At 49.5% G+C, this 59033-nt stretch overlaps 4 protein-coding genes across 4 annotated transcripts; 1 reads left to right on the top strand and 3 right to left on the bottom strand.

Moving 5' to 3' along the window:
* Positions 1-5558: 5558 nt before the first annotated feature.
* On the bottom strand, positions 5559-11745 carry ZPBP2 (zona pellucida binding protein 2; the record flags this gene model as incomplete). Its single annotated transcript, XM_080359738.1, has 8 exons — positions 5559-5565; positions 5668-5743; positions 6282-6459; positions 6978-7063; positions 8800-9018; positions 9430-9591; positions 10123-10248; positions 11655-11745. The coding sequence occupies 8 exons, from the start codon at positions 11743-11745 to the stop codon at positions 5559-5561; spliced, it is 945 nt and encodes a 314-aa protein (XP_080215864.1).
* A 6729-nt stretch (positions 11746-18474) lies between these two features.
* IKZF3 (IKAROS family zinc finger 3) lies at positions 18475-43804 on the top strand (the record flags this gene model as incomplete). Its single annotated transcript, XM_080359788.1, has 8 exons — positions 18475-18526; positions 19751-19804; positions 20583-20693; positions 31245-31505; positions 32173-32340; positions 33931-34047; positions 38000-38116; positions 42549-43804. The coding sequence occupies 8 exons, from the start codon at positions 18475-18477 to the stop codon at positions 43250-43252; spliced, it is 1584 nt and encodes a 527-aa protein (XP_080215914.1). The 3' UTR covers positions 43253-43804.
* A 6243-nt stretch (positions 43805-50047) lies between these two features.
* On the bottom strand, positions 50048-52988 carry LOC308050042 (retinol dehydrogenase 8-like; the record flags this gene model as incomplete). Its single annotated transcript, XM_080359967.1, has 6 exons — positions 50048-50287; positions 51306-51489; positions 51577-51670; positions 51747-51926; positions 52653-52814; positions 52892-52988. The coding sequence occupies 6 exons, from the start codon at positions 52986-52988 to the stop codon at positions 50048-50050; spliced, it is 957 nt and encodes a 318-aa protein (XP_080216093.1).
* Positions 52989-53878: 890 nt separating this feature from the next.
* Positions 53879-57850, bottom strand: GRB7 (growth factor receptor bound protein 7; the record flags this gene model as incomplete). Its single annotated transcript, XM_080359933.1, has 14 exons — positions 53879-54025; positions 54099-54192; positions 54522-54609; positions 54684-54744; positions 54824-54940; positions 55007-55087; positions 55859-55957; positions 56068-56178; positions 56249-56386; positions 56495-56572; positions 57040-57161; positions 57249-57405; positions 57482-57626; positions 57705-57850. 14 exons carry the CDS (start codon positions 57848-57850, stop codon positions 53879-53881), a joined length of 1584 nt encoding a protein of 527 aa, XP_080216059.1.
* Between the last annotated feature and the right edge of the window lie 1183 nt (positions 57851-59033).

The raw sequence follows: 59033 nt of genomic DNA, 5'->3' as shown, positions 1-59033 counted from the left end.
TTCATTTCAAAGTTTTAGATTTCCTTTGCAGAGATCCCTTGGGGCATTAGCGGAATCAGTGTTTTAATCCCTCCCTGGCTTGCCTGCGGCTGCCCGAGAGATGTTCCTGGCGGCGCGGGGCAGCCCGGGCCTGGCTCCTTGCCTGCGCTGTGGGGATGAGCGGTACGGCCGCAAGGTCAGTGCCCTGCCGGGTCACCAACCCCACAAAGGTCCCAGTGGGACTGAAGGGCAGAGCTGGAGGTGGGGACACATGGGTTGGGAAAGGCGAGAGGCAGGTCTGGGGGTGCCCCACTCCAGCTCTGGATGATGCTGCCCCATCTCCGGAGGGGAACCGAGGGGTCCAGCCCTGCCGGGATGTTGGGGAGCGGGTTTCTCCTCGGTGCTCCCCAGGGTGGGTGTAGCACCCCCAGCAGCCCTGCTCTGCCATCGAGGAGAGCTCCCACCGCTCCCTCCTGCAGCATGAGGCTGCCGACCGGTCACTGTGATGGGAGACGGGGATGGAGGGAACCACCGCGGCTCCTCCACCCTCTCCCCACTCCCGCATTGCTGGCAGGAGCCTGAATCTCCCCTAAAATGCCCCAAAGTCCCTTCTTGACACTTCCAGTATTGGGCTGCAGGTTCCTGGTGTTGGTAGGCTGAGGCTGAGGTGGCGGGTGCTGGTGTGGGAGGGGGTCGGTGCCACCTTTGGGGGTGCAGGGTACAAGCGGCAGCTCAGAGCAAAGCCCAAGCAGATCCAGACTCTTCCAACCAAGTGTCTGGCCCTGAAGAGAGCCGGTTTTGCTGGTTTTGCCCTTTTTCTTTTTAAACCAACTGAAGCTAAATTGCCTTAATTCACCAAGAGCACCAACCAAAGCTGCTGGAATATCTTCTGTGCCAGGCCAGAGCTGGCTCCGTCTGCCCCAGCATGGTGGGTGCTTATTGCCTGCTCTGGCCTCAGTCCCCGGTGTGGGCAGCGTGTTTTGGCACAGGCAGGGCTCTGTCCCCCACCTGCTGCCCATCCTCCTGTGCCCCGGTGCCGGTGGGAGCCGTGGGCTGGAGCCGGCCGGGAGCGGCACCCACGGCCCTTCCACAAGTGCCTAATTTCCCCAGTGGAGACCAGGGGCTCTGCAACGCACAACCAACCTCAGCCATGGCTCCGAGCCAGGCGTCCCCCTGCGCCCCCAGCCCCACGGCAGCTCCCCCTCCATACAACCAGAGAAAAGGGGCTGGGGGGGACCCAACCAAGCCACCACCAGCGGCTGCTCCCCCGTGGGCATCCCCTGTGGTGTGCGGGGACACCCAGGACTGTCTGACCCAATATGTGTTTTGTTTAAGGGACCTTTTATGTTCTTACTTTATACAACAATAAAACTGGCTTTTACTTTGGAGCCCGTGCCCGGTGTGTGCTGGTGTGTGCGTTTGGGGGGGACACAGGGTGCTGCTCCCATGGCTTTGTGCCGCAGTGGGTGGCATCCCCACTGTGCCAGGGTCACTTCTGTCCCCGATGACATCCTGTCCGCAAGGGAAGGACGAAGGACACCTGCGACAGCCAATGTCTTCCCTGAGCCACGTCGGGCTCTGCTGGCGCTGTTAGAAATATGATCCTCGGTCCCTCCGGTAACGCTGCCTTTGCCTTCAATAAATGAACACGCCGCAGCTCAGGTCACCGTCACCGCGCTGGTCCCCAAGCTGCGTCGTGCTGGAACAATGTGGGGTGGTTTGTGGGGACCCTGCTCTGCTCCCATCCCTCCTGTCCTCACCAGACCCGGGAATCATGTGGCACACAGGGCAGGGACCATAGTGGCCATGAGGGACAAGCCCTGGTGTCCCCATGGTCCCCACAAGGGTTGTGGCATCCACAGCAGCCACATGCCAGTTTGTCGCTACCTTTTCCCCACGCGGTGCCATGGAGGGTGAAACCCGGGACCTAACGCAGAGTGACAGATCCTGCTGCAGGGACATTAACCTCGTTTGTCACTCGGCCGTCTCCAGACGTGACACAGCCCGCAGACCCCAGGCTCCCGAGCAGATGGCTGCCGTCCCCCACCCTGGTTGTCTCCCTGGGGATCCTCCTCCTGCCACCCCGAGCAGCTGGGGAGGGCTGGGGGGTGCCGGGGGACCCGGCTGCCACCCCATCTGTGGGGCTGGGGGTCCCCGGGGTGCTGCCGGTGTCCCACCACGGGGCTGGGTGACACTGAGCCCTCAAGGACCAGCCTGGTGCCTGGCCTGGCTTTCCTGCCCAAGGAGTTATTAGGTTGGAATCCACCAGGCTCGTTACAGCTGACACTAACGAGCACGGGGGAAAGGAGGTGGATTCCGGTGGCAGCTCCTGCCATGAGGGAGCTTGGCTGGTTGTGGAACAGTCGGTATGTGGTTATACAGTGGAATAAAATACATAACAAACCTCGTAAAAATCTGCAATAAGCTTCAGGAAGGTAATTTGTTCCGGGATGGACTGAAGTTCAGTGGATTTATGTCATTAGTAATTACTTCCCTTACTTGCTATTTACTTTCCTGCGGCAAGTTGCTGAGGGCAAGATCCTGCCAGGGAGCTGGGAACCGGTGCTCAGCGTGCACAGTGGGCTCAGTGAACGCTCTTCTTAAAGCGAGGAAATATAATAATCCATTTTAATCCTGCATTTCTGGGTAATTCATTTCCTGATGTACCGCAGATTGATCTGCTGGGATCAGCAATGGGAGAATTAGCAGCCTGACCTCCTTCCGCACCGTTCCAGCACGTCCGTAAATCTCTGTTATTAACTTCCAAGGTGCAGGTAATTAACTGGGCTGGTCAGGGGGTCTGTTCTTCCTCTCTGGGATGGAGGAAAATGTGTCACTGGGGCAAGACTGAAGAATCAGGTCCTTGTTGGTGGTGACACCTCTTCCAAACCCCCCTGGGAGTGCAGGGACTGAGTGATGCTGGATATTTGACTATCGATTGAGCTCAGCCTGGCTGTAGATCCAAGCATTTGCTGTGTTTTAAAGGTTTGGGGTTGTGTGTTGTAAAGAAAGGTAAAATAATGGTTTTCTCAGCCCATGAATGAAACGTGTTCAGCATTCGCAGCCCCAGACCACATCCTGAACTTTTAACTGATTCGATTTAGAAGAGGGAAGGAAGGAGGTTTAATTGTTTAATTTCCACAGTTATTAAAAATATTTATAAGTAATTAGAACTGATGGCAGCAATTACGCTGTGATTAAAGCTGGTCTACACTTCATCAACGGCCCTTCAGTTATGGAGCCTTATTTATTTATTTTCACCACAAAAAAATTCCATTTACAGTGGCATTGCTGCCAATAACGAACCATATTTATTCACCGTCTGCAAAGGGCTCATTAATCCAATGATGTTGTTTGTTTTAGGGACAGAGCTGCACAGAAAATGTGGTTGCTGGACTTGGGCAGGAGGAAATTCAATTTCAGCACCAGGGTTGGGGTAAAGGTTGGACTCGATGACCGTGAGGGGCTTTTCCAACCAAAGCCATTCTGTGATTCGACGCACCTGGTGTTTCCTTGTGTCGTTCCCCTCACAGGTGTGATGAGATGCTGGGATGTGCTGATCTCAGGGCACCTGGTCCTGCTCCTCCCCACAGCCTTATAATCTACTGGGCAGGCTGATGGTTTCCAGTATGTCTGAGTGAGCTGGGAGCTCTGGTGTGTCCTGGACAGCCCGGTGACCTGTTAAACTCCTCTTGACTTCAATTTTGAGGAGCAGCTCGATTGTGGGTTAATAAAGACACTGCGGGAAGTTACGAGACAACTGTCGCATGGCAGCAGAGGTGTCACCGTCACACGCGGTCCCGTCGCTGGCAGCTCCGCAGTGAGTACTCCAACACGTGTTTCTCAAGTGGTTTGTTCCAGAAAAAGCAGTTCTGATGTTAAAACCATGAGAATTAATGGCACAAACCCCTCTGCGATGAAACGCTGAAATGTTTGAACTATCTTTTGACTTTTAAGGTTTGCTGAAAAGCTTGAAGTGCTACTAAAGCTTCCTATTCCTTCAGTTTCTAGAAGGAGTAAGTGTTCATTTGTGACTTGCCATTGCATTTAGTACCTACTTACTGCTTTTTTTTTTCTCGTAATAATTTATGCACGTGGCATTCCTGTTGTGAAATAGGCCAAGAGATGCAGGCAGCAAGCGCTGAGCCCGTCTGCTTAATCTGTATTAGCCTGAGCCGTGCACACAGTGTCCAGTTGGCAGCTCGGATAATCAGCCTACAGGCAGTTTAAATGCTCGTTACGGTACATTTTATTCGTCAGTATTTAATAAGTAATGATTCTGAAAAGCTCGGAGCGTGGTCTGTGCCCGTACCATCTCCTGCTGTGTTCCTGTCAAAATGGATGAGTTAAACTGGGTTGAATCGGGTCGATTTTTGGATGAATACCCACCAAGGAATTTCTAGATGCCATAAGAAGTTGGAGTTATGGAGTAGGAAGTGCTTTTTTTGCTTGATTGAGTCCTACAGAGCGCAAAGAAAAAGGAACAGCTCTGTGCTGGGGAGCTGGGTGTGGATTTCTATGGCTGCGTATGTGGAGGGGGGTGCAGAGTCCTCTTTGCTCGGTTTGCAGCTTAAAGCAAAGTGGTTTTATTTTAAAAAAGCCCGTGTTTTGGTAGCTCCACTGTGGCTTTGGAAGCCTGTGGCAGGCTGGCTGCTCCGGCAACTTGTGGAACTCTCAATAGTAGTAAAATAAAATCTTTCCTAATAGTGCTTTATGAGTAAAATGATGAATTGCTGCAGATCCAGCAGTTATCCCTCAAAAGCAGAGCAGAGAATGTCTCTTTTTCTGGAAAGAAACCTTTCCCATTATCTCAGTGTTTTGGCAATTTGTATCTTGACTCGTTACTCATCCGGTGAACTTGACGGGGAATTTGCAGCTGGTGTAAGAGGATCATCTGCTCATGTAACGCGGCACCTGGGGCCGGCAGAGCTCTGCCACGAGGACTGGATGCAGCTGAAGGAAAAGATGCAGCAGGCGAAGGCTGTGCAGCCTCTTCCTGGGACATACTTCTTTTTGGGGAGCACAGGGAGAGAACTGTAATATCTGGGAATTTGTAGAATGTTATTAACCCTCTCCTTGTCAGAGACCTGATTTCACTTTCTGCTCTGCTGGTGGAGCGGGCTGGTATCTGTTAACTAGTATATGATGCAGTTTTGCACAGGGTGGGCTGGAACATTTAGGCCCAGAAAAATGGGGGAAAATAACTGGAAGGGCATTTAGTGGTTTTAAATCACAAAGATTAAATACTTCTATTAATATGTGCTAGAAATGGTTCATAGAGACTGGCATATGTAATTCCACCACAGCTATTTTCTGTCTTTGCCTGAATTGTTTAGAGCTTCTTTACTGTAGGACAAAGATGTGGTGTGGCTGGTGTCCCCACCAAAAACCAGACTCTTTGCACTAGCAGCCCTGTGACAAATGTCCTTTGTTTCCTCATTGAATTGCTTTACCTTGCATGGACACTTAATTTTTTGTATAACTTTTCTAGATTGAGTGGTCTCTGAATACAGAAAAACTAGGGGTGTGTGAATGAGGATGTTCTGCTATTGTTCAAAAATGACCGTAGGATTCCAGAATTAGTAGCTAAAACCAAAAAGGACGTGACAAAACCAATAAAGCTTTCACAGCTGCTCTTTGGTTTTCCAGTTTCCGTCGGAAGTTTATTAGCAAGCTGTTGCTCCATACATTTGGACTTGAGGCCTTGAACAAATCTGGCAGGTCACTTCGTTGTTAGGACTGTAAGTTCCAGGCTCACAAACCACTGTGAAGAGAACAGAGTTGAGGTGTCAGCCAGACTGGGACCCCCCGACACCTCCATGGGCCTTCCCGAGGCTGTGAGGAGTGATATCTCGCCCTTCCTGAGCTTGCTGCCCCTCGCTAAATACCCCAAACTCCATGACCAGCTGTAGGTGCTGCTGGCAGAAGAGCTTTTAAAACAGCTGAGTGTTTTCTAGCAGCACTACCATTAAGATAATTGGGTTTTATTTGCTCTGTAGCCTGAGCATCATCACTCACCAGTGACCTGGAAGGGCAAAAAAAACCCCAAACAACAAACCACTTCATCGCTCCCACTCACTCTGTTTGGAAATACAGTTACACCCATGAGCACACCAACAAAACCTGCCCGCTTGTTTTCTGTTCCCATTTGTTTTTTTCTTAAACCTGTGATGTCAATATCTTTCCAAAAGATGAATGGAAATATCTTTACTTTTGACACTGATATCTACCAAATGCTCTTTGGAGAAACTTGTGGCCAGAGCTAATAAGTGATATTTAAATCAACATATGGTTGTATTTACCGCAGCAGCTCGCGCAGTTCTTGTGGGTGATATCGTTCTTCCCAAAACCTGGTCGACAACTGTCAATGTGAGTAACCGAGAAACTGTTGTCCACGTAGTGTATTGCAGGAACGGCCTGAAAATGGTGCCTCAAAGCATATGTCTGTTTATGGAAAAATGCTCCAATTCGATCTTTTGCCTGAAGTTCAGAAACGTTGGAAGAATAAAAAAACAGTGAGTTGCTTTTTCTTGATTTTAACAATTCAGTAAATACCTTCTTCTCCTGGTTCCCACTCCCAGGCCTAGTGTCAATCTAATCATAGATATTAACCTTAAGAAGCCAGAGATAACAGATTTTAGAAATCAGCTACACTAGATTTACTTTATACTCCATTTACCAAATAATAAAGTTTTAGTTTAGAGAACTGGAAGTTCAGTATACTATTATAAATATTGATGTTTATAGTTCTTCATTCTTAGAGGTAAATATAAAGGAAATAACAAGCCTGTTTTTTAACTGTTTGCATCAATTTGACTTGTAAAAACAGTTTTCCATCCTGAACTGAATTATTTGAGATCCATGAGTTGTCATTGACAATGGCATTAATCCCATAAAATCTGGGTGAAGCTGGATTACTACCAGTCAAATCTGTCGTGGCTAAGGTAGAAATTTGTGTTAAATACGCAGAGGAGACACAACAGTGGCTGACACAGAACCTCTTGGACTTTCGTGTTTGTCGCATCTTCGCAATCGTAAGGAACTTGGTGGCAATCTTCTTCCCATCCTGGTGCAAAAGGATTTACTGCAGGTGAGGGGCAAGAAGGACACACGTACATGTGTTGAAAAATATATTGCAATGAACTCAAATACCTCAAGCAGGTGTTTTTAGGTTCATTTCAGAAACATCAACAAATAAAATGCATTAGTGCTTTTAGCATCTTAGGGTGCTCAGTTCATCCTACTGTTCCCTCTTAATTTTGCCTCTCATTTGTGAAGAATGGTGATGTTTTGTGATCTTTTTTTTACCTGTCACTGTTGTAGTCAAGATCATGTTTTGAAATAGTTCTTTTGGCTGCGTGCATTTGAATGATGAAAAATTAGTGACTGATAAATGGTGGTTGCTGAGCTGGCAGGAAGAATGGAACCAAATTCTCACCTAATACCCTCAGGTTACAGAAAGGGCTGAAATTTTATGTAAACTTAAACTTTGGGTCCTCAGTTTGTTCTGAATGTTTCTTTTCTGTGATTTTGTGGCCATTTTTCCCCTCAGTATCGACTGGGTTGGAAAAGACCTCAGAGATCATCAAGTCCAACCCTTGGTCCAACTCCAGTCCGTTTACTAGATCATGGCACTAAGTGCCATGTCCAATCTCAGTTTAAAAACCTCTAGGGCCAGTGAGTCCAGCACCTCCCTGGGCAGCCATTCCAATGCCTGACCACTCTCTCCGCAAATAATTTCTTCCTAATATCCAGCCTGAATTTCCCTGGGCAGAGTTGAAGCCCATGGCCCCTTGTCCTATTGCTGACTGCCTGGGAGAAGAGTCCAATCCCCCCCTGGCTAGAACTGCCCTTCAGGTAGTTCTAGAGAGTGCTGAGCTCACCTCTAAGCCTCCTCTTCTCCAGACTAAACAAGCCCAGCTCCCTCAGCCTCTCCCCATAGGGCTTGTGTTCAGGTCCCTTCCCCAGTCTTGTTGCTCTTCTCTGGACCCGCTCCAGCACTTCAATCTCTTTCCTGAACTGAGGGGTCCAGAACTGGCCCTCATCACCCTAGGATGGATCCCGTCTGGTCCCATAGACTTTTGAGGATCGAGATGGCTCAGTAAGTCACCAACTATTTCCTCCTGGAATACAAGGGGGCTATTTGGCTTCCTATCTCTGTCAACCACCTCCAGAGGCCAGTTGTCCTGAGGGCCACCTGTCTTACTGGTAAAAACTGGTAAAATGTTCCATAACCTGTTGGATTGGTCCCTCTTGGCACATCATGGGGACAGATACAGAAAAGAACGTGGTCAAAGCATTAATGAGTAACTTTCCTCAGTGATAAAATATCTCTAAATTGAGGCAGATATCAGGGTTGATTTAACCTGTTTTGCAAGGCGATAGAGCCACATCAGCATTGCCACGAAGGAACTGTGAGGCTCTTGCTTTTAACCTCTGCGTAGTTTCCTCGAATCAAGTGAAACCACAGAGGTCACAGACTTTACTAAAAATCAAATAATGAAAAATAAATAGAGCCATTTTCCTTTAAAAAAAAAAATGGCGTCTTATCAAATATCTCCTTTCAACAAGCCCTTTCAACTGCACTCCTTGAAAAGTAACATTTCTCGCTCAGGTTTTAACTCCAAATTCAACATATAAACTGCATTTTAGCTCCATCTGTGGGCTAGTAAGAAAAAATACAGGGACTCCAAAAGAAAGCAGGGAAATGACTTCTGAAGGTGTACTCGACTTTGATGTCTTTCAGCTGCTGTTTATAGTACTCTGGGGTTGTTCATAAAAATAAATGATCCCTCCCAAACAAACACTGAAGTGTGTTACCTTGAAAACTAACAAATAGCTCATACAGGAGGCCTTGTTTTGGTAGCTTGACAGAGTGGCATTTGTAGGACGACTCTGCGATGTGACACGTCAGATCAGAGATGATGTTATTTAAGATCTTCCTTAGCTCCTCAAAGAATTGGCTGTTAGCTGCTAGGTTGCATTCTTTTGTAGTAAAGCGAACAAATACCCGATATGCGTGGTCGGCTTCCCTGTATGCTTAAAAAAAGAGAGTTTGTGTGTGAGTTCTGCAGTGCAACCACAGGTGGAATCTTATATAGAACCTTATCATCTCTATCAGTGCACTTTGTATCTGAAATAGGGCTCTTATCCAAAAGCAAACAAACAAATAATGCTTACTCGTTAACCAGAACAGAACCAATTTGTCCTTGCCAGAGCTGACTCAAATAGGAAGAGATATTTTGGTTTGAAATGTGCAGGAATTTATGTGCGTATGTTATTTAAAACCTTTCCCAAAACTTGAGAGAGGATTAGTGATCATTTTCTATTCAGGGATAAAATGTTATCTAATTATTTTTTTATTAAGCTTTGCAGTAAACATGCACTTCACAACCTTCCCAAAATACAGAGGTGATGTGCCTTAGCGTACTAGTTAGTTAGCAATCTTACCATATACCATGAATTTATATTCTTCCAACACTTCTCTTTCTTCTTGTGTTGTAGTTTCGATGATTTTGTGAGAAAGAGTGCAAGTGTAGGCTCCAGACATAAATTCCTTAAAGCCCATCACCATCAGCTTTCCAGTTTCTGTAAGATTCACATATATTCGCCCTAGAATAGAAAAAGGACATATTTGATTACTGGAAGTGTTTGGTTTCTGATCCTCTGCTCCTTTAGAACATTTGAAGATGAGATCTTGTACATAATTACACCAATTCATGTTAGTCTGAAACAATCTAAAATTTATGACCTTTAGGACTTATCGCAAATTTGCTTCTATCTCAATCATTAGGAAATTTTAGAGGGAGAAGAGAAACACAGACTAAGGTCAGAGTTCATGGAAAAATTTGACAAAGGACCAAGTGACTCTTTGGACCCAGCATCCTATTGCAGGGTGACCTCAATAGAAGCAAGGAAAACATGTGATTTCATGTACAGTAATCTACTTAGCCATTTGTGGTTGGCTTTTGCCCTTGTAAATAGAAAAAAGAAACTATTTATCTCGGCGTATTTTCCTGATTGCCTCCCCACCACCCTGAGGCAGAGGCTGCTTCTGAGTTTGTGAAAGAACTGTAGGAAGCCCGTTTTATCAGTGACAGGGGAAAAAATGGCTGAGGTGGGCAGTGGAAATAGGTGACTAACCTTCTAAATTTGTTCCATCTGGACCAACCCAAAAATAGTTGGGATCTATCAGCTCTTCTCTAGAACGAGCCAAATCCATACATACTAGAAGTGGGCTGTTTGTAAACATCTTAACATACACATCAACTGCAATACAAGAGAAGGTAAATTAAGTGAAATGAAATCACCAAAATACTTATTTCAAAAATATATTTAATATGATGTTTTTCCATGTTTGGACTTGAACAGTATAAGGTTTAATATTGTACCTGCAGTCATTGATATTGTGGAACTGTCCGCAGTTTGGTGGGTGCTGACTGTGAGTAGGAGACACTGGAGTCCTACACAAAACCATGTCACAAACTCACAAAAACCACCAAATTTTGAGCCTTTTGCAAAGAGGGTCCCTCAGTTAGACATTAAATTTTCAGCTGTGCTTATAGTAGCACCGTGAGACAAATGTGTTTCCAAACCCACCCCTTCTTGTTACTTTCGTGATCAGGATTGTATGTGGGAGCCTCCAGCACTGGCTGAGCTTGGTTGTGTCACTTCCATAACAATCACTGTACTTAAAACTTCATTTTTAAAGTCCAGTAAGACCCAAACATATATATATACAAAAATACAAGTTTACCTTCACGTTTAGTGTTGCCATACACATAATTCTTTTCAATTGAATCAATAGAATGTTTCTCTTCCTTATGTGAAGCTGTCACTGTAGAGAAAAGGACTTAATATATGAGAGAGAAATCTAAATGTGTGATTGACCATATATGTTTGTCCTAGTGAGTTTCTGTCTCTTGCTTTTCTTCCCACACCCTTTTCTCAAAAACAAGGGCTCCCACTTGTTGCTGACTTGCCTGGGTTTGTTGCTTTAGTGCCTGCATTGCAAATCTGCCTCAATGCACTAGGGCCAAACTAGCTCAGCCTTTCTCTTTACAAAAAGCCAATAAATAGTTATAAAATCTAACTAGAAAGTTGAGCTCTTCCCAGTGACGCCGAGAGGAGCCACGATGGGGGCAACGTGCGGCATTTTGGTTGGAAGACCCTCAAGATTGAATCCAAGTGTTATCCCACCCCTGGCACTGCCCCGTGTCCGTAAGCACCTCATCTATGTGTATTTTCAACCCCTCCAGGGTGGTGACTCCAGCACTGCCCTGGGCAGCCTGTTCCAATGCCCCACAGCCCTTTGGGGAAGAAATTGTTCCCAAGATCCAACCTCAACCTCCGCTGGCGCAACTTGAGGCCAATTCCTCAAGCCTTTGCCTTTTGGGAAACAGCAGCTTGAGGGTTTCTGCTATAAGAGCCCCTAGATGGGAAAGTTGTTATAACGTGCTGTTTTCTGATGCTTTCCCAGGTCACGGTGGGTGATGACCCTGCCCGACTGCTGCCAGGGAGCAGGACACTGCTCGCCTTTCCTTCTAAAAGTGGGTTTTATCATCACCAGCTGAAGGAAGGTCCTGCAAAGCGCAGCCGCTCTCCACAGATGGCAGCGCCCCCCCGCCCACCCTCACAGCGCCATGAGGAGCCCCTGTCGCTCCCTCCCCCAGTACCTCCTGCCAGGACACCCAAAGCAGCCGCCACCACCCCCAGGAGCCATCCCGGGGGACAGCGCGGCCATCCGCCGCCCCCGGCCGTGGCCATGGCCGCCCCGAGCGCCGCCTCCCCCGCGACAACGGCCGCAACCGCCCGCCCCGCTGCGTGTGGGGGTAACGGCGCCGCCCGCCGCTTCCCGCCCTTTTCCTCCCCTCAGCGCGGCCGGGGGGGGACGGGGCTGCGCGGGCTCTCACGGCGGCGCTTCGAGTGGGAGTTGGAGGCTCCCGGTTCATCACTACCACCTCTTTTCTTCCTCACCCGCGCCCTGTGCTTGTAGAACATATTTATTATTGCTTCACAGGTCACTTGGCTAGTGAAGGATGGCCCTGCTGGTCCCCCCCACCCCGGCTCTTACGCCTTACCCCCAGGCTTGAGAAACTACCATGTTGCTCTTGCACAGTGTGTAGCGAAATGTGGGTTTTGACTCTAAAGTGGCGTTTCCAGCCGCGTGGGCAAGGATGGGAAACTGCAGGGGAGGAGGAATTAGGTGCGTAGAATGATTTTTGGCTTGGAAAAGCCCCTCAAGATTGAGTCCAACTGTTCCCACAGCCCTGGCGCTTCCCCATGTCCCTGAGAACCTCATGTCCGTCTGTCCAGCCCTCCAGGTGTGGTGACTCCAGCACTGCCCTGGGCAGCCTGTTCCAATGCCCCACAGCCCTTTTGGTGAAGAAACATTTCGGGCAGGGGCTGAGGTCTGTCTGTCTGTCTGTCTGTCTGTGCTGTCACCGCAGGGGTGGCTGGGCTGGCGTCTCCAAGCTCCACGTCTCCAGCTCACTGCAAGCTCTGCGTGCCCAGCTCTTCTTCAGCTGCAGGTTTCTGCAGCGACTCATTATGGGAGAAGCACTTGCAGCTTAAAAACAACAAAAAAACCCCCATTCCTGCCACTTGCTGTGAGAAAGACTGAAAATAAGAGTTGGGCATATCCTGTTGGCTCAAAAACAGCTGAATGCTATGTGTTACTTTAAGTACTCGGGGCTGGTTTTTAAGTCAGTTACATGTTTTGGAAGACTTGCTTATGACTTTCAAGCTCTTAAAAGTAGAAATATTTTGTTTCTAGAGTGAGTGTTATGAAAATACTGAGGAAACCCAGGTGACCCAGGGAGAGAAGGTGCTTGCATTTCACCAACCATGAGACACTCAAGATCAGGAACTGGGGCCAGGTCTCTGGTAATTAGCTAAATCATATTGATTGTGCAGCCTCAGATCACACCAGTGTCCAAAAATGATGAAATAGTGCCTGCATAACAAATATGGAACCAGTAAACACGGGAATGATAGTTATTTTTGTAGATAGCTGTAAATGTTTTAATTCAACATCTCCATGTAAAAAAACCCCAGACTTGAGTAATGAGTTTTCTTTAATAAAGCATGTAAAATAAAGCGTGAAAAAGAAGCTATCAAATTGATGGGAAATACTTTTACTCAAGCCTGGTGGTATTTTAAAGTAGTGACCCCCCTCATTTAATGTCTTGCTGTGCTTTCTTCTTCCTTAGACCAAGATATTAACTCCTAAGTGGTCTGTCAAGGTATAAGAACTATGACAGGGTTTTCACTTTTAATTTCTTTGAGCTGCTGAACAGTTCATAATTAGGACCACCTCAAAAGATCTGGCGTTCCCATGTGTTGAACATTTTCAGTTTTACTCAAAGTTAACATTTCACGCTTACGCCTTATAGGCAAAATGATTCAGTTTTTAACGTGTCTGCTATAAACTAGTAATATTTCAGTCTGAACATCCTCTGTTCCTCAGGGTGTTTATACCCTGTTGTTATGTAACTGTCTTACACATCCCATCAGTCCCCAGCTCGTTAATTATTATTAAATAGTATTTTTATTATAAAGCTTTGTCTGCAGTTTTGAACCTTTATAAACTTAGATGCCTGGTCTGTGTCTTTAATCAAATGACTCATTCCTTTTTCCAGTCTATAATATTTTAAAGTTACAGACTGATAAAGTGTCATGACAGATTTGTAAGAAGAAAAGAATAAAATAGCTGGTTATCTGTAGGAACAGGGGAATAATGGGGGGAGGATTTGCTAAGACAAAATGTGAAGTTGTGTATTTAGGGATTACTAGGTATTCTTGCTGATAGCTAGAAGCTCTGCCAGTAGGAAATGAAAGAAGAGGGAAAAAGACTATTGCAAACTTGGTCATGGTGTGCATAGGTGTTTGATCATTAAAATGCAAATATTTTATCCTAGGAGATATGTAGGGATATTTTCAGGAGTACAGGGTCTTGTGAATCTGGATGTTATTTGGGATGCGGAAGGCAAGTGTTGTCTCTCATATTTAAAGTCAGTGATCTAAAGCAGGGAGAACCACAATGAACACAGTGGTGTTTTCATTAGTTGTAGATTGTCAAGTTGCATGAGTATTGTTACTGATTTCTGGACCCCTTTGTGGAAGGGGTATGTACTATAGTAAAGGAACAAAATATGTTAAGCTGCCATCAATCTTCCTATCCCAAAACCTTCATTTCTCAGTTTTAAAATGCAGCTGAGCTGCAGAGCTATAAAAACCCAACCCAACAACACAATGTGATGAAAGAAGTACGAAAGTGTACCAAATGGATGCAGCAACAACCCTGAGGGTCCAGCAGTGCATCTGCCTCGGCCATGCTGAAAATCATCAGAGAGCTTCCATCATCTGCAGCACCTTGGGTTGGTTTTTCCCCTTTTCTCTCTCTGCTGTCTGCCCTGCTCATCAGTTTGAAGCCACAAACACGTGCTCTGATGTCAAAGCGTGCCAGGTACGGGCTGTGCTGATGTTCTGTGCTGATCTGAGATCTAGGCCAGCTGTTATCTTTTTTTTGGTAAATAGCTCCGGGTTTGGGTGAAGGAAAATCCCATGAGTGGTGCTGAGCTTGCATGTGAAGTCAAGGCTGCGCTGGGCTGGTGCAGCTCATGCTTCCTTGTGAATCATGGAAGGGTTTGGGTCAGACCACGGGCAGGAACAGCCTGCACTGGGTCAGGTTGCTCAAAGCCGCGTCTGAGCCCTGTGGGGAGAGTCTCCTTTCAAACTTCTGTCTTAAATGTACAAAAATTGTCATTAAACAATCCCCCTCTGAGTGCAATTAATCTTTAATTTATCAAATAATTTTGTAAGTTGTTTTTTTCTTTTAAATTGCCATGCTCTTTTGCTAAGAAAAATAGCCAACTTAAGTTTAATTTTAATCTTAGTCATTTAACTTTAATGTGGAGTCCACGGAGTGCGATCTGTTAACGAATAATGCAAAGAAAGCAGCATTCATGTAACAGCCGAGGCTGCATTACCATGTTTACGTGATGTGTAAACAGAGCCAGGACTAATTGCACACAAAGGAGATTCAGGATGTAGAAAAGAAGTTGCTCTTTCGTGTGTGTGGTGCACATCATGGTGCACAATTACCACACCAGTTTGGATAAAGGCTTCGACCACTTGGCTCTGCCGTGTAAAATAAAAATGAGTCAGAAGTCTGCCAACACAAAATAGCTCCGTGTCGCCCCGCGAAACTCTCTGTATGAATAACTGTTGTCCTTTGAGTGACCTGATCCCTGCCAGCGCCAGCTTTCCCGCGCTGCTTTGGGTGTCGGCATTTGCTGCACATCTTCAAGATGAAGGGATCCCTAAAACACTAAGTAGTATTTTAGCCGTTTGTCCGTAAAGGTTTATGGATCTGTTGGTCTTGCTGGCGACCCTTCCATGGAAGGGGCTGTCAAATGGCTTCCCACCCCGCAGCGCTGGGGGAAAATCGCGCTGGTGTCTCGTTGGATGCACTTGTAACTGGAGATGTGGGTTGGAAGGAGCTGTTGGTCCAGCTCAAGCTGCAGTGGTTGGATGAGGAGATGTGCGATTCCCCAGGCACAGGAGCGTGTCTGAGCCCTCAGGGTTGGTTTGTTACTCCTGGAGCTGCCTCCTGTGGTCCCACTCCTAATGGTGTCCTTGCCTAAGGAGCTGCTGTGGCTTCCACAAGAAAACCCTTGAAGGGCTCGAGCGAGTTGAGAGAAGGGGACGGAGCTGGGGAAGGGGCTGGAGCACAAGTGTGATGGGAGTGCTGAGGGACCTGGGGATGTACCAAGTGACAGGATGAGAGGAAATGGCCTCAGGTTGCACCAGGGGAGGTTGAGGTTGGATCTGGGGAACAATTTCTTCCCCAAAGGGCTGTGGGGCCCTGGAACAGGCTGCCCAGGGCAGTGCTGGAGTCACCAGCCCTGGAGGGTTGGACAGACGGACATGAGGTTCTCAGGGACATGGGGCAGTGCCAGGGGTGGATTAACGGTTGAACTCGATGAGCTTGAGGATCTTTTCCAGCCAAAACGATCCTATGATTCTTTACCTGTGGAGCCACCTCTGATGCTGGCGACAGAGCTTATCTCTCATCTCCCACGAAGCAGAGAGCAATGTGTTCTCTAAAGCGCGGGGTTTCGTGTTTTGCTTTGGTGCGTTGTGCGAGCTCAGGGCTGCAGGTGCTCCCGCGCTGTCTTGCTGAGCTCTGCCCGTCACCTCTGTGTTCCTGGTGCCACTTGTCCCCAAGGCGGGCGGGTCCCCGGGAGCGGGTCGGCTCCGTTGGCCGCCGCCCGGCGCCGCTCTCCGCCCGCCCAGCGCCGCCGGGCCGGATGTCGCGGTGCCCGCGGGAGGGAGCGGAGCCCGGGGAGGTCCCGCCGCCAGTCCCCGAGCCCGGCCGGGCAGGTGGAGCCGGGACCCGCGGCCGGAGCATGGAAGGTGAGAAACGACTCCGCTCTTTCCCCGGGATGGGGTTTGGGGGGGTTTCTCCCCACCAACCCCACTTCCCCTTCCACCTCCCGTTTTCTTCAGCGCTTTCTGCCAGCAGATCGCAGGCTCTGGAGGAGACATCTAATCGCGGGTTGCGATTAAACAGGAAACGAACGGGGCTTTTTCCCCCCTCTCTGTTTAATTTCGGAAGCATCCCAACATCTGTGATAAAGTGGGGGTTTCGAGCCGGCTTTATCTACCGTTCGTGTTCTAGGTTTTAACGAATTAACGGGTGTGTTGGTTTCTTTTCGTTTGTAAAACGTGCGTGGAACTTTCATAGCCAGCAAAAGAACATGTTGCAAGTTAATCCTGGGTTACAGCTTAATTTGCTTTTGAAGAGAAGCAAAATTACCGGTGTTTTTAACAAGCAGCATTGCAAAGCATCCTTTGATTTATTATTTCAGAGGCGGATATTCTTATTTTAACTCATTGTTTTCAGGGCTTGAGTTTAGATTCCTCATTGTCTCAAATGACTTGAAGTTTTTGGTTAAGTTAGATGCAGTTGTCTGTTTAAAAATGTATTTTCCTTTGCTAAAAGCTTTTCAGATGTTTGTATTTAAGTATTTACTCTCTCAGAGTCTGACTTAATTGAGACTATCACTGCTTGAGAGATGTAACTAATGTTCTGAAGAAATGAGGCTGGTGGCAGTTGGGTGCTTGAATTGGAGCCTTATTTTCTTGATCAAGTTGAGACTGCTGTGTATCTTGTGTGGGAGAAGAAAGCTCTTGAGTTATGTCAGCAATTTTAGCCTACAATAGAAAATAACTATGTTTCTGCCACTACAACTGAGATTATTTGAGAAGTCTCTTTTTTGTGTGTGTGAGTTCCTATTTCTTGTACGCTTACAGTTAACATGCAAATAATCCTTCAGGTTTTGGGTTGGTTGGGAAATGGGCACTGGCATGAGTAGGTGGTGGAGACCTGGGTCTAGGAAGCCCAAGTCTGTGATCTCTTGGGTTGTCTCTTTGAGACGGGTCTATTTTTGCAAAGATGACAAGAACTGGCTCCATGCTGTCGTTTCCACTTGCTGTACTGGGCTGAACATGTTGAATTTCTAGCTGTTCTGCTGTCTGCAGGAGGTCATGTGCTACAATATGAGAAAAGGATCATCCTTGGTTACACATTGCCGATTAGGATTTCTTCCCAAAATGATGTGTGCACTTAAAATGTCCATGTCGCTTCAAAAAATACATGGTGCTTAAGAGCACCAAAGTATTAGAGACCCTATTATTAAAAGTGAAAAGAGTATTTTTTTGATCCAGGTGCCTTCTTCAGAAAGCCATTGAAACTGAAAATGCTGAACAAGGTCATTCAAGGGGGGAAATTAAATAGGTTTTCTCTTTTTAATAGTGCAATGTGCATTGAAGGTGAAAAATATGCTGGGGTGAAAAGGGTTGAGCGCTGTGCATTGCAAAAGCACTGGGGTAAAGCTGTGGGAGTCTACCTGTAGGGCAGGGGCCAGGATTGGTGTGTGCTTCATTTTTGCTTGCTTGTGCCTCTTAAGGCAGTGCAAAGACAAGGAAACGAGCTGTGTTTGCTCCATATGCGCTGATAGGAGGACTGAGAGCACACAGGATTTGAAAAGATGTCCCCTTTGCAATGCTGTTGGGTTGGAAACTGCAGCTGGCAGTAAAAAGGCAATGTTCTGGTTTTCACTTGGGAGGAAAAAAGGTAAGATTATAATAATTCAAGATGTACCTCCCATTCTGTTGCTTACAGCTGTCTTGATGATAGAAGGGTATTACTGTTATCATTTATTTGAAAACCATCAGTTTTAGGGGGGGTAAAATACAGCCAGGCTGTTTTGTTGCTTCTAGTCACTGGTCAAATACCTGGATAAAGTATTAATATAGTCGTGTATTAAAATGCCAGAACACTTTTTCAGCAAGCTATTTGAATATTTTTGCCCTACTTTGGTTATTGACGTAGAACACAGGATGGCTAAGGATGGGTTTCAAAAACACATGAATTTTACTTCTGCTTTGCGTCAGCTGCAACACACACAAGACAAGCGTCTCCTTTCCATGCGCCCTAGTCCCTGGATCTCTTTGAAGTTTGGGAAGACTAACATGTTCCGTAAGTGATTGCCCACACTGTGCTTTTCTGAACGTTGGGTAGAAATAGGGTCTTCTTTTTATGGAATCAGGGATGGAAGCTTCCTAGGCCTTCCCCTTCCAGCACACGTACAGTGAAGGATCTGGCTTAAACTACCTGAGACCTGAGATTAAATGTGAAGAGACCACTAAGGCTTGAGATGTCGTCTTCTTCTTCTTCTGAGTTTGCCCTTATTTTGTTGGAGGCATCAGCCCAATTTTTGGATGGCCTCACCTGATGCTGGGCTCCTGTGCTGTAGAGTTAACAGAGTTTTATATTTTGACATTGCAGCGACCACAGAAATGTTCCATACGCAGCCGTGGCAGGGAGAGGTGACAATGGGGTAAATGTCACCAGCGGTTAACACCTCCCGGCTGCTGCCTGTGTGTTTCTGTTATGTAACTGCCAGGAATGAATTTTGACAAGTCCTGGAGCTATTAGTTATGTTCCAAGATGTGAAAAAAAAAGGTTGGGGGGGGGAATAGCTAGAGGAAAGGAAGGAGGAAGGAAGCAGGTGGCTGTGACACGGTGAAGAAAACTAATCCTCATGTCAATGAAATCTCAAGACAGCAAAACATTGAGTGAAGTCGTGTCTGGACAGGTTGGATCTGTGACTCCAGTTAAACTCACCAGCTTCAACGTGGGCACTGGAGTGGGAGACGGAAATACCTGCGGCTCATGTTGGCTCCAGCGCTTTTGGAAACCAGGCCACAAACCTAGTCCTCAAACTTCTTAAAAAATTCCTGGTGTGATCCTTATCTGAATCTCTAAATGGGAACTAGGCTTGCATTTCCACTAAAACCAACTAGAGGTTGTGGAGATACCAGGGTTTTTCTGTTTTTATTGAAAAAGGAACGTGAAAATATCTGTACTCTGTGCTTCATGGAAATTTGCGTCATACAGAGCTACTACCACTACGCTATGCTCACAGGGTGCAAAATGGGATTTTTAAATTGAAAGTGTAAGTTGCTCTCTTCTATAATTTTTGAAGTTGGAAAAGAATTACTTTTCTGGGCGCGTGCCAGTGTTTAAGATATAAAGAAGTTGTCCAATGAATTGCAACAATTACTTGGTATTTATTGATTTGAGAATTTTGCGCTTTCAATTTTGCCTTCGGTCAAAACCCCAGGAATTTATAACATTATAATAACTGTCACGAATGGTTCTAATACTGAGCAACTCAAACTGCTCTTCTGTCTTTTGCAGATTCACAGGCAGGTATGGACCTAAGTCATCCTCAGGAACAGCCCATGGCTGCAGGTACAGTGCTGTTCAAGTCACGTTCTTTCACCCTCTCTTGAGAATTTTAAATTTAAATTGAGAAAAATATATGAATTGCAGCGTGTTTAGATCCCCAGGAGACCAACTAGTGCAGACACAAATATGAAGAGGGGCAGGAAAGGCAAAAAGTAAACTCTAGAATTTGAATAAAACTGTGGGAATTTCATCCAAATTTTACTAAAAAAATTGGCTTTACTTCAGAGGAGAGAAGCTTGGATTTCTGGGCCATCCCGCTGCCGCAGTGACCAGCAGAAAACCTTCTGATAATGCTGGTGTTTAAAAAGACACATGTAAAATAAGCAGAGAAGTGCAACTGGGTTCAAAGTGGTTTCCGATTAAATGTGCTCGAGCAGCTTCCTGGCCGGGGGCCAGAATGATTAATATTTTGCCCAAATGAACAAAGTAGAGCTGTGATTCCTTTTCCAGGCTCTGAAGAACTTGCCTGCCAGCAGCAGTTAGCAGAATACATATGATGTATAGAGTAACATATCCTGGAATTTATTCCTGTTTTGTTCTTGTTTAGAACAATCTCCAGAATGGTTAAATCTGAGCAAAAGCTTAAGATTTAATCAAAGGTGTGTGCTCTGTGTTTTATATGTTTTTATATGACTTTGGGAAGCAAATTCATCCGTCCAAAATGCAATTAATGTGTCCACAAGAAGAACATTGTGAGCAGTATTGGGGGTTTGCAGATACTTTGAGGTGATCGCCTGGAAATATTCTTGGAGCATAACTAGTAAATTCTTGTTCTTTTCAGAAGGACAAGAGGATTTGACAGACTGTAACCTGAACAAATCCCAGGAAATGGAAAGTATGGATAATGGGGAAGATGTGAAGGAACACAATCTGCCTAGTGAAGAGGCAACAGGTAAAGTGGGGGTAGAATTCTGAAAAAATGAGTTGTTTTGTCATTTTTTTTCATCTGATTATGCTGTGCGAGTGATCAGAACATTTATTCTGCACCATGGCTCTGGCTTTCCTGCATGTCTGTAAAACGAATAATGATATAATTACTTTAGAGCGTTTCAACATACTCTAAAGGAAGAGTAAGCCCTTTTCCATCAGGGAACCTCTCCGACCTACTGACCACCCCTTTCTAACCCACCCCAGGTCCCATTGGCTTCCTGGCCACAAGGGCCCAGTGCTGGCTCATGGTCACCCTGCTGTCCACCAGGATCCCTATGCCAACTATATAACGGTAGCGGGTATGTTAGTCACTGAAGCAACCCTTGCAGGTCAATAACTATCTGTCTTTCTTCTAGAAAAGTGAAACCACATTGTAACAGTGCTGCCATGGTGGGAGTATTATCATTTGGGGATCACTAACCGTGGTAAAAGTGAATATGTAGTAGTCTCCAGAATCACACAATAGAAATAACCTTAGTATTGGTGATGGCTCTTGGGAAATGGATTGTGTTAAAAATGTTGATAGTGGTTTTCTTGGGGGACCCTTTTTGTGAGCAAGCAATTCTGCTTCATTGTCTTCACAATTCATCGCTGGCAATTGTCTCCATCACAGAAAACTCTTATTTTTCTCATCCTGAAGCCCTGTCTGATCCGTGCCCGCAGGGTTTATTCCGTCAGCTGTGGGCCACCAGCAGAACAAGAGGCCACTGACTCAGAGTGAGATCAAACATTTGATAGCTGCCTTTCCACTGCCTTCATTTGGCTAGAACATGGTTTTCTTCAGTACAATTAGGTCTAGTTTTTCCCTGTTTTGTCAAGCATTCATAGTAAGTCATAATCTTCTGGTTTCTTGGACTATGTTTTTTGTGAATCTTGAATTATTAATGAACGACATTCTAAATACAGAGTGGGGACTTCTGAGACTTGGAGCAGAAGTTGGAGCCTGATCAAATCTAGATATCGTCTGGTGGAGCCTTGTATGTCAGATCTGCAGAAAGCCTGTGGTCTTTTCAAAAGGCAGAACCCTCCTAGAGGCACCAAATAAACTAGTGTATAGGGCTGAAATGTCATCACAACCAGTGCTCTTTTTGTATAAGAAAATCCACTTTTTCAGCAAAAAATTCCATATTTGTGCTCCTCCGAGGCTGATGTGTTGTTTGTTCTGTTTTATAGCTGCCGAAGGCGAGGTGCCATTCAATGAAAACAATTCAACTTGTCCTGTTATACACCCCTTTTAAAAGGGCTTCAACTACCACGATTGCCAAGTGCAGGGCAAACAATCAGGCAGAAGGCTAGAATAATATGTTAATTAAAAGCTCGGTGACAAACAAGGGGGAGAAAAAGAAAAAAACCTGAGGTTTTTTTTGCCTCAAGGGAATGGAAGCTGCATGCTGTGGTGCACATGGTGTACGCTTGCCTGCAACCATAAAAATACGCTGTTCCCATGGTGCTTCCTGTATCTAGTCTGAAAAGAGACAAGCAATGAGACAGAAAGGAGAGGAAGCACTTAATTTCCCTTGATTTCCCCTGTTTCTTTACATCTCCCCAACACTGTTACTTTTGGTGACCAAAGTTGAGGCATCCTCAATTTAAAAACTACATTAAAAATCCGCCTTCTTTCCTAGGGGAGTCACAGTCAAGCACAACTATTTAATTATGTCTTAATTCCCTTATCTGTTGAGGCAGACAACTTTTTTGGTGTTACAAGTGTCAGCTAGCTTTTATGGTTGTGAAATAAAAAGAAATAGAAGCCACATTTGTGGTTTATGGATGCTAATTGCTGCTGCATTTAGGTGTGCAGAAGGGGGCGGTTAAAAGGCTGGAGCGAGACAGGAGAGGATGACAAAACCCTCGCTTGGGCGCGTACTGAGGTTCCAGTGGTGCCGCTCGCACACGCACTTATCTGCTCGCAAAGGAAGTGCCGTTTTTTATCAGAATATTACATCGCCCAAGCCCAGATCGAGCCCTACCGCTGATGGGACTCAGGGGTTATCTCGCAACATCAGCAGCGCTGCACAAGTTCACTTGACGGGGGATTTCTGTAAGAGCTCAAACCAGGCGAGGAGCCGGGGCTGCTGAACCGCGCAGGGCTCTCCACTTTGGCAGCTCGACGTGGACTGAAAGTCGCGGTGTTGTCAACAAAAAGAGCCTCTTGACTTGGTTTTAGCGGCAGGAATGCTGCCGAGCACGTTCGGTGACATCAACACAGGGAGTTGTCACCACGGCCTGTCTGATTGACACCAGCTTGGACTGTCCTGCACAATGAGGAGCCCAGGGCTGATACAGAAACTCAGATATTCCAGTCGCCTTGAGATAATCAGGAAAGTGAGCTGGTTTAGTCTACTTAACCCATTATGCTCAGCAGAAAATAGGATTTGCTTTTGAGATATTGGTGTAAAGTATCACACAAAGTCTGGAAGGGGAATGGATGCACAGTGTTAGTCAATTGATGATGGACTCCTTTCCACAACTTCTCAAACCGCCTTTTTATTCGCTTGTTCTACAATATGCATCTCAGATTCACATAAAATAATTCATTGAAATTGAAGGTGAGATACGTACTTATTCCTTTGACATCAAAGTCAAGGGTAGATGAGTTGTAGTGTGTTCCCTCTCCACCTCCCCCCCAGCAGGAAATAGGTGAAAATGAAGAAAACGGCCCTAGGAACTCAAATCACGTGTCGTTGTAGAAAGTAATCCATTTTTAGAAATATGGGTTGGTGGAAAGGAAATCAGTTAATTAGGATGACTCACATTTTGCCCCCCAACTAGGCTGTTCATTTGGCCCAAAATGTGTGAGTTTAAGGGGCAGTTTTGCTGCTGGAAAGGTATCGGAAAGCAGCAATAGATCCACACGAGCCCAAACTTTGCTAAAACGCAGCAAATGTTTCCATGAGCATTGGAAATGCTGAAGCTCGTTTCCAGTGGGGTTGTGTCTTGTTGCCAGCTGATTTTTAACTACATTCTGCAAAATTTGCATCATGTACGAGATGCTGTATTACTTCTGGTACCTCTGCCAGACAGGGCTGAATCAGGTATACTGCTCTGAATGGCCAAAACTCAAATATTTCATTATAAACCCCTCAATTTGGAGACAATGTGCTTGTCATCTAAAATTCAAGTCTTGGAATTGAGATTACTTACTACTGGCATTATTTTTTCTAGTGAAATCAAATCAACACGCTTAGTTTTGTCAGTATTACGGTATTCAAGGTTTTTGAGCAACATCTTAACCAAGCTCCTGTCATCTGTGATGAATATCAATGGAATTTTAATACCTATAAACCCATTTCCTTGCTCTTCATGTTGTTATATTTTCTCTTCATGTTACATTTTTCTGGTATGAAGCACAGGAGTATATTGCATTGTAAGAAAGATTTTTGGGAGATGAATTTTAAAAGGCCAAATGAAACTACACTTTTAACTTCTCAGGATAGAAGTTCATCAGAAAAAGCAGTTGACCAGGGACGATCATGCCTGAGCGGCCGTATTAGTAATAGGTCCCTTGGTACAACTAATGAAGGCGATTATCTGATTTTAACATGTGGCCTTTCTCAGTCTGACTGTTGGGTCCAGATGTTCTCTGATTAACTGTCTAATTGAAGTCTGATTTAACGGTTGTGATTGTATCTGGCTTTCTGGACTTCAGGAATTGTAATTTTAGAAATGTTTTCTATGAGTGACTTTATCTTAACTGTAAGAGAAGGGAAGAACTCATGCAGTTTCATCTTTTTTTTTAAGAGGGAGAATTAAAAGATATTAAGATTTGACTCTAGCCTTGGTAGCACTTGGTTTTTGGATAACGTTTTTCCTTTATCGCTGTCTCTGTCAGTATAACTTTAACATATTTTGGAAACGTTTTAAAATGTGTGCGGTGTGAGCAGGTGCAAGATCTACTCTACATGGTCACAAAGCGTAAGGAGGAGATTGAGATGCCGAGGACCATCAGGGAGTGTGAAAAGGAAATTGACTGGCGGAGTAACTCCCTGGCGTGCCACTCCGAGAGGCTCCAGGGGGATACCCTCCAAAAGGTGATGAACCCTTTGCCCTGTCGGGCAGAGGGAGAAGACCATGAGCCAGCATTGGGACCTTGTGGCCAGGAAGGCCAATGGTACCTGGAGTGGGTTAGAAGGGTCAGCAGGTCAGAGAGGTTCTCCTGCCCCTCTGCTCTGCCCTGGGGAGACCACACCTGGAATCTTGTGCCCAGTTGTGGCCCCTCAGTTCCAGCAGGACAGGGAACTGCTGGAGAGAGTCCAGCGCAGCCACCAAGATGCTGAAGGGAGTGGAGCATCTCCCGTGTGAGGAAAGGCTGAGGGAGCTGGGGCTCTGGAGCTGGACAAGAGGACACTGAGGGGTGACTCATTAATGTTCACAGATATCTAAAGGGTGGGTGTCAGGAGGATGGAGCCAGGCTCTTCTGGTGACAACCAGTGATAGGACAAGGGGCAATGGGTTCAAACTGGAACACAGTAGGTTCCACTTAAATATGAGAAGAAACTTCTTCCTGGTGAGGGTTCCCAGGCTGCCCAGGGGGGTTGTGGAGTCTCCTTCTCTGCAGACATTCCAACCCGTCTGGACACCTTCCTGTGTAACCTCATCTGGGTGTTCCTGCTCCATGGGGGGATTGCACTGGATGAGCTTTCCAGGTCCCTTCCAACCCCTGACATTCTGGGATTCTGTGAAAGTCCTAAAAAACCCACTAGATTATTATTAGGCAGAAATTGGTAATAGGCAGGAAATATCAGGTATGAAATTATAGTTTTACACAGGAATATGCAGCTTTATGAGAAAAATGCTTTCTTTTATTTGAATAAGATGCTCTAAGAACCAGTTACATAATTCAAGTTTCATGGCTCACATGAGCTTGAAGATGATGTGTGTTGTTTGGTGGTTGTTGTAATTAATTGTACAACTAGATAAATTATACTGTGGTTTAATGATAGAAAGACACTGGTATTAATGAAGTAGAAAATATACATCCGAGTGCTTGGAAAATGATGCCTTTTTTTTTTTTCTTTCTGATTCTCAGTGCTGCATTTCAATTTGATTTGTTTCTATTTTTGTTTCAAGTCACAATAAAAACAAGGAAGCTCATTACCGTAGAGCATGCACTCCACAAAGGGGAATTGTGAAAGTTTCTCCCCTATTTTTAGAAGTGAAATTTCCACCAGGTGCAAACTGCACCGGTTCATTTAGGAATTACCACTCAAGTATGTTTTATATGGCATGGAAACAAAATAGATGCTTGGTTTTTGTATGAGAATGGATTCTGAGCAACAGTATTAATAAAATTCTGGAAGGCACAAGGATGAGATAAAACAAAAGCAAATCTGTCCAAGTAATGATTTTCGGCAGCGGCTGCTGCTTCCTTTGTTGGCAAACAGGGATCTCACGAAAGCATCGCTGCTATAGGGGGAAAAAGGAGATTATCACTGGGGTCAGGGGAGGAAACAAAGCCACATTGGGCCAAAAATCCTTGAACTCCTTTCCCTTCCCTAGAACAGATATCGGCGGACGCAGAGAAAAATTGTCTCATCTCTGACTGTGTTACTTCTTTTTTAATATTTTTCCCCCATTTTATAATTTTGATGGATGTACTGCAAATCCCTCTTTATTAATGAAGGAATACAGGTGTCTTTTAAATGTGTGACATATCTTGCCCTGCAGTGTGTTAATTCTCAGGATTCTGACTTTAATTTGGAAACTCTGCTGACTTCTTCTGTTTCACCACGTCTGTCTGTTCTGTTTCAAGCTGGTTCAGGTAAAGGAATCTCGCGTTCTGGGGACAGACAGACCCCAGTATGTGCACACTAGGTTTTGGTTTTCTGCTGTTGTTCCTGGGGACACTTTGTGGAGATAACGGTGATGAATCATTCGTTAATACCTGCAGTGTAGGGGAAAGGGACCTGGGGGTCCTGGGGACAGCAGGATGACCATGAGCCAGCACTGGGCCCTTGTGGCCAGGAAGCCAATGGTACCTGGGGTAGGTTAGAAGGGGGTGGTCAGTAGGTCAGAGAGGTTCTCCTGCCCCTCTGCTCTGCCCTGGGGAGACCACACCTGGAATCTTGTGTCCAGTTGTGGCCCCTCAGTTCCAGCAGGACAGGGAACTGCTGCAGAGAGTCCAGCGCAGCCACCAAGATGCTGCAGGGAGTGGAGCATCTCCCGTGTGAGGAAAGGCTGAGGGAGCTGGGGCTCTGGAGCTGGACAAGAGGAGACTGAGGGGTGAGTCATTCATGTTTACAGATATATAAAGGGTGAGTGTCAGGAGGATGGAGCCAGGCTCTTCTCAGTGACAACCAGTGATAGAATAAGGGGCATTGGATTCAAACAGGAACACAAAATGTTCCACTTAAATTTGAGAAGAAACTTGTTCCCGGTGAGGGTGGCAGAGCCTGGCCCAGGCTGCCCAGGGGGTTGTGGAGTCTCCTTCTGTGCATACATTCCAACCCGCCCGGACACCTTCCTGTGTAACCTCATCTGGGTGTTCCTGCTCCATGGGGGGATTGCACTGGATGAGCTTTCCAGGTCCCTTCCAACCCCTCACATTCTGGGATTCGGTGAAATCCAGGTAGTCACAACGCACACCTATAGACTCTTGTTCTTCGGCATCCGAATCCTATTAACAGCTGTCAAAACCTGGTAAACTATTTATATGCTCTCACAATTTGTTTAATTGGATAGTTAGGAAATGGCATACAAGAAAAGCTTTTCTTTTTTCTTTTCCTTTTTTTTTTTTCCTTTAGTCTGGCTGAACATCTGTAGCATTAGGGGCTCATTATCTCTGAATTGGCATAGCAAATCAGCAGCGTCATTAAAATGCCACATTAAGATGATTAAGTTTCTTTGTTATCCAGTTGACTTTTTGCATGTGCTGAGGATTTCACGATTATGACCCCGCTCCTTGTAAAACACTTGAGCAACATCACCCTTTCATGCCGTTGTCTTTAATAGCGTCTGGGTTTTATTCCTCGTGCTTTTCATAACACTACTGGTAAACTTTGCTTAACAACAGTGCAAAACTTACGTTCTTTTCTCTATATTGGGTGTAAAGGTCTTGGATTAAATGTAGTAATTGGTGGGGTTTTCCTTCTGAGACTTCCTACTGGAGAGAATCACTAAGGTAACGCTCTAGCTTGTCCTAATTCTTTGCTGCTGTTGACTCTTTAAATTCATGCATTTTATAGAACATACACAAGCACCGCTCATGTGGTGACTCAGTCTGAAGTTGCTACCGCAGCTTTATTTTGGATTTTCTCCAGAACCCATTGTTTTTACAGTGTTTCAGGTGAAACAAAAATATTACTCTGGAGTATGTCTTTCATCTCGTAATCATCTCCCCAGGAAATGAAACCATGTGCATCAGCCTTAACGCATCACACTGGTGCTTTGTTGTGTAAAACCTACAACAGTTTTTTTTCTGCAGTGTATATTACCTTCACGAACCGCCTCGAGAAAAATAGTTACCTGGGTTGGACACCGTGAATGGTTTTTTCCTCTTACCTCTTCACTTTCCTAAGCACGGAAAAGAGGATAGCACTTTTTATTTTAAGCTGGAGGAACTTTGTTAGTATTGTTAGGGATAATTGTGTTTTTCATCAGCTAAATTTCCCTTTTCTTCTCAAAGTCGCAGCCGCCTTCCTCTTGCTTGAGGCGAACGAGCCTGGAAACTCCCTAATCTCATCAAAATACATTGGTATGGTTTTTAGGTGACAGATACAAACCTTTCTCCCGATCTCGCAGTATTCCCTGTGTGTGCCGGTGCACAGAGCAAAAGTCAGGACTGAAAAAGGAATTTGGTTCCTTCAGATCTCTGCAACCACCTGGTTCATTTTCAGGCCGACCTGGACTGAGCCGTCTTGTCCTCAGCCTGCTTTGTACCAGAGCTTTTTTCAGTATCGCTGTCAGGATGGCAGAATAGACTCTAAACAGTAACAGGTGTGTTAGGGCGGAAAAATTCCAACCCTTCTAACACTTATTTGGTTTAAAAAAGCCTCTTCCCTCGTGGCTTATGTTCTGTGGTGTTCTCAGTCATCAGAAGGTGAATTTTTTCCGTTGAGGTTCTTCAAACACCTACATGCAAACTGAAAAGCGCTCGAGCTTTGGTGGGATATCGCTGGCGGCCGGAGCAGAGGGGATGTTTGCTGGGGGGAGGCAACAGTGGTGGAAAAACCTTGAGCAGAACTCAGGTGCATCCTTCTCCATCACTAAAAGAACACGAGTGCTGTGAGCAGTCAGGGTGCAACCTGGAAAATGCAGAGGTAATTATTTTCCGCGGTGGAACCATAGGATGGCTTGACCAGTTTGTGCCGGTCGGCACCGGGAACTCAAAACAGTTTTGGCGTTGTGCGGACACCGGCACACTCTAAAAGAGTGAAAAGCTGTGAGCCGTGTGGTGAGGAACAGAAAACGGCGGAGATGTGTTCTCAGTTGGAGGTTGCAGCTCGTCCTCGGCTGCTAAGCACTCGCATCTGATGCAGACGAAGGTGAGACGTTGAGTAGAAAGTGGGAATTGAAATAGTGTCTGAAAGTACCAACAAGGTGCAGCTGCGGCGTGTGCTGCCTTTTACCGCGCTGCGCAGGATGTAGCAAATTGTTTTGGAACTGCCTCCTCTTGAGCGGGAAAAGAGATTCCGTTGAAAGCTGCTTTCAGCAACTGGTAATAATATTTTCATTAGGGTGATGGAAATGGATGCATAAACTGATTTTGAAGGAGTCTTGATAGCAGGATCGCCCTCACACCCTCAGAGATGAAGCTGGAGCAGAGAGGAACCCTGTTTTGGTGGAGCTGGGAATCCCCGGGATGCGAAGCAGAACTGGTACTGATGGTGCGGGGAAAAATAGCCCATTTGTGGGTGAATCTCGACCTACCTGTGAGCAAACACCCAAACCTGTGTGAGCTCCTCAGGACCACATACCAAATACTAACAGATGTCTAGCATAGGGGGGAAAAAGCCATCCTGTGAATATCATCACCTATGGGAGAGCACCAAGAGGAATCTCAGCTTCCCATTCCACCATTTCTATGGTGGATTCTTGCATAGGGTGAAGAAATTGTCACCCGCCTTTTCCTTCAACCCAAAGTAAAATAGACAGCGCAAATATTTAGGATAGAGGAGTGATTTTTATCGCTAAAATATAGCTGAAAATTTTGATGTCATGAAAGTATTGGTTGCCGACCCTTGATTTTTCAGTGCTGCTTTTATGTTGCCGCCTCATTTGTGCTGTCACTCATTTGTTCTTGGCATTTGGTGTGGCTTATTACTCAGAACCGGAGCTAATGCTTCTTCAGTGGTCCATGTTCTGTACTTGGGAGGAAGGACAAGTGATTAAGTGCCAGATTTAACTGTCTAACCCTCGATTTGAGAGAGGAGCAGGTGGCCATGAGAACAAGACTTTCAAACAGGAAACCATGCAGTTTGTCTCCTGGTGCTTTTCTTCACTTGGTAGTTTGAGGCAGAACTCAAGTCAGCTCTTGTCTAGGTGGAAAAGTCAGCTTTAGGCAGAGAAAAGCTGTCCTGACCATTAGAAAGCAGTGCTGGTAATGCTGGAGTTAATAGTGGAAAGGAAATTCAGCAACAGAAGTTGGGAATCATCAGCTGTTTATATAGTGTGACCAATTTGCTTATATTTTTATATGGGAGTGTTATTGTTAGTAAATTCTTAGCTGTTTGCTACATTCTCCTCTTGTCTTTTCTCTGGACGTGGCTACAGGTCCAACGACATATTGAAAGGCCATGGCTGCTGATTTTCATGAGTCTTTGTGTTTTTGCCGCATAGTCACAATATGACTTTGGACAAAACTTTTAACCTGTCTGGGATATATTTATTTATCAGGACATCTTTACCCTGCCTCTGCTGGTTTTACTCGCATAGTAACTTTATGATACAGGTATCAAGATTAGCGGATGCTCGTCACACATGTGAGATCTTTGGATAAAACTTGCAATTTGCAAGGGAAAATTAGGATGATTCATTAAGCTTAACTGATGAGAATCTCTACCATGGGAACACTGGAAGTCTTATACTGGATCAGACGTATTTTTTAGGCATGTTTCAAACACCTGAGGTTCTGCAGGAAGAGATAAGTATCCTTTGAAATCTGTGTCTTTCTCTGTTTCCAATTCACAAGGAGCAGCCTGAGACACTAATTTCTAGAGGCTAATTGTGAGTTGTGGGAATAAGTATTTTCTTTTGAATACTGAATAGCATCCTGTAATTGCAGAAGTTTGTTCTGTATTATACTTTTATAACCTGTAGAAGGAAATTGTACATCAAAGATAATTAACAGGCAGGTCAATATTTTTAAAGGCTATCACACCATGTCATTAAGTATACGTGATCCGTGAAGACTCACGTCTCAATTGCATTGCTTCATCTTTGGGTGTTTAAATAAAACTTTTAGGAAGACTGAGAATGTAATTTAATGTAATTTTGGGTGAGTTTTTGTTCCTAAGAGACTTCATTGTGCCTAAGCTGAGCGTTTTTTCCCTTTTGTGCTTTGTTTTGCCTGCAGATGATGTTGTTACAGTGAAAGGTGAATACAGTGAAAGAGAGGAGAGTGCTTTAAATTCAGAGCCTATGGAAAACCCAGAAGAATCTGAAATGCCTTACACCTATCCCAGAGAATATACTGAATACGAAAGCATTAAACTGGAAAGACATTCCGGTTCATATGACAACATCAGGCCAGCTAGTGGAAAAATGAACTGTGATATCTGTGGATTAGCCTGCATTAGCCTCAATGTCTTGATGGTTCATAAGCGTAGCCACACTGGTAAATATCCCTATATTATTATTGTAAGAGCTGAATACTGAAAGAATAATAATTTGTAATCTAGACTACTTATTTTTTTAAAAAGATACCAAAATCAGGATTTCCTTGTTCTGTCTTTGATGCCACATGTGATCTCTGGCATGTTACTCACTTTTCCGTGCCTCACTTTACCCACCTTATCAGGATTAAATGCTAGTAAAACCATGTTTTTGAGGCATTTTAAGAATTTTGGATGAAAGGCACTATGTCATTTAAGTATTTCAGCCATTGGTTTTGTGCCGCCCTTTCCGGTCCGTGTATGTGTTTCTCTTTGTGCTGTACTTTGGCAACAAACCAATGAGCATCTTACATTTCCACCTGCACTAAGATAAGACTATATTTTTTAATAAAAACTGCTAGCTTGTTGGAATCAGCCTCCTCCAGAACACTTATTTCCATGGAAAAACTGTACAGGGTTTTCCATCATCATACATATGTTACAAGAAGCTGTGACACCCAAGCTGTATTTAACTCCCACTGAAGTCAATGGAAGGGCTGTGTGTGTGTTTCTATAGAAATAAATTGATCCAGTATCTCATTCTTTCCTCTTCCAAAAAGGAAAAAGGATATGAGGATATCGTGATACCCACGTAACCATTAAATGTCCTTTTCTGTATGTCATTTTAAGGTGAACGGCCATTCCAGTGTAATCAGTGCGGAGCTTCCTTTACTCAGAAGGGAAACCTCCTCCGCCACATTAAACTACACACAGGGGAAAAACCTTTTAAATGTCATCTTTGCAGTTATGCCTGCCAAAGGAGGGATGCGCTAACAGGTCACTTAAGGACACATTCTGGTAAGTGACTTCAAAGACACTTCATGTGTGTCACTAGGACACTTGGTGTGGAAAATATAAAAGAGTCAGCAAAGTTTGCTCAGCTGCTCTAGTTTTGAAGGAGTTGACAAATAGTGACCAGTCCCTCTGCGTGCTGGGCTGCTGGAACCATCTCCTCTTTGAATCCAAAATGAGGGGACAGGGAAAGCCGCTGTCACAGCCTCGATACCTGCTTGTGCAAGATAACTCCTTGCTCTTCTCGAATGAGCAGAGCCAGTGGTCTCTGAATTTGAGGAGCAGCGTGAAGAAATGCTTTGCTGGGACTTGGTTCCCCTCCTGCGCTGTTAGGATGGCTCCAGGAGTGTGATCCACCTCGCGGTTGGTTAGTGCCTTTCATCTGAATGTCTTAACATGCTCAACAAATGCCAGTGGTTTTTTGTCCCGTCTGTTTTTTACAGATGAGAGAAATGGAGGCACAGAGCTGAGCTGACTTGAATAACAAGCCAGGTTTAAATTGATTAATCACTTCTACAAGAGCCCAGTTGTGCTTACTCTGTGTGTATATCCTGTGTTATACAGGGGCCTAGAAAGAAAACGTTTATTCTAAATGACAGATGTTATCTCTGCACTTCACCTTACAGAACGAAAAAAATCAACCTCACAAAGAATCAAAGTTAAAAAATGAGATTATCTGACATGGATAAATGAGGTTCTGATTTAATCAAGACCCAGCACGGTGGTGGTGACTGTCCCTCGCTAGCACAATGCTAAAAGCATCACTGTGCTTCAAACATCTCGTGTGGTTATTGTGACTGAAGTTTTTAAAGCTGGCTTATAAACAGTATGAAGAAAATCTCTTCAATCACACAAATAAGTGAGCAATTGCATTAGTAGTAGGGAGTATGGTCTTTTTGCACAATATAAAATGCAAGGCTGGTTATATCGGTGCTGTACAGGGATGATATTTTGCTTGGGTTTGTTAGAGGATGTCTGTTCGCAAACCAGTAACGAGACAATTCAGGAAGCGCCTCGAGTCCTTGCGTATGAGGTGCTGGGGAAGGCTGTGTGAATGCTTGAGTTTCAAACAGGTTGGCTTCAGCTTAAACGAATTAAGAACATAATTCACTTTCTAACCAGGGGCTTTGGAAATTAAATGAACCTCACATATGGGTTTGGTTCGGTTTAACTTCATCAGTTTCATGGAATCCTTGAAAAATTCTGCACGGACAGGCCCCAGGTGAGGCAGTTGGGCAGTTGCGGTCCTGGTTTAGCAGTGGTACAGTTGCTCTTCCCTGGGGAAGTTATGCCAAGAAAAGTTGTCAGCAAGAGCCAGGCTTAGGAACCCAAGCTCCTGGGAACCGTGTCTAACCTAAGTCCTCGTCTTTTCTGCTGCCGGGCTTAGGGGATGAAGGGGAACTTTGTGTCCAGTGAGTCTCACCCTTCTGTAACCCTAATTTTGTCATGATTACAGTGCTCATAAACTCAACAGAAGTGTAAAGCATTCCCCACAAGCTGGATATATGCCATGGCTAACTATACACTTGTATATCATGGAGACAGTGTTTTAGTAGTCTCTCACGGTTATTTTATACTGCACTCTTATTTTTCTAGTGGAGAAGCCGTACAAATGTGAGTTTTGCGGGAGGAGCTACAAGCAGAGGAGCTCGCTGGAGGAGCACAAGGAGCGCTGCCGCACTTACTTGCAGAACACCGGCGTGTGCGAGGCCGGTGAGTTTATCACATTGCAGTGGGTTTGTCTTTTTTATTACATTACAGTGCTTAAAAAAGGGCATCTGGTAAGCTGTTAACTCAAGCCCGAGAACAGTTTTTACTACAAGTATTTTCAGTAACCTAAGGGGCTGTAGCATCTTCTAAAAGGGTCTGGTTTAATGCATCCCTCAGGCAAGTAGTTAAAGGATGCTTTTATTTTAATAACTTCTTTATTTCACAGTTACTTTGAATAAAACACCTAAAATACCTTGTGCGCAGCATTTCTGTATGTGACAAAGTTGAATTATTCCCACATTAATGCTATTATGTAGCTTATTTATCGGATGAGTTGATGCCCATGGTTGTTGACAACAGTTGTTCACATGTCTCAGTCCCTTTGGTTCCTTTTCTTTAGAATAAGAATTGTTGGTCAGAAAAGCATCAGGATGGTAGTAACCATTCTTGTTGCTTTTTAGTACAAAGTTTGCATGTTCCAAGTGTGGCAGTGCGGAAATACCTCTGAAAGAAAGTTTTTATGAAGCAATATTGCTAGCGTTGCTCAGTCCCTGATAACAATCTCTGCTCACGTTGTTCTCATTGCACAATAACCCACCACTCTGTTCCACTCTCCATTATTTACTGACCACACGGAGATGCTACAGGAAGCAATGCCTCTAATTCGAGCTCCGCTTTGAACTTCAGGGTTTTGTTAACGATGCCCGCATGTTCTAAAAATTATACTTGCATTTACAGCGTGGTGGAAACCACACCGTGGAAACAATTCAGGTTAAATGATCATGTGTTCGCGCTCTGGGCTGGAAGATCAGTATCTGCTCTGTGTACATGTACAGAATGACATGGTGACCAGGGCACGGGACTGGGCACATTAATGAGGTCACCCCTCAGTCTCCTCTTGTCCAGCTCCAGAGCCCCAGCTCCCTCAGCCTTTCCTCACACGAGAGATGCTCCACTCCCTTCAGCATCTTGGTGGCTGCGCTGGACTCTCTCCAGCAGTTCTCTGTCCTGCTGGAACTGAGGGGCCACAGCTGGACACAAGATTCCAGGTGTGGTCTCCCCAGGGCAGAGCAGAGGGGCAGTAGAACCTCTCTGACCTACTGACCACCCCCTTCTCACCCACCCCAGGTACCATTGGCTTCCTGGCCACAAGAGCCCAGTGCTGGCTCGTGGTCATCCTGCTGTCCCCAGGACCCCCAGGTCCCTTTCCCCTATGCTGCTCTCCAACAGCTCATTCCCCAACTGATACTGGAACCTGGGGTTGTTCCTGCCCAGATTCAAGACTCTACACTTGCCCTTGTTCTATTTCATTACATTTCTCCCTGCCCAGCTCTCCAGCCTGTCCAGGTCTCTGATGGCAGCACAGCTTCCAGTGTCACCACTCCTCCCAGCTTGGTGTCACCAGCAAACTTGCTGATAGTCACTCTATTCCCTTGTCCAAATCATTGATGAATATATTGAATAATACCGGCCCCAGCACTGCCCCCTGAGGCACTGCACTGGATCCAGGCCTCAACTGGACTCTGCCCCATTGATCACGACTCTCTGGCTTCTTCCCTTCAGCCAGTTCACAGTCACCTCACTCCTCGCTCATCCAGACCGCACTCCCTCAGTTCAGCTGTGAGGATGCTGCGGGAGACTGTGTCAAATGCCTTACTCAAGTCAAAGTAGATCACATCCACTGCCCCTTTACCTTCAAGCAGCCTTGCCCATGGCATTTCCCCCAGCAACTGCCTGAAAAGGCCAAAGTTTGCCTTGCTGAAATCCAGGGTTGCAATTCTGCTTGCTATCCTGCTCCTGCCACATGAGATCATGAGCTCCACCATCTCATGGTCGCTGCAACCAAGGCAGCCCTCAACCTTTACCCCTTCAACCAGACCCTCCTTGTTAGCGAAGATGAGGTCCAGCAGTGCACCTCTCCTAGTCAGCTCCTCCACCCTTTGCATCACAAAGTTCTCATCAAGGCACTGGAGGAACCTCCTAGATTGTGGCTGGCTGGCCAAGTAGTCCTGCCAACAACCATCAGGGAAGTTCAAATCCCCCACCACAACCAGGGCCTGTGATTGTGAAGCTGCTCTCAGCTGTCTGTAGAGGTCTCATCAACTTAATGTGATGTTTTGTCTCACTTTATGTAAACTATTACGTAGTGTCTTGGTATTTCATGCTGGAAGCAGGTGCATTTTAGCAGTTAATGAATGTAAGTCTCTAAACATGAGTGTGATTTGGAATAAAAATCAGGTCAGAAAAGCAGTATGTTATTACCCTTAAGGTATTTATTCATGCCCTCTGTGGGGCTGATGCTCCTGTGTATCATGGAGTTCCAGCCTGATGAGCCAGGACTAAGGGAGCGCTGAGCTGGGCCCTGTTATCCCATCCATCCCGAGGCATATTTGTAGCCAGTATTTGTGGCGTCGAGTCCTTATGAAGCGCTTTACGTTTTCAAAACGCTGAACAAACATTAACACACGGTTCTGGCTGAGGTTTGGTGAGTCATGGTGTGTGCTGACTGAAACTCATATGGTATCAATAACAGCAATAATAACCAAGTAAGGAGTGACTGACTTTGAAATTATAGGGAAATGCTGTACACTGAGGTCTGGAAGGATGACACTGTGTTTTTATCACTTCTTGTACTTGGCAAATTGCAATTTCAGTCCAATACTGAATAAAACTGCATTTAGCAGGACTGAAGAGATACAGAAGTGCTTGCATCCCTTTCCTCTGGCATCACTTCTTTCGTATGTAGATGATGCTTCATATATTTAGGTAAGCTAGTGCAACAGTGCAATAACACAGCGGCCAGGATTCTTGCACGGTGAGATCTGACCTTGAGAAAGTAAATTACCCTTCCCTTTGTTTTCTTCTACTTAGGTACCAACTCTCAAAGGCATGAGCAGCGTCTTAAAACACATCTGCTTTTCACCACAGAGGTCCCTAATGCTGAAACACCTTTTAATATAAAAGTACCACTACTAATATTTGTTCTTTAGGCAAGAACAAGCCTTTTTTTTGGGGGGGGGAAGCCGCAGCGGTTATATTCGGTATTAGTGTGGCAGTAGCGATATGAGGTGGCAGTTCTTCGGCTTGGCTGATCCAGCTCAAAGCCTCGGTGGTAATTTCCGTGAAGTGATGGGCGCTGGTTAGTGTGGCTAAAGGAGAACTCTGGAAAATGGTTCAGACCCTTAAAACAGTGGCCCGGTCTCAAGGGTGAGATCGTAGGGCACACAGACTTTCCTAAAATTGGAAATTGTGAAGGTTATAATGAGGTTTGAGACACTTAATGCTTACAAGCGTGCCAGAGAGAAAACATTCTGAATTAGTTTTAGCTGTAGCATTTAGGAAAAAGAAGTTATATAATCTGAAGAGAAACCAGAGTATAATGGCTGAAAGATTCAGAAGTGAATATAAAATGTTTCTTAGTGATTGGTTAAGAAGACATGTAGGTATGATTGATATCTAAAAAGCGTAGCAAGAGCACTGAGTGTCTTGAATTGAAGTTTTGGAGTTGTGTTGGTCTGCAGGTGTCACACAGGCTTACTCAGAATAAAAAAGAAACACTAGCAGAGGTGGTATCTCCAGCTACCTTTTGTAACCAGCCCTTCCAGCCGCTTGACTTTGCACTTCCTCTCGCTCACCAAGAGCCCGGCTCTGTAGCTCGTATGGTTTGTAGTTTGTACAGTTTGCTCCCCGTGCACGAGCTCAGGACCGCACGGCGAGCGGCTGCTCCTGCGCCCGCTTCCACTGACCGCAGCTGCTGCCCAAGATGCAAAGAGCAAGAACGACAGAAAAAGCAAAACAAGTTTACATCAGATCTCCAAACTGTTTCCTCCCTGTTAGTGTGGCAAACTCCGGAGATTAAACCATTCAGCTCTTCCTTTTTTTTTTTTTTTTTAATTTATTTTTTCCTTTTCACCTACGTGTTGTATTTTTTTCTTCTTCACATTTTCCAAACTAGCGAGCGCGGAGGCAAGGCACATCAAGGCAGAGATGGGGAGCGAAAGAGCCCTTGTGCTGGACAGGCTAGCGAGCAACGTGGCAAAGCGAAAAAGCTCAATGCCTCAGAAATTTATTGGTAAGAACCAAAAAATCTCTTCATGCGCAGCAGTTAAATACGTGCAAGTTGCTAACCTGGAGTACAACGCTTCTGCTTATTTTAAGCGGTCAAGTTTCTAATCTAATTTAATATGAAAGAATAGAAATAGAGTAACTTTGATTATCCTGATGTGTTTTTAGTGATTTGTTGTAGGGTTTTGATTAAAATAAGATGATTATATTCTGTTAGATACTTAAACTGCATGGAAGCTACTATTGTGCTTTGTGGCAATTTATCAATATGTTTTATGAGCTTGCAGGTGGTGTTTTCTGTACCTGTGTGTTTGAAATGTTCTCTGCCAGGTTCTTTACAGGAAAAGACCAGAAGCTTTAATGCTGTTGAGGGCTGAGTTCTCTTTCTGGTCAGCAGGAACCAAAGCTACTTGCAGGTTGCATGTGTGGAATAAGGGCCTAAAGACAGAAAAGTATTGGTTTGGGTTAGTCATCCTGCTGAATCTGAATATGATTTTAAAAGATCAGATGCTTTCTTGCGGTAGTTTAAGCAATGAGATGTTTCCATAGCATTTTCTTTGCATTTAATTTTGTATGATCAGAGTTTTGCATGCTCTGGGGATCTTAAATACTAGTTCGGCAGGTTTGCCTGATCCTCCTGGCTAGTCTCCGTTCATTAACCTGCCTTTTAAGAAAATAAAATGCAACTCTTGTGTCCTGAGTAAAGACCTGACTTAGCAGTTTTATATTAGTACTAATAATGCCTTATTTGTTATGTTCTATATGGTTATATCGGGTGCCGAGTGCTTGTTTTTCTTACAATATGTTTTACTGGGGGGGCGCAGCTTTATTTTGGAAGGTACCGCAGCTCTTACTGGATTTGGTGGGTAGCACTGGACTTTCATCTATGAAAACTGACAGCTTTGATTTAGACACCTTAAAATGGCAGTAAAAAGGTCACTTTTCGTACAGGAGTGAAGTCACCAGAACACTCCACCCCAGTGCCTTTGGGTGCTTAATATTGAAACTGTTGACTCTGTGATTCAGACCTTACATGTCGCACCGTGATCCAAACAGTAATACTAATGCAAACGTGCTCGAAAATCTTTAGCTTCCTTTTTTTTTAACCCTTCGCCCTCTCTTGTTTTACAATTGCTGCCAATTCAATCTTTCTGTATTTTATTAAGCGCATCTGCAGCAGGATGCGACCACTCAGCATACGCTTCAAGTTAAGTACTAGTGTTTTTCTTATTATATTCTTATTATTTTCTTATTATATTCTTATTATTTTCTTTTTAACGAACATACTTGTTACCATATGGGACAGACCCATTTTCGGTTTGTGATTGCGCTCAGTACCATGGTTTGTAGGTGGCACAAACTGATCCCGCACCACTCAGGAGTTTTTGCAGAGAAGCTGGAGGACTCGGGGCAGTTCGCCTAAAGAAATGAAATAACTGATTTGTGAAACATACTGTTTTTCTAGACCCCCTGCGACTGGCATGTTCTTGCTGGGTAACCTCTGCAGAAATGACTCGCTTGGTCCCTTTTATCCCTGGCAAGTATGTTTGCGAGAGCAGCAGGTCCAGCCTCGCTTGACTGGTGTGACTTTCTGACCTGTACATGTAGGAGGGCAAATCTGCCGGGACAGCTTTGTCGTTTCTTGGGAAAGGGCGTTCTTGGAGTGGGCACTGATTTCTCATTTTGTCAGGAAGAAGGGATAGAGATGTGTACTAACAAGGCATCTTTGTTGGGCTCAGTTCTGTGAATGAGCTCTATTGATCAGACACAAGAAAAAAAAACCCTTTATTATTATTTGAGGGTTCTACAGAGATTCACATGAGCACCAGGAGTCTTGCCCACTTTATTTTTTCACATTTTCATGTGCACAAGTCTCCACTAAGGACCCAGATCAGCAGAGCGTGTACTTGACTCTTAACCTCTACACTGGGCCTCCTTTCAAAGGCTTCTCCTGCAAAGACTTTTGTCCTCAGTTTTTCCTTTAGTTACGAGGGAAGAAGGATTTGAATGGAAGTTGCTGAATTTTGTGTTTCCTATTTTGCTGGGGATTTCTGGTTTGCATGTTGTATAGACCAGTTCTACAAACCTCGGCTCTCTGTACTTCCTGGTTTGATTAATGAACAGATATTTCTAAAAAATAACACAAATAGCTCAGAAGAAGAGATCCCTGTGCTGGTGGTTCTTCCCTGCTGCTTAAACACTCAGGGGCTGCATCTTCAGTTCACATGAGTCCGGTCGACACCAGCTGAGAATCTTGAGCCACAAACTATTTCTTCATTTTAAAAACAAGTTGTCCCTGAGGTGAGGAGTAGAAATACATTTCTCATAGTGGTCAAAGTGCTAACAAACACCATTATCCCCTAGCGTGCAAAGTCTTAACGAGAAATTGCCGGCTTTGGTTAGTGCAGCAGCGGGAAACGGGTTCGCTCCCCGTTTCCAGCGTCCACACCTCCCCAGGCTGCAAAAACGTGCGGATGTTTGAGAGCAAGCGAAGCGTCGCTGAGCAGCACATGAGGATGTGTCATACGCTATGGCTCATGTGTGAATTTTGAAGGGGGAAGCTTTTGCATCGCACCGAGACAAATACAAAAGATGTTCCGCTAACCGGTGGCTGCTTTGTAAATGAGTCCTCAAGAACCTGTAAGTTTAATTTTTAACGTAGTGTTCTTCAAGAGTGTTGTGGCACTTCCCCTGGTGCAGATAGCAGCTTAACTCAGAATATCTATCTATTACATTGTCCTTCTGGCTGCGAAGATAAAACATCAACTGCTTTCAGCACAGTCCATCTTATTCATCCTCGGTCCCCAAATACTCCTTTCCCTTTTTCTAAATCATCAATACCAACTTTCTCCTGCCCGCCTGCTGATGTTTGTGAGTGAAGTGCTGATCTGGCTTCTTGTCTCTTCCCATGGAGACTTTTGCTGTATTTGACTGAAGAGAAAAATATATACATTACAAGAGTGGCCCCTTGTCTGCTTGATTGGGATATGGTGCTATAGCTTGACATTCTGGATGTGCGATTAGTACCTTCATGTGGATTCAGCCTATCCAAATGTTGGTATTTTACTGAGGTGTTGCCTTGGGGTGTCTGCTGAGGCAGCGAGGGGGGAGACAGAGAGAGGAGCTGGTTTTATGGGATGCCTTTTCCTCCCAAATTATCTGAGACATGTCGCAGGGTGCTTTGCAGCCTCATTTCTTGCCCTCTCCTATAAGGAGATGTGCAGTGGCCTTTTAAAAATGTACAGCAACATGACACATTAATGTACATCCAAAGAGTGTTTGGGTATTTGCATTTCATTTGATATAACTGATAATTTAAGGGAGACAGAACGAGCTCTTGTGGGGATTTTAAAAAGCCACCGGGATGGTGGAATAACAAAGTTCTGCAAGAGCCCCCGTGATCATACATTGTGGTTTTTGTACCTTATGACAGTGACTCCTAACCCGGAGTTTATGGGGAGTCCTGTGTATTTTTACTTTTGTTGCACTTCTTTTTTTAATTTCAAATTTGTTCGCATCTTTCACTTGCCTGGAGCTGCTTTTGTGAGTCATACCAATGTGCTACATTTTTTTTCCCTCCCGTGTGAAGCTGGATCACAAGTTTTGTTGAGGGCTGGAAGCAGTTACGCTCTGTGGTTCACTAACCTTTTTGTGTGTTTTATAAGAGAAACGTGAGCTCCTGGTTTTCTGCCTCTGCACTGAAACCTAATGAGTTTCATATACATTGAGTCATGGTGTTGACAGGTGACTGATAAACATCTGCACTACTCCAGTTATGGTAACTAAAAGATTAGTGGATCTGATGTTTGCAAGTCACTTGCACATAAAACATTTGGTCTGATCCTTTTGTTTTTTTAAGCTTTAGTGTCTAAGGGCGTATAAAAGAAGAGTCTACCAGGTGGGTAAAAGTAACGAAAAGCGCATCAGATTTCAGCCGTCACTTGTCTTCGTTTCTTCTGTTAGGGATTAATTTCTTCTGTATGCTTCTCAGGGACAAGTCAAGAAAGAACAGTTGCAATCTTGGCATTTTAAATGGAGTATTTAGGTTCATTATCAATTAGCTGTTTTACAAGTATTTTCATTAATGAGTATTTACCTTTTTCTAGAAAAAAAAAATGAGAGAAGTTAATCTATGGAAGCTATGACAATATCCTTCTCCTTAAATCCCAGAATAATTTTTAAAAAGCTAATGATTTGTCTAGTAAGTATCCTCACCACCTCCTCTATTAGATCAGGTTGTTTTGTTTCTGAGTCTGAGCCTTAGCAAATAAAAAACCCAAAAAAACCCCACAGAGTTGTGCAGATGAACAGTCTCTTTCAGCAGAGAACATTTAATGCCTCTCTACTTTCCAGACACTACCGCCATTTAAAAAATGCATCATGGACTTGACTTGGGTGAGTAAAGAAGCATTTAATTCAATACCTCTCCTCTCTTGCAGGTGAGAAACGACACAGTTTTGATGTTAATTATAACTCGAGCTTCGTGTATGAAAAGGAAAGCGACATAATGCAAGGACGCATGATGGACCAGGCCATAAACAACGCCATCACCTACCTGGGGGCCGAAGCCTTGCGCCCGCTCATGCAGACACCGCCAGCTCCCACCTCCGAAATGGTTCCTGTCATCAGCAGCCTGTACCCCATTGCCCTGACCCGCGCCGACGTGCCCAACGGCACCTCGCAGGAGGTGGAAAAGAGCCACGGCCACCTCCGGGACAAAAGCTTGTCCTCCGATAGGGGTCTTTCCCCAAACAACAGCGGCCAAGACTCCACAGACACTGACAGCAACCACGAGGAGCGGCCGAATCCTACCTTCCATCAGGGCCAGGTCATCCCCGCTCCATCCCGCAACGGCCTCCAGTCCTTGAAGGATTTCCCGAGGCCCTTCGACATCATCAAGCCACCCGCCATCTGCCCGCGCGATGCCTTCAAGGTCATCAACAAGGAAGGGGAAGCCATCGGGGTCTACCGGTGCGACCACTGCCGTGTCCTCTTTTTGGATTACGTGATGTTCACCATCCACATGGGCTGCCACGGCTTCCGCGACCCCTTCGAGTGCAACGTCTGCGGGTACCGGAGCCACGACCGATACGAGTTTTCCTCGCACATAGCACGGGGCGAGCACAGGGTCGTGCTCAAATGAAGGGACTGGCTTTCCGAGCTCAAAGGCTTTGGGTTAGGTCAGAGGGCAGGCTTGTTTGGTTGGTTTTTTAATTAGTATAAAGAAATGTCTTGAGTATTTTTCTATGCCAGTTTTTAAATGAGTGTCACAGGGAGGTGATACCTCGAATTTTTGGTTTTTAGAGATATTTCAGTGTTCTGTAGCATGTGTGCCTGGCTGTCTTGGTGAGTGGTACTGTACAAAACACCAGGAGCAGAGACCCATTTTTATATGAACTTTATTTTTGTGAAAATCGAGAGCCATTTAAGATTTTTTTTTTTTAATGCATTTGTTTTCATAATGATGCTTTAACTTAGTGCAAAAGGTTTTGATGCCCTGCTGCCCGTTTCTCTGCTTTTGGCCAAATGTGTAGTCAGATGGATACAGGAGGAGCTTTTTCTGGCTGTTTCAGTCCCAATGATCTTCACTTGGCTCATCAGTGACACAAGGAAAACGTGTCTGGGAGGGATTATTAATTCCTCTTTAAAGGTTTTCCCCTAAGTCTCAAAGGGCATGTGGCCCCACCACACTTTCATTTTTCTTACCCCTCTGTTCACTTTCTTTCAAGTCACTCCCACATGCATCTTACTCACTAACAGCAAAATAAGAAATGAGACCTATTTTGGGGCTGGGGGTTTTTGAACAGTACGTGCATTTTTGGGATACCCGGTGAGGTCATTGCTTGGCTCATCCATGCAGTCTGGGGCAAATTCTGATTTTTTGCCTTAATGGAAAGTCTTCCTTTTGTCACGGATGCCAAGGACGAGGATGAAACTGTCCCGTGCTCCCGCTCAGCTCCAGTGGTAGAACTCACGGCTGTGCCGTTTGGCCAGCTCTGGCACACGACGTCCCCGCACCGGAGTCACCGTGTCCCGGCAGCAGTCGCCACCGTGAGAACCCGCGTACACGAATGTGTGGGAGCTCGACAGCTCAATCACGCCGTCTGGTTTTACGTGGGGATATCCCTCGGAGTGAAATGTGCTGTTTTGCAAAATGAGTATTTACCATTACTTTGAAGCTGGTTTTTAAAATAGCTCTTTTAATCTAATCGTTGCTCCGCAGCTGTATTATTAGTCACTGTGCTGAAGATATGAATTTGATAACGGTTTTGCTGAGTGAATGTTTATTTTTTGCAAAGTATTTTTGTATGATGTAGAGTTAGGTGTGTTCTGATGGACTCTTGTAGCCATTGTACGCTTTGATATCTACATTGCGTTTGTACTTTTCAACGTTGCTGTGCCCGTATCTGTGGTGACCCAGCTTTTCCCACGAGGGACGGCTGGAGCGCCGAGGGTCAAGAAATACTGGATTTAATTCCTTCCTATGACCTGGGCTCGCTCTTTTTTGGCTGAAATACTTTCTGCCTCCTTGAATTTTAAGGTATGAAATAGAAAATGATATTAATTTTTCCCAATTAAGGGTACATCTGATGAGTGCTGGAGTAGCACTGTAGAAGTGCTAGATCCTGCTTATCAGTGGGGTAAGGAGAACTCTCTTGCTACCTCGTGTGATGTTAATAAAATAGGTTTAGGGTCTTTTCCAATAAATTTCCCAGCGTGAGGCACATAACGTGAGCGGGCGGGTGTTGGTTCTTCCCCAATGAACACCCATTGGCACGATGTGACAAACCCGACTGCCTTCAGGCAGCAGCCTGGGCTTGGAAAGGCTTCCACCGATTATTTTAGCCAATTCCCCGCTTTTGTTGGTGTAAATCACCCAATAACTCCATCTTTCCGCTGTGTTTTCATGGGGGAGAAGCGCCTGAGTTCCACGCACATGGTGGCTGATGAAAACGCTCCTCGCCCTTCACCAGAAATGAATAAGGTTGCACGGAGTAAAACGTAACTTGTCGTTTGCACAGGAAGCTCCTCAGATTGCCGAATGTGTGTCACGCCGCGCCGCCGGTTTCTGTCTCGGGTACCGAATCCTTGAAAACACTCTGCAGATTACTGTCCCGCTCTTCGCTTACCGCCAGGCAGGGCTTCAGCCACCTCCCCTTGCTTCCCAGATAAGGTGAGCAATCAACCGCTGCGCCTCTGAGCGGGTTTTTGAAAGGAAGGAGGGAGGTTTTTCGCAGTATTTGGCTGAAATAGGTCCATTTTCCCACCCTGCTTGGGCAGACTCATGATTTCCAGATAGGCTGAACCAAAAGAAGTTCCCTGTGCTGTCTGGAGTTGACGAGTGGTAACCTCGTTATAGCTCTGCTGTCGAACAATTGCGTGTTGTGGAATTTCAGCCCAGTCATTTATTAAAAAAAGAAAACTATATGTATATTTATATATTTCGTGAGTACTGTTTATCTGCTGTGTGATGCTCGCTGAGCATCAGCACATTGCTGAACCGGAGCTTTGGCTGTGTCGTGGGGTGTACCAGCCCTCTAGGGTGACAGGATCGGTCCCCTCAATGACCTCCCCTCGTTTTGGGGACTCTGTGCCCTCCTGAGCCCCACATGTGGGGCAGAAACCCCCTTGGGCTGTGCCCATAGGTCCAAGGGCTGCGCTCAGTGTCAGGTCACTGAGCTCAGAGGAGCTTTGCAAATTGCCTCATTGGGAAAATCGAGGTGTGGGGGGGAAAGGGCTGGTATTTGCTGTGAGCTTGATTTCTTCTGCTCTTGGTTTGGTTATTTTGGTACAAAACAAATGGCTGTTTGGACAGTTCTCTTTGAACGCGCTCCAGCCAGCTGTTTCATCTGTCTCGCTTGGTTTCTTTATTTACCAATGAATTATGCCTAAACAGCAGGCAGTGCTGGGGAGGCTCAGGAAACTGCCTTTTAGCATTAAGAGACGAGCCTCTTGTGCTTAAAAGTTTGTTGAATTTCTCAATTTCAGTAAATTCCCATGTCTATAATAGTGGAAGAGACCCCAGGGGGCTGCTCCCATCTGTCACCTCTGGGATGTGTGAATCACAAAGATGTGATGAAACCTGTGACCAGGCTGTAGCCACCAGAACGGCAACCGGTTAGTGGGATTTAACGATCACGTAGTCTGCTCCTCTAACTGCCCAAAAATGGCATTGGCCTCTGGTTCTGGTTAACAGATAAATGACACAGCCCAAGGGGATGTGCCCTCCTCTGAGCTGGGGCTGCCGCTGCCTTTCCTTGTCTCCCCAGCAAGCTCAGCACAAGTGGTCGAGGGAGGGGAACAGCCCAAATTTGCCCCAGTAATGATTCCTGCGGGATCCTTGGGTCTCAGTCCTGCAACGTGACGTGTCTCGAAGTGCTGTCCTCCTCCCCTGGTGTCACCGAGCACAGTCAGAGCGAAACTGGGCTCTGGTAGGCATGTGGAGGAGCCTGGAGCCCTGGCGTGCATGCTGGTGGTGGCCTTGGTTGGGGGCAAATGCTTGTGGCTGGGTTTGACCTGCTATTCTGTGTGACACTGGGGGTGACACCCTTGCAGCCAGCGCGGGAGAGAGGAGTGTTTGGGAAGGGGACAGTGAAAGGGGCATGTGCCCCTCAAATTCCTTCCCCATGGCCATGCTCTGGCTGCTCCTCCTGGCAGCCAACCGGTGTCTGAAATGATCAGCCCCACGTTCCTGGACCCGCTCCAGGACACGTTGATGCTCCCACGGGTGCAGGTGGGCTCAGGGTTTCCATGGGGTGACGGGGGCTGCACCCATCGTACCGGAGTGCATCAGTCGGGTGGAAACACCCCGGTGGGCGGGGAGGGGGGGAGGCTCACGCCAACCCTCCCACACCCCATTTTTAGCAGCTCTTTCAGCAGGTTGACGTTGTTCACACTTATTTCATACTCTCCTGACACCTGCTACCACAAGAAGTTGGACAAGCTTGAACTAAAGAAAAGAAAATTGTAAAAAAAAAAAAAAAAGTCAGAGGATCCTTTTTTTTTTCAGTTTTACCTTCACTTCCTTCCTCGCGTGGCTGAAACCCAAGTGCCAAGGGTTATTTTCCCCTGGCTGTGATGTTACGAGGTAATTCTGCAGGATGGGGTGAAACCCTCCCAGTGCTCACAGCCCTGCACCAGCCCAGGGCAGCAACCCCCCAGCATGGCTTTTACCTGAATAAGAGCTTTTCTGATCCTAAAAAACCCTCAGCCCTCTTCTGCCAGGAACCAAACCCCCTTTAAAACACCAGGCTTATAAAAACCTTCGGTTGGTGTTATGACAGAGAGATCCTTATCTGCTGATATGCTGTAATTACGATAGAGCAGGAACTCGTTTCCCCTGTCGTGTTGAAACATGCTTTGTAACGCACAAAAACAAAAAAACATCCCATAAAACTCTGCTGGGTGCTGAACTGCATCCTCTGAGCATCCCAGCTGGCTCTGCTCCCCGCAGGGACCGGTCCAGCACCCCAAAACCAGCAGTGCCAGGAGGAGAGGGCGGCTGAGGGAGGACTGAGTCACCGCCGCCACCTCCTCCTCGTCCCAATTCTCCAGCCGTTCATGAGTCACCCCACCATGGACCCGCCGGCGTTTCGCAGCCCTTTGCGTGGGCTGGGTGTCCCCAAAATCTGAGGGACAAGGTGTGAATGTGGCCACCTCTGTGCATCCCTTAGGGGGCTGAGCGCCAGCGGATGGGGGGCACCCATCCCAATGAGGGGGAGCTCTGCACCCGCGGGGGTCCCACCCTGTGTGACATGCGGGGTCACCGGTGTCACCATGGCGGTGGCAGCAGGTTCATGTCACGCCTGCTGCCCTCGCCACTTTGCCGGGAGGGAAGTGAAGCCCCCGGGGAGCCGCACACGCTCCCGCGCCACCCAGCCATTCCCTCCGGCGGGGTTATATCTGGTGCCACATTTGCATCGCGGCAAGCCGGCGCACCTGGGCAGGGCCAGCCAGATCCTCGGGGGAGCGACTGACGATTGTCACACGCCGGGGAAAGGAAAGTCCCGGCAGACAATTGTTTTTTAGAAAAGCCTGCTTCCCACTCAAGCATCTTTGGCCCCTCGGGCACCTGCCGGGGCTGCAGCGTGGGGTGGGATGGGGGCGATGCTCCTGGACCCTGTGTGGGTGCTTGGAGAGCAGGGAGGATGCTCCCAGGTTGGAGATGCTGCTCCTTGGCTGTCAGCATGGCCCAGGTACCCCCCACCCATCCAGGCCCCATCAGCTCCGTTTCCCCATCGTTTTGCCCCGTATCCGCCCCCTTCCCACTATGGGCACTGGTGCCATTGCGACGCTGCTGTCCCCTGCTATGCTGGGGACCCTTCTGTCCCTCCCCACTTCCCGGGGGACATCGTGGGCTGGGGGTGTCTGGGGAGTCCTGTCCTTCCTCAGCCCCCTTTCCCAAGGCTGTGGCTCTGTGCTGGGGGGGCAGAGCTGCAACCAGGGGCCCCCCTGCCTTGTTGTTCCCTGGTGCTGAGCACAGCCCCCCCGTTCCTGCCCCCTGGAGCGGAGAAAGTTAGTCAAATCTGCAGAAACCGCAGCCGGGGGGGGTAGGCTGCGTCTCTGCCGCAGCTTTGATGTCACCCCTGCATGTCCCACAGGTGCTGCGCCGTTGCCATAGCCCCAGCGCCGCGGTCCCCACCGCCACTTTGCCATTAAGTCATGCAGGAAGAGGGGGATAATGCAAAAATATTTCCTCTCCCCCCACATCCCCATCCTGTCCCCAAGGTGCCTGGAGCTGGCCAGGCCTGGGGGGCCACGTGCGTGGCTGCAGCTGCCATCCAACCCTTCGCATGTGGGGCTGGGGGTCATGGCAGGGGTTTTTGGGGCTGCACTGGGGACCCCACATTTATGCCCCCCTCCCCAGCCCTGCAAACTCCATCCCAGCCGCCGGTGAGGCTGTGGGGTGTCCCTGGCTCCCAGGGGAGTGCGGTGGGAGCCGGGAAGGTTTCTGAGAAGTGCCCCCCCGTGTTGAATCGTGGCCGGGCCTCCCTGCGGTTTCCCCCTGCGCTCACCTCCTCGGCGCAGTCACGCCAGCACCCACGCAGCAGCACGCTGCACCCAGCCTGGGGGGTGGCACATGCTGTGTCCCCCCCACTGTCACCCTCCCCGAGGTGGAGGGGACCACGCTGGTGCTGGAGTCTCCCTGAGATGCGTGTTTCTGGTGCCTGACCTGTACCCATCCTGCACCCGCTGTGCACCCAGCATCCCTGCACCCTGCACCCAGCCTTCACTGTGCAACCCACACCCGCTCTGCACCGGTCCCTGCACCCCCTGTGCACCCCCCGAGCACCCTGCACCTCCTTTGCACCAGCCAAACAACCTGCACCCACTGTGCACCACCCGAACACCCTGCAACCCCTGTGCATCCCTTGAGCACCATTTGCACCACCCGAACACTCTGCACCCCCTGTGCACCCCCCTTTGCAGCCTGCTCCCATCCTTGCACCAGCTCCTGCACCCAGCACAGCAGCCGAGCCACTGGCACAGTGCCCTGCAAGCCCTCGTGCTGCTCGGTGACGAACGAGGGGTGACACGGTCCATTGTGCGAGAACCCCCACCACGGGGCATTGCTGACCCCACAACAGAGCCCAGGAGGGAAGGAGGATGGAGCCAGGGCCTGGGGGTGCTGCACACCCACGGGTGCAGGGGCCAGGGGTTTGGGTGCCCCCCAGGGAGCGGGAGGCAGGTTTGGGGGGCAGCTGCCAGCCCTTCCCAGCCCTGTCACACCGGCTGCACTCTCAGAGGAAGCTGCTCTGCTTTCTTGCACCCAGCGCTGGTTAAAAATACCACTCCTGATTTTAATACAGTGGCGGCGGGCGCTATATTGGGCTGGGAGCAGGAAGTGAAACCCCACGCGGGTCCCGGCCCCGCTCGCCCCCCCTCTCCGAGCTGCCCCCCGAGCTCGGCCAGGCGGTTGTGCTGGGGGCCGGGGGAGCTATTTGAAGCCCAGCAGCCGGGCACCCTCCTTCACCTTCTGTGCCTTCCAGCGCAGCAGGCGGATGGCGCGCAGGCTGAGCCGCAGCACCGCGTCGTACTTGAACACCAGCTTGTAGAAGGCGTCGGTGACAAGGGCGCCGCTGGGGTCGGCGTGCTTGAGCGCGGCCATCGGCGTGTACGCCACGTTGGTCTGGTGCCGGAAGGGCGGCCGGGCCGCCTCGATCACCCGCAGCGTGTGCTGCACGTGGGGATGATACTGTCCGCTTCCTGTCCTGGTCCCCTCCTCGTTCCCATCTCCATCCCCATCCCCATTTCCATCCCGTTCCCATCCTCATTCTCATTGCCTTCCCATCCCATCCTATTCCCAACTGCATCCCAACCTCTTTCCATCCCATTCCCATTCCGTTCCAGCCCATCTCCATCCCAATCCCATCCCTATCCTCATTCCCATTCCCACCCTATCCCCTTCCTATCCCCATTCCCAACCTCTTCCCATCCTATCCCTTTCCCCATTCTCTTCCCATTCCCATCCCATCCCCATTCTCAAGCTCTTCCCTTTCCATTCTATCCCTATCCCCATCTCCATCCCCATTCCCATCCCCTTTCTCATTGCATTCCCATCCTATCTCCATACCCATTCCCACCCTGTCTCCTTCCCATCCCATCCCCATTCCCATTCCCAGCCTCTTCCCATCCTATCCTCATTCCCATCCCATTCCCATTCCCATTCCCACACTGTCTCCTTCCTGTCCCATCCCCATTCCCAGCCTCTTCCCGTCCTATCCCTATTCCCATTCCCATTCCCACCCTGTCTCCTTCCCATCCCCATTCCCATTCCCAGCCTCTTCCCATCCTATCCTCATTCCCATCCCATTCCCATTCCCACATTGTCTCCTTCCTGTCCCATCCCCATTCCCAGCCTCTTCCCGTCCTATCCCCATTCCCATCCTATTCCCATTCCCATTCCCATTCCCATCCTGTCTCCTTCCCATTCCATCCCCATTCCGAAGCCCTTCCCATCTTATCACTATCTCTGTCCCCATCCCCATTCCCACCCCAGCCCCGTTCCCAGCTGGGCTCAGCACCATCCAGATGGAGCTCAGGGGGCAGGAGCTGTGGGGCCAGCTGGCTGGGGGTCTCTGCTCCTTGACAGGGCTAATTGAGCCTTCACTAAACAGCCCAGCCGGGGGCTGTGAGGCATGGGGGGTGGGAAAAGGACAGTCCCCAGCCTGGCAGGGCCACCCCCCGCCTGTCACCTCTGCGATGTCCTCGGGGGTCTGGCCCAGGCTGGCAAAGACGTCCCTGGAGTTGCGCAGGTAGAGGTTGGTGAAGATGTCGGCCGTCTCGGGGTCGGTCCGCGAGTAGTCGGCGCGTTTGGCTTCCTCGTACAACTTCTCCTCAAACTCCGTCGTCACCGGTCCTGGCTCCACCAGGCTGATCCTACCCGGGGATGAGGTGCTGGGGAACCCAGCACCCCAAATCCCCCGCCCCGGGGGGCTGCACCAGCCGCCATCCCCTGGCACTCACGCTACGTTGAAGCGCAGCGCCTGCACCACCAAGCTCTCGCAGAAACCCTCCACCGCGAACTTGGAGGCCGCGTAGATGTCGTTGAAGACGATGCCTGGATGGGTAGGGGGGTCCCGGTGAGGGCTGAAGGTGGTGTTGGTCCCACTGGGGTGCTCTGTGCCCCCTCTTACCCTGCAGGCCCATGATGCTGCTGATGACGACGATGTGGCCCCCGCGGCGCCGCTTCATGTCGGGCAGCACCTCCTTGACCAGGCGCACGAGGCCGAAGAAGTTGGTGTCCATGAGGTTCTGCATGGCCGCCAGGCTCTGGCACTCCAGGGGACCCGCCATGCCCACCCCTGCGTTGCTGACTGCAGGCACGGGGTGTCACCGGGGTGTCCCCTCTGCAGGGGGGGTTCCCTGCTCTGTGCTCAGAGAGTCCCGAGTGCACAGACGGTCCCTGGTGCATAGGGGGTCCCCAGCGTGGGACATGCATGATATGGGCTGTCCCTAGTGCACGGGGTACCCCTGGTGCATGGAGGATCCCTGGTGCACAGCGTGTCCCCACCATGGGGTGTCCCTGGGGCAGGTTGCCCTTGGTGCACAGGATGACCCAATATAGGGTTATCCTCATGTGGGGTGTCCCTCGTGCACAGGGTGTCCCCACCATGGGGTGTCCCTCATACATATGGTGTCCCTGGTGCACAATATGTCTCCAATATAGGGTTATCCTGGTGTGGGTTGTCCCTGGTGCACAGGATGTCCCCAGTATAGGGTTATCCTTGTGTGGGGTGTCCCTGGTGCACCAGGTGTCCCCAACATGAGGTGTCCCCAGTGCAGGGTGTCCCTAACGCATGGAGGGTTCGTGGTGTGGGGTGTCCCCATTATAGGGTTATCCTCGTGTGGGGTGTCCCTGGTGCACCGAGTGTCCCCAACATGAGGTGTCCCCAGTGCAGGGTGTCTCTAACGCATGGAGGGTTCCTGGTATGGGGCGTCCCTGGTGCATGGGGTGTCCCCAGCACGGAGGGTCCCAGCACAGGGCTCCCTGGCTCAGGGCACCATGGGGACGCAGTGACATGATGGGTCTCGGATCTCACCCAGGACATCGATGTGGCGCCCGGGGACACTGTCCAGGCAGGCGCGGATGGAGCCCTCGTCACACACATCCAGCTGCTTGATCTCCAGCGTCCGGCCCAGTGCCGGCCCCGCAGCCGCCGCCAGCGCCCCGCTCCTGCCCGTGTCCCTCATGGTGGCGATGACTGGGGATAGAGGTGGCTCAGCCCCGCACTGGGTGTCCCCCCACCCTAGAATGGGGGATCCCCCCCACCCCGCTCACCTCGGAAGCGGCGCTTCTTGTCCCTTGCCAGCCGCACGGCCAGCGCCAGCCCGATGCCGGAGGAGCAGCCGGTTATCAGCACCGTCTTGGGAGACATGGTGTGACTGCGGCCCCCGCGCCACGGCCCCCCGCCTTTAATAGCGGCTTGGCCCCCCCAAATCTGGGCCCTTAATTCCTCCTTGGCTAATCCCAGTGGGATTTGCCAGCGGCCGCGTGGCTGAGCCGCACGTGGTGCCCAGGACGCACAGAGGAGCCTTTGTGCGGGACTCGGGGCACCATGGGGACACCGCGGGACACGGGGACACCGCCAGCCGCACGCCCGCAGGCAGCGGGGGGGCTGTGGGAACTGCTGCCCCCTGCGCCCCGGCTTTTCCTTCAGAGGGGACGAGGCGTAAGCTCTGAAAAAATAACCTTTATTCTTGCTGTATAAAACACGTCACAGTTTGACTGGCCTTGCGGGGACGTGGGGGACGCACCCCTCACCCTCCGCCCCCGGGACCCCAATTCTGGGGCTGAGGACCCCCAGACCCACCTGGCCTGGGGGAGGAGGGGTGTCAGGCCCCCAGGGGACACTTGGGGACACTTGGGGCTGGTGCTGGGTGGGGGGGAGAAAGTGCTTGAGTGTGGGGGGGCCCAGCGGCACTGGCACCCCAGGACTGCACAGGCAGAGCTGGGCACAGGGGGGTGGCTGGTGATAGAGGAGATGTCATTGTCCCTGTGTGCGCTGCGCTGAGCTGGCTCCAGCCCTGCCGCCCTGTGCCGGCAATGCCGGGCTGTGCTGAGCCACGCTGGGCTGTGCCGAGCCATGGCGGTCTGTGCCGAGCCACGCTGGGCTGTGCCGAGCCATGCCAGCAATGCCAGGCTGTGCCAAGCTGTGCCGGCAACGCCAGGCTGTGCCGAGCCACGCTGGCAGTGCCGAGCCGTGCTGGGCTTTGCCGGGCTGTGCCGTGCCGTGCCGGCGGTGCCACGCGGTGCGGCGGTGGGCGCTCAGAGGGCCACGCAGGTGCAGTAGTGCCGCAGCTTGCAGGGCAGGATCCCGCGGTTGATCTGGTGGAACTCCACGAGCTGGATGAGGTCGGCGAAGCGCGTCTGCCCGTCGTCCATGGTGAAGTAGAGCCGACCTTCCTCCTCGCTCTGCCGGGGGACACTGATCAGACCCCGCGTCCTCAGCACCCCCGGCCCCCCCGGCGCCGCCACCGGCACTCACCGGCAGGATGAGATAGTGTTTGACTCTCTGCAGGTGACACAGGGACAGGACGAAGCCCTTGGGGTTGCGCTGGCTCTCCCGCACCAGGAAGACACTGTGAGCCACGGGGAGGGGACAATGTTGGTCTTGGGTCCTCTCTGCCACCTCTGCGTCACCCCCAGGGTCCCTGGTACACCCTCCACAAGTCCAGTATCCCCTGGGGACACCGTATCCCCCCTGGGAGCCCCACAAACCCCCGGCTCCCATATCCCTGGTGGGTCCCACACCCCATGTCCCCTGGGAAAGTCTCCCCCATCTCCCAGGGGTCCTGCATCACCCCATGAGCCACAGGGCCCTATAACCCTTGGGGTCATGTCCTGCCCAGGACTCCCATGTCCCCTCCATGAGCCCTGGGGACCCCGTTTTCCCCCAGGTGTCCCATACCCATCCACCAAGCCCTGTCGGCCGATGAGCTGCTGGGTGTCCTCCCGGGAGATGCGCCCGTGGAACCAGGGCTGGGTGCGGTGGATGGCTGTGGGGAGACGGGGGTCAGGCACGGGGGGTGCAGGGACAGGGACCCCCCCCGGCACAACCCGCTGTGCTCACCGGCGCTGAGCGGGGAGCTGTGGCAGGCGGCCGGCAGGCTGTACCGGTGCGTCGTCTTCTTCTGGCCATGCAAAGCAAGGAGTGGGCATGAGGGTGGGCTCAGGGGGATCCCCCCAGCACCCCTCTGCACCCCAACTGACCCTCCAGGCTTGTGCCTCCTCCAGAGCCACCGTCAGCACCTCGCTGGGGTTCTCGATCACCCGGCCCGTGCACCCCGAGAAGTCCATGGCCACCAGCGCATTGTCCGAGACGCTTCGCTGTGGGGAGGTGTGGGGTGACGGGGGGTCCCCGTGGGCCGGGGGCTGTGGGGGGGCGGCACTCACCAGGGGCATGGGGCCAATCCAGGAGGGCTGGCTCAGTCGCGCCTGCGCTTGCTGGTAGTTGCGGTAGAGCTGCATGCCGTACTGGGGGCAATGGGCCTGTCAGTGGGGGGGGGTCCCACAGCGGGGGAGGGGGACACCCGCCTGGTGTGGGGATGGGGACCTCCACATCCACATCCACACGGTGTGGGGACAGGGACACTCATCCTGCATCTTTTCTAGCACAGGGATGGGGACATCCCTCCAGCATCCCCCAGCTTCCCCCCAGCATCCCCCCAGTATCTCCCCAGCATGCTCCATCATCCCCCAGCATCCCCCCAGTATCTCCCCAGCACCCTCTGGCATCCTCCAGCATCTCCCCAGCATCCCCCAGCATCTCCCCAGCATCCCACCAGTATCTCCCCAACATCCTCCAGCATCCTCCAGTGTCTCCCCAGCATCCTCCAGCTCCCCCCCAGCATCCCCCCAGTATCTCCCCAGCATCCCCCCAGCATCCCCCCAGCATCTCCCAGCATCTCCCCAGCATCCTCCCAGTATCTCCCCAGCATCCTCCAGCTCCCCCCCCCAGCATCCCCCCAGTATCTCCCCAGCATCTCCCAGCATCTCCCCAGCATCCTCCCAGTATCTCCCCAGCATCCTCCAGCTCCCCCCCCCAGCATCCCCCCTGTATCTCCCCAGCATCCTCCAGCATCTCCCCAGCATCTCCCAGCATCTCCCCAGCACCCTCCAGCTCCCCCCCAGCATCCCCCCAGTATCTCCCCAGCATCCCCCAGTGTCTCCCCAGCATCCTCCAGCATGTCCCCAGCATCCTCCCCAGCACAGGGCCCTGTACCCTCCCGGGGGGCCATGTCCCACCTTGAAGAGTCGAAAAGCCGCCATCCAGCAGCTCCGGCTCTGCTCGTCCTCACTGCAGAGCAGCTTCAGCCCCTTCACACCGCTCCGCACCTTGTGGGGCTGCGGGGGGAGACCAGAGCCATCACTGGGCCGCTCTCGGGGGGCACAGACCCCTCGACAGGAGAAGGGACAGTCTCCTCGGCCCCCCAGCCTGGCAGGGACACCCCCACCTTGATGCAGAAGCCAAACTCGGTGGGTGTCCCGTAGAGCTTCTTGCCCTGCGTCACGTAGTAGATGTTGGACTCGGTGAGGTCAGCGAAGTACTGGAGGTGCCGGGGGTCCTGGGGTGGGGGGGTGTCAGTGCCAGCCCCACTGCACCCCCCCCGCCGTGCCCCCCACCCGTCCCCTCACCTTGGAGGTGCCTTTGGTGGAGTAATAGAGCCCCGAGCGGCGCAGGGAGAAGTGGAAACGCTTCCAGACCTTGCGCCCCGGCTCCCGCAGGTGCAGGAAGCCCTGGACCTCGGGGCAGCTCCCCGAGTTGAGAAAGTTCTGGGGGGACACGAGGGTTGAGGGGGACGGCAGGGTCCCCAGGGCATGGGGGGGTCCCCATGGCACAGTGATGTCCCCATGGCACAGCCGAGAGCGGTGGCCCCGTACCTGGATGAGCTCAGAATGCGCCATGCTCTTATTCGCCTCCAGGCAGCTGGAAACCATCACCTCGGGGAAGAGGGACTGCTGGGGGGACAGGGGGGTCAGGGGACACTCACGGGGTGCTCGGGGTTCCCAGAGAGCATACGGGTTCCCGTGGGACACCCAGGTCCTCATGGGACACTCGAGTCCCCATGGAACATCCATGTCCCCATGGGACACCCAGGTCCTCATGGGACACTTGAGTCCCTACGGAACATCCATATCCCCACGGGACACCCAGGTCCTCATGGGACACTTGAGTCCCCATGGAACATCCATGTCCCCGTGGGCCACCCAGGTCCTCATGGGACACTCGAGTCCCCACGGAACATCCATGTCCCCATGGGACACCCAGGTCCTCATGGGACACTCGAGTCCCCACGGGACATCCATATACCCACGGGACACCCAGGTCCTCATGGGACACTCGAGTCCCCACGGAACATCCATGTCCCCATGGGACACCCAGGTCCCCACTGGCCACCCGTGTCCCCGCGGGCTTTGCCACGTACCGCGTTGCTCTTGAAGAGCTCGTACTTGGCGAAGTTCTTGCGGAACACGAAGCGGCTGTCGGCGCCGGGGGGCCAGGAGCTCTGCACCTCCACCACCGCCTCGTGGTCCTCCAGGCACCGCTCTGCGGGGACGGGAAACACAACGGGGCTCAGCGCGGCGGCCGGGGAGGGGACACGCGGTGCCGTGCCGTGCCGTGCCGGCGGCTCACCCAGCGCCAGGTGCTGGTGCAGCTCCACCAGGGTCCAGCTCTGGTCCTGCAGCGCCCGCGTCCTCCGCACCAGCGTCTCGCAGAGCTGCCGCGCCGTGGTGGCCGCCGACGCCTCCAGCGAGCGGCACGCGCCGTCCTCGCCGAACACCTTCACCACCTGCGCCAAAACGGGGCGGTCAGGGCGCCCCGCGCCCCGCGGCTCCCTCCTGCCCTTCCCCAGTCCCGCAACTCACGTGCAAAGCGCCTTCACGGGGGGGTCCCTGCCCCAGGGCCGGGCTGCTGAGGATGGGCGAGTTGGAGGGGCTGCAGAGCTCGGGGAAGGGGTTGGGGATGGCGGGCAGCGACGAGGCGCGCGGCTCCTCCGGCGGCACCGGCCGGCTGCGGGCACACAGGGGCTCAGCTCCCCCCCAGCACCGGATCCCCCCAACCCCCCAGGATCAGGTCCCCCCAACCCACCTGCTGCTGTGGATGAAGAGAGGCTGCGAGCGCTTGACCTCGGGGGGCCCCTCGCCCCCGTCCCGCTCGCCAGGGACCCCGTCCTGCTCCGCGCCACCCGGCCCGGGGGGGTCCCGGAGGCTGCTCGGCTGAGCCCCCCCCTCCATAGCATTATCTGCTGGGGGGAGAGAGCGGGTCCTGCTCCGCACGAGGCTCCGGTGGGGGGGTCGGGGGTCTGTGGCCACCTTGGGCATCCCCATGGCCACCAGGTTGGGGACCACACAGTCACCGCCACACGGGTGCCGCGGCACTGCTGGGGGCTGCACCGCCCGCCTGGGGGGTGTTTTGCTGGCGCCCAGACAAGCGCTGACTCAGCACCTGGCGGGGTGACTCAGCACCGCCCCGCCTGTCCCCCCCGGGGTCCCCGGCCCAATGTGGAAGCTGGGGGACAGGAGAGGAGCTAGGGGGGGCATAGCCCCTACGAGCCACCTGGGAGTCCCCACAGCCCCTACGGGACCCTCTGCAGTGTCCCCGTGTCACTACCCAGAGCCTGGGGACACTGAGGACACTGACTGAGCTGGACTGGGGCTGGTGGAGCCGAGTTGGGCTGAGCTGAACTGGGCCAAAGTGAACTAGGCTGAGCTTTGCCGGGCTGAGCTTTGCCAAGCTGAGCTTTGCCAGGCCGAGCTTTGCCAGGCTGAGCCCCGGCACAGGCGGCAGCAGGAAGCGGAGCGTGGTGGGGGCCCAGCCCAGACACCTCCTCGGGTCCAGCCAAACCGGTTCTGGCGGCCGCTCCCAGCTCCACCTCACCGCGCTGGCATCTGCGCCGGGGCGGCCGCGCCGGCGGCCGGGGGCGAGGGACCGGCGCCCGCCGTGGGAACGGCCCCGAGCCCACCCAGCGGCACGGCCCCCCGCACCGCCACGTCACCCAGCCCGGTGCCGGCGCCCACGCGGTGCCGCGGCGCTCAGGGGATGTGGGGACACCGACCAGAGCGCCTGTTTTGGCCCCAAAATGATTTGGGATGGGGATGGGGGGGTGTGTGGCCATGGAGAGCCCGGCCATGGCATGGGGTGGCACGCAGGGCCACCAGCATGCCGCACATGTAACACACGGGTGGTGGCCGCGCCGGTGGCACTTGGTGGCCACGGGTGCACACCGGGCCCTGCCGTCACCTCGGTGCCGCACGGGGCCGGGTTAATCATCCACCCGTCACCGTCCCCGCCTCCCGGCCAGCCCGGGGTCCAAGTCCATGGGCGGCAGGACCGATGCCATCGCGCGGCTGCCACCGCCGTCCCCTCCCGTCGCTGTCCCCGCCACGTCCCTGCCCTGGCTGTCCCACCATCAGGGAC

The sequence above is a fragment of the Nesoenas mayeri genome, assembly GCF_963082525.1.
Source record: "Nesoenas mayeri genome assembly, chromosome: 26".
Classification (NCBI taxonomy): Eukaryota; Metazoa; Chordata; class Aves; order Columbiformes; family Columbidae; genus Nesoenas; species Nesoenas mayeri.
This window is presented reverse-complemented; position numbering and strand designations above follow the sequence as displayed.